The following is a 72,089-nucleotide window of genomic DNA, read 5'->3' on the forward strand; positions in this document are numbered from 1 at the left end:
AAATTCTCTTCCTGATTCTCTCCCTGATGTATGTTTAGCCTGGGACAAGTCACTCACTGTCTCCAACTTTTTTCTCTTTTCACTTTTCCTGAAGATGAGAATGTTTGCAATGACTAAGAAGAGGAGTGTTATGTAAAGCAAATTGGTGGGGTGTTAGTGGGATTTTTGTTTGTTTTGGTGTTGTTTGTTTGTTTGTTTGTTTGTTGTGTTTTGGTTTGGTTTTGGGGTTTTTTTGGGGCGGAGGATTGGGTTTGGGTGGAGGAGATTTGGTTTTTTTTTTTCAGATTTAAAATTAATATAAAGCAAGTTCATCTTTTTGCATATTTTCTGAGAACTGAATCGTGTAAGTCTATAGTAGTATCCTGTCCTCCACAGGATTGATATACTTGCTCCATTTTTACTGTACTTTTGTTTCTTTTGCCAGTATACAACCAGGTAAACTGCTCTTATATGAACAGAAGATGAGTTCTGAGGAGAAAGTTGTGAAATGTTTCAGTGGAGGCTTTTCTCAAATAATAATCACGATACTCTGCTCTACAGTCTTCTGGGTTCCAGGGACTGTACCAGTAGTAAATAACAGGCTTCCTTCCTGGACAGGGAAGCAAAACCACCGAACCTTCACCTCTGTGGGAACAAACCACATTTGTGACAGTGGGGTTCCACCAGGGTCTTTAATGGAAATTTTTGAAGCAGTCAAGGAAGGCAGTGGTAATTCAAAATGACTCAAAAGTGAAAAAGGGCCTTTGCACAAGAGTTAACAGAGCTCATTGAGAGAGCTTTAAACTAGATTTGAAAGGGGAAAGGGATAGAGCAGGCTTCTTAGAGATAAGTCTGGGAGTGGTATGCCAATTTTCTTTTTTGGAACAATGTGCTTGTGAGGTCCCTCAGACTGCCCTCTCAGGGGGGTAGGGCATGCAGATTCATGAGAGTTTTGAGCAAAGGCTCAAGGCTTACTGATGTTAGAAATCATATAACTGCCTGAAAATGGTCACATAGCATCCACACCAGTGTACGCACCATAGGCAACAAATAGCTGGAAGCTGTTGTACAGTAGGAAAACTATGATATAGTTGCCATCATAGAGACATGCTGGAATGGCCTGCACAACTGGAGTGTTGCAATGGATTGTTATAAACTCCTCAGAAGGGACAGAAAAGGAAGGAGAGGTGGTCTAGACTGTCTAGAGCTTAGTGATGGTGACAATAGGGTTGAGTGTTTATGGGTAAGAATCAGCACAAAGGCCAACTGGGCAGATATCCTGGTGGGAGACTATTACAGACTGCCCTTCCAGGGTGAAGAGACAGAGAAATTATTCTGTAAGCATCTGAGAGAAGTCTCACAGTCACTGGCCCTTGTTCTCATGGGAGACTTCGATTCACCAGATGTCTGCTGGAAATAAAACACAGCAGAGAGGAAACAGTCTAGGAGGTTCCTGGAGTGCATGGAAGAAAAATGCCTGACTCAGTTGGTGAGGGAGCCATCTAAAGAAGGTATCCCACTGGACCTGTTGTTTGTGAACAGAGAAGGTCTAGTGGGTGATGTGATTGTTGGAGCCCGTCTTGGGCACAGTGATCACGAAATGATAGTTTTCAATTCTTGGAGAAATGAGGGGGATGAGCAGAACTGCTACCCTGGACTTCCAGAGGGCAGACGGTTGACAGAGTCCCTTGGGAGGCAGCTCTGAGCAGCCAAGGAATCCAGGAAAGAAATTTTAAAGGTGCAAGAGTAGGTAGTCCCTATGTGCCAAAAGATGAGTGGTCTGAATTTCAGCCTGGAACTCAGGGAAAAAAAAAAGAGTTTATGACCTTTGGAAGAAGGGGCAACCCACTCAGGTGAACTACAAGGATGTTGCAAGTTTGTACAGGGAGAAAATTAGAGGGACCAAAGCCAAACTAGAACTTAATATGGCTACTGCCATAAATGACAATAAGAAATGCTTCTATAAATAGATTAGCAACAAAAGAAGGGCTAAGGAGGGCTAAGGAGAATCTCCATCCTTTATTGGACTATATGTCCCCCATTGGATATGGGGGACATATAGTGGCAGAGGCTGAGGAAAAGGCTGATGTACTTGATACCTTCTTTGCCTCAGTCTTTAATATCCAGACCAATTGTTTTTTGGATACCCAGTACCCAGAGCTGAAAGACAGGGATAGGCAGCAGAATGAAGTCCCCATAATTCAAGAGGAAATGGTCAGTGACTTGCTACACCCCCCCAGACACGTATGAGTCTATGGGACAGGATGGGATCCAACCAAGAGTACTGAGGGAGTCATCAGAAGTGCTCACCAAGACACTTTCCATCATTTATCAGCAGTCCTGGCTAACCAGGGGGGTTACAGTTGACTAGAAGTTAGCAAATGTGATGCCCATGTACAAGAAGGGCTGGAAGGAGAATCCAGAGAACTACAGACCTGTCAGCATGACCTCAGTGCTGGGGAAGGTCATGGAGCAGATCGTCTTGAGTGGCATCACTAGGCATGTGCAGGACAAACAGGGAATCAGGCCCAGCCAGAATAGGTTTATGAAATGTAAGTCCTGCTTGACCAACATGATCTCCTTCCACAGCAAGGTGACCAACTTAATGGATGAGGGAAAGGTTGTGGATGTTTTTTACCTGGACTTTGGTAAAGCCTTTGACATTGTCTCCCACAGCATTCCCCTGGAGAAACTGGCTGCTCCTGGCTTGAATGGGTGCACTGTTTGATGGGTAAAAAACTTTCTGGATGATCAGACCAGGGAATGGTGGTGAATGGAGTTAAATCCAGCTGATAGTCAGTCATAAGTGGTGTTCTTCAGGGCTCAATTTTGGGCCCAGTTCTGTTTAATATCCTTATCCATCGTCTGGACAAGGGGACCAAATGCACCCTCAGCGAGTGTGCAGGCTATACCAACTTGGGCAGGAATGTTGATTTTCTGGAGTGTAGGAAGGTTCTGCAGAGGGATTTGGACAGGCTGGATCAATGGGCCAAGGCCAACTGTATGAGGTTCAACAAGGCCAAATGCCGGGTCCTGCACTTGGGTCACAACAACCCCAGGCAGCGCTACAGGCTGGGGAAAGAGTGGCTGGAGATCTTCCTGGCAGAGAAGGTCCTAGTGGTGTTGGTGGACAGCTGTCTGAACATGTGCCTAGGTGGCCAAGAAGGCCAGTGGCATCCTGCTGAGGCTACACCTCGAATCCTGTGTTCAGTTCTGGACCCCTCACTACATGAAAGACATTGAGGTGCTGAAGTGTGTCCAGAGAGGGACAATGAAACGGGAAAGATCTGAAGCACAAGTATGATGAGGAGCATTTGAAGGGGTGGGGATTATTTTGCCTGGAGAGAAAAAGAGACTCATGGAGGACCTCATAGCTCTCTACATTTGCATGAAAGGAGGTTCTAGCCAGGTAGAGGTCTGTCTCTTCTCCCAAGTAACAAGCAATAGGAGAGGAAATGGCCTCATGTTGCCCCAGGGGAGGTTTAGATTGCATATTAGGAAAAATGTCTTCATGAGAAGGGTTGCCAAACATTGGAACAGGCTGCCCAGGAAAGTGGTTGAGTCACTATCCCTGAAGGTATTTAAAACATGTGTCGATATGGCTCTGATGCACATGGTTTAGTGGACTTGGCAGTGCTGGGTTAATGGCTGGACTTGATGATCTTAAATGTCTTCTGCAACCTAAATGATTCTCTGATCTTACTGTAATCATTCCTTTGAGTGTCTCCTGTCTCTTATGAATAACTAACCATGGGCTATTTTGAACTCTTCTGAATTCTGAAGCCAAAGTTACATTATTTTTTATATAAAATGGAGATTATTTCCATTGCGAGAGGCTTTGTGTTTGTTGACATAAGTACACTAAATAAAACAAAATAGGTTCTGTTATGTAAAAATTCTTTGGAGGATTACTCCATAAAGTGGAAACTTACAAATCCCTAATAACGATAGGCTTGAAACATCAATTTGAACAAATTTCTGCATGCAGTTTTACTATTAGTCTGGAAGATATTTTATATATATATTCTTTGGTGCATGGGCTCCCTCTGGAGCTTTATCTTATTAAAAAAGCCCCCAAACCTTAAAATGCTTGTAAAGGTTTTAATCAAAACCATCAAGCAAACAAAAGAAATAAAAGCATTGTTTCTGCCATTACAGCATTCAGTACAAATCTGTTCTTCATGTATGTTTGATACATGTCTGGAGTCTCACCATATTATGCCATCTTGGGAAAGGAGCCATTAGAATGAATGTCTAGTTGGACATTAGAAGAGCCTTGTGTGAAAACTATGCCACACAACATACAAATAATTAATTACAATGCTCTGAAGATGCAAAGTACCATATAAATCCCAGGCATTCATCACACTGTTTAGAGTCTAATGGCTAATAGCAGATTTGATTTAGCTTTCAGTGATTCATCGTCAAAGGAAATTTTGTTACTCTGAATATTTACACTATCTTCCATATGTGTTTTATTAGAATGTGAGCACCCACAAAGGAGAAACATTTAATTTATTAAAATCCGACTCTGCCAATATTGGTGCAGACACTCTCAGAGCCTTTCTCTGAGAAATTCTAGTAAACTTGGACAGAATTACATGTCTGAAATCTATTTCGTGATTCTGATATGTTTACCAACTTTTCTTTATTAAGAACAAAGTAAGCAATAAGATCTGTATTGGTTTTCTGAGAGGGGAAGGCAGTAAAAGTCATATTTCCTTGAAATGTGTTATTACTATTTGAAGAGCTTACAAATAACACTATTCTGAGGAATAGTTTCTCTTCTCTTTATTTTCATAAAATGGAAAGTTACTGTGCTTTAACCAACTGCATTTCCTTTTTGTTAAGGAGGGATTCTGATTGATATCAGTAACCAAATATGGATTATGTACTTCAGTATTTATCTCTGATCTGTACACTTTGCTGTCTTGACATGACCTGAACTGTAGTTTTGTCCATCTCTCAATGCACTATGGGCAAGGCAACTCAGAAATTTTGTCACACTTCTGACCATTACTGTTCTCACAAAAGAGATTTTTAATGCCTTATTGGACGTGAAGGACTTTCTGATGCATGGAGGCCTGACTGCATTTCTCTTTGGGTTTTTTTGAAGTAAAAAGAGTAGCAACAAGAGTAGCACCGTGCACCATTACTTCACAGCCAATGATGCAATGGAGGTATTTCTGCCTGTACTGACTTTGCGACTCTCCCTGTAAAGACGTTCTGTAGTGAGTGAAGACGTTCTGTAGTGAGTGAATATTTTCTTGTGGAGCTTGGGGAAGGAAGTCAAAATGTTCAGCTCTGAAAACAAAGACTACCCAGTTGTTTTTCCTGAAGAAAAACGACAGCCCCCTAAACCAAACAAAATTTTTTATTTAGAAGGAAAAGATCTTTTGTCCTTTTGACCCACAGAGTCACTGCTGTTCTGTGCATGAGGATCTCTCATCTCAGCCTGTTACTCAGGTCCCCCTCATATCTTTTCATATGGTCTACTTTCCTCTTGAAGAGTGTTGGCCTGGCTGACTTTTTTGAGGTGAGAATGTCATGGTTGTTGATAGAGATCAGAGTTTCTTTGTAGCAGTGGCTGTCTGCTTCAGGAGTATATTCCATTACACCAAAGTTTATCTTCCTTTTTGGTAGATTTTATTTTTGCAGATTCTCTTGCCTTGTTAGGAGAGGTTAATAATGATTATGATAATCTTGCTGTTTATTTTAATTTATTAACCGATTCAAGGCTAGCAACACATGGATTTAAAAAAATAATAGAGCCATTATCCTCGAGACTATTATAAGATGTGTGACTTCTTCAGTTAATAACTCACATCTTTTGAATTCAATTTACCAGTTAATCATCCCATTGTAATTTTTAACATTTACTGCTTTTCGGAAAATTTTAATTTCTCAACGTTGTCTCATAATTAAGCTCACTGTGCACACTGTGTAACTTAAAGAGCACTAATAAGCAGGACACGGCACAAGTTGTTTCAAATCACTGCCTTTTATAGGAGACACGTTGAACTTACTGTGGTTAAAAAAAAACAAACCCACAACTAAGAGAAGCAGCAAGGCCCAATGGGGAAAATTGTCATAGTGAGTGTTGTGACTACAGTCCTACTCCTGAACAAAGTTTGTTGAGACTGATGAAACAGGAATTTCCTTTCAGGCTAAAACTTAGTTTTGATCTGGTTTGGGGCATGGTGCATACAGACATTTCTGCATCAGGTTTCCTTTCCTGGGTGCAGGCACTTTTCTCACCTGGTGGTAAATGGAGAAAGGAGCTTCAGCCTGACAGTGACCATGTTGCCAAGGTCCTACAAGGCTGAGCCTTTGGATGTAAATGCAAAACATCTTCCTCAGGCAAGCACAAGAGGTATAACAGAAGTAGGTTTGCAGTGGAAGTGCAAGGATAAAGGGGCAGGTACGAGATCAGCAATATTAGTAAATGAAAATCATGGGCATCTAGATAGATCCCACAAATTGGAAAAGGTCTCATTTTACCTTGGTCACAGACACAACAGTTTGTAGCTAGGCAGCTATTGCCAGCACCCTGAGATTTTTCCTTTCTCTGCTTTTCTGAATGGATCCCAGGTGTTTTATGAACAGGTGAAACCCAAGGCTTGCCTTGATCCTACTCTGCTAACAGAGACTCTTTTCCTTTGTCTGCTGGAGCTGCTACTGATGCTGCACAAAGCTGGCAGGAGAGCCCAGCCGGTTGTGTGGAAATATGAAATAATATTCCATGATTGATCTGAAAGGCAAACGAGGAGCGAATGTAATTGTGTGGGCTCAGCTGTTTGCTATTTGCAGTCTGAGTCCGTATCAGGAGATTTTTTTGAAACTCAGATTTCTTAAGCAAACTTGGTGAATTGAATGTATGGTCTCAGGCTGTAATCCCTCATTTTTCTGTGTTTTGGTTAAATAAGGACAGTGCTTTCATTTGGTTCCCTAAAACCGCACTGAAAACTAACAAAGTTGTGTGATTGTGCTGCATCTGCTACTATGCCTTTTTCTCTCCCCACTTGTCTTGTGACTTGATTAATTTTAAAATCATTTGATGAAGAGATTGAAGTTTCAAAAATAATGAATTCCCATTAGTTTAGTGAGAGTAGGTGGCTGGTTGGAGAAGATGCATCCCCCATGATGGGAAAAGTTTTGTAAAATCTGGAGAGGCCTGAGGGATTTGGAAAGCATTGGGATAAAACTTTCTAAAACCAAGGCTTCCTATGTTTGTCTGTTAATGGTGCTGTTTGCTTTGCATTTTAAATGCACCAGGTTTCTGATGGCAGAATGGGGGTTATTCTGATCACTTGTTTTATGTGAGGAAATTTTCCATACAAATGATGCATGAATGGATTTATAGTCCCATTTCAGGAGAGTCTGAGGCTCTTGAAAGCTCTTTTCAGCCAGAAAGCTTGGTGATTCATAGGAGTTTGACAGCACCACCAAACTTTCTGATTTACAAGAACATAAAATGTTAAAACATTCCTGTTCTTGTTATAATTGGCCAACTGAGGTATCCTGTGGGGAAGGTCTATTCCACATTAAAATAAAATAAAATAAAATGTCAAAGTTATTTGAGGATGGAAAAGATTTTTTTCTTTTTAATTAACCATAACATTGTTTTTACACTTAAAGATTATTCCTTTCCATTTTTACCTTCTACAGTTAATATTCAGAGGAGGCCTGTGTGAACCTGGCATTTTTATTCCTTAGTTTATATTCCAGAGAGAGGCACTTCACAGAAACTTTCTAAGAAAAGGCCAGGGAAATCAGAGTTTTTGAAGGTCTTATAGCCACTTCACTGAAGTATGTTTAATCTCTTTGTTGCAGTGTGGATGCAAGACCACAAACATTCCCACTGGCCCAAGTTTGTTCTGGATAATATAAATGGCTGCTTTTGATAGATGGGACCTGTCTTTGCAGAGACTAAGAGGTCAAGTATTTTAGATCTCAGTGTGATTATGGTTTTGTCTTTTACTCCTGCTTATATAAGTCTAATCCAAAGTCCAGTGAATGAGATAAGTATTCCTTCATGTGACACTGGAAGAAACATGTAGATAGAGCTCCCTAAAAGATTTTGGAACTTTGCTTTTGCCAAAACTGAAACAGCTCTGTGGTTTCTTTGAGGAGCAGAGAGGGACCACATTCCCTTTGGCTATGAAGAATACGCCTAGAGAGGGTGAGCATTCAGCTGTGGCTCCTGACCACAGAAGAAAGCCCTGAACCTCTTGCCCCAAGTAACCAAAATATACAGTCCCTTCTGGGTTCTTCTTTTTAATGTCAATGAGTACTTGTGAAATCTCCCCCTGTGCAGAGGGTCATTACCAAACTCAGAGGAAACATGGTTTTTGCTGGAATCCTGGTCTAAAAGGGAACAAAGAATTTAATTGACATTTAGGGGTGAATTTAATGGTGGTTTGTATCAAAGATCAGCCTCTATACTTTTTTTCTTTTCTGTGTGTCTTCTTTCCTTTGGTGAAAAATCTCTGCACAATTATTTTCACGGATGCATAACTTAGGTTGTTTTCTTGTGTGTTTTCAAACATACTCCTTTCCTCCTTCTCTATTCCAAACAGTAATTTCTTGAATAATTATCTTCTGAGTGAAGTTTCGGGAAAAGAAAAAAAAAGAAAAGTGTTCTGTTCAAGCTCTGAGATAGCATTATGGCAAACACCTAGCTTTGGAGGTAAAATATGGAATAGGTATCATGCACAGTGTGCAAATATGTGTGTTCATATACATGTACATAAACTGTGTGTATACATATTCATATATGAATATGTGTAAGTATGTGTACATGTGCACACATAAATATGTACATTTGTGTATGGAGGTAGGGTTTTTTGCTGCAAGTGTGATAGGTCAGCTGCAACATGTATATCAATCTGAAAAGATCCACATATTGTATGTTGGAAACAGAAGAGACGTGAAACAGCAAAAGTGCATAATGAAAAAAACAACAGAATTACTTGAAAGATCAGGTAGTTTTACAGTCAAATGTCTCAAATTTTTAAGAGGATGTAGGAAAAAAACTCATTACAGCTGCCTGCTTTTGCAGTTTCTGTCCTATGTAAACAGACTGTAGAGCATTTTGAAAAAGAGGCAACAGTAGCAATGGCACATTTTCAAGAAACTGCTTTAAAGCAGAATGAAAATACATTGAAATGTGGCATAATGATATTCTAACTATTTAAAAAGGGTATACATCAGTTAGGCTCACACTGAATCTGTTGTGCTAGCTGGATACAAAGAGCACTTTTGCAGAAGTGAAAAACGTGTGTTTGCCCTTGCTTGTGGTGTAAATATCATGTGTGCTGTCAGGTCAAAGCAGTCTCCCAACCTTCAAATAGCATATAAAGTCTCAATCATTAAGGACAGAATACATTTATAGCAGGAACATGAGGGGACAATATCAAAATTGTCAAGGCTCAGAAACAGCAACACAAAACAGTAATAGGATAGCTAAGGTAAGAGTTGGTCTTCTGCTCCTGGGAATAGGACATATGAGCAACAGATGATGCCGAAAAATTACTAATATTCCATCAGCCTTCACTCAGTGTGTGTCAGACACACATAGCATATGGGACAAAGGGTAAGATTTCCACCTTTAACAGGGAAGAACTGAATGGAAACTTCTTGAATAATTTGATATTTTTAAATCAAGCTTACTTGAGAAACGTCATCCAAGGCTAAAGCAGTGCTGAAATGTCACAGCAGGTTACCCGTAGTCCAAATACTCCGGCTGTCTCAGACCCAGTATTACTGAATATTTTCATCAGTCACCTAGAAGACAGGGTAGAGAGCATATTTGTTAAATGCACAGATGACAGTAATCCACAAGGGACCTCCAGAGTATTTTAAGGGAAGACATGAGTTCTAAGTGACAGATTGAAGCTACTGTCTGAAAAAAAAAAAAAGAGACTATGCAATAGCAACAAGACAAGATACTACAGGTAGATAGGAACAATCAATCTTGCGAATCCAGAGCGGTTAAGTTGTGTGGAAAATGGGTGAAGTGCAACATGATAAAGGCACAAAAACAAAAGAAAAAGATGATTCTAGGATGCATAAATGTGAAGTAATTTGTTGCTCAGATACTGCTTAACTACTTGCCTAGAGTAGTTTGCCTAGTCTGGGTGCCACACTTCAAGAAAGATGTGGAACAACTGTAGCAAGTTGACTGAAGAGCAAACAGAAAGATTGGACAAAGACACAAATGTATGAACATCAGCTTCTTAGCCTAGAGGACAGGTGACAGGGTAGTAATCTGTTAATGTTAGTCAAATATTCAACATACTACATATAATGTTACGGATAAAGCTCAGAAAAAAGTTGGAAGGAACTTCTCAGGTAGTCAGAGACTTGTCAAGTAATCAGGCAATGGATTTTTGTAGCCTGTATGTGAGCAGTTGAGACATGTACATTTAAAGTCACAAGTGTGAATGGAGAGCAGTTAGTTTCAGGCTTTAAAATTATTGCTTTAAACTTGGCTCACTTAAAGCTGGGAAATTGGCTTGGCTTCCTGGGTAAACTTCAGTCATCCTGATGAACATGTGCAATAAGGTTTGGGTAACAAAGGACAGAGCATTACCACGGTGATGCTTAATTGAGCTAAATCCACTTATAATCGTTCCTGTTATAGTGAAGTACTGTAGCATTTAGATGAAGTAAGCCACTTAGAAGATCCTGCAAATGCTTCATTATGTGGCTGCTTCTTCTCTAACTTACACTGACGGGGATGAGAAAATGCTCTATTGAAATCCACAGTGCTAGGCAACTGTTAAACATAATTTGGCATGCAGACCAAAGTTTTATTTTACTTTCTTTTTAGTAAATTATTCATTACTATGATAAGTGAACAGGCAGTGCTCAAAAAATGCCCCAAAAAACAACTAAGAAAAACATATGGACCTGATGTCAAACTGCTGATGATCATGGGGACGGACGCTCTTATACAAATCTGGAAAAGACAAATAGATGTAGCCTTTGTCCTCAATCATCTTTTGCCACTCAAATTTCTTATCAGAGTGTTGCACAGGTTCTGACTCCAGTTAACTTGGGTTTTATACAGCCTAATTCATCCGTATCTTTGGGAAAACTTATTGCCACTTGTGCCAATTTGTCTAACCCAGATAACCTTATGGATCCTATACTGGTAGCAGTAAACTTTTCTGGGAACAGAGGGCTCAAGCTAGCATGCTCATCCATTCTTGGTTTTTCTTTCTTTCTTTTATTTTTTTTTAATTGGAATTTGGTAGATAGTTAAAAGAAGAACAAATGGTGAGGTCCACAATTATTTCACATTTGTAGTTAGAAGTTCTTTTCTGGGCATGACCTGGATTCTTGTCCAGCACTGTCTATGATGGACTATCTGTTTTCTATTACTTTATTTTATTTCTATTTCTTTATTCTTCATAGGCTTCTCAGCTGAAGTTAAATGCTCTGGAAGTTACTTGAATGGTTCATGATTTTTTCCAGAGGAGAAAGTGAAATACTCCTAATCTTCCTGAGCAATAGTTTTCTTTAAACCTCTTCTATGTGCTTTCTGTGCACTTGCATTAAACTTTCTCTGTACCCTTTAAAAAAATATGCAATTTCATTCAAGTGTGAATTAAAAAAAGTAGAGAACCATGTTTGGCTCGTTTCCTGAGAAGGGCAGATGGGGTTCTTGGCATCTGTTCATTCTTATTTCTGAATACTGGGTTGGGCACAGTTTTAAACAGTCTTCACCTGTTCTTTTTTCTCCAAGATTTGGTCAGCCTGAATTCTAGAACAGCTAGATATTTTGTGAAAAATAAATGTCAAGAAGTCCCTTGGGTCCTAGATCAGCAACTTCTTTCTTCCAGTCTTTCATGTTGGAAAGTGACTGATTGCGCCTGACAGTGCTGTGCTTCATAAACATTTCTTTCCAGTTGTTTCTGACAAATGTAAGGAAATATCTTCAGATATTGCTTTAGACTAACAACTTGTCCTTGGATTTCTTGCTGAAAGCTCACTAAGATCTTATTATTCAGAACTCAGGAATTCCTGAGAGGAGTAACTTCTGCAAGCTGGACTGGGAATTTAGGTAATGCAGCAATATTTTCTTGAGCCCACTATTTATAGTGGAAAAGAAGAAGAGGAAAAATGTGGATGAAGCAATAAAAAATATTTCATGTGCTAGTTAATAGAATGAAGCATTCTGTAACTTTGTGCATATTTTATATTAAAACAGAACAGCAGACCTGGTTAGAATTTAGTCCGTAAGAGTAGCAACAGTTACCTCAAATGGATCTCATCTTGTACTTTAGGAGAAGCTAGGAAAAATTGGTTTTGAAAATATGAAATAATATTGGGTTTTTTTTGTGCATGAATTCTTTCAGTTTTCCTAAGGGCTTGTGCGTTACCTGTAGATGTCAAAGATGGAAAAGCCTCATGTAATCATGAAAAAGGCTGTTATAGGTTTTATTCTCTGGAGTACAGTTTTTAGTATTGCACTCTCCTAGTTTTGTATTCTCTCAACAATAAGATTACTTTATCTTTTTCTTGGGAGGCTATTCCACTGCCTAATAGGGGTCATTATCAGGACAGATGTATGTGTATCAGGAGCACCAGTTAACAGAGCAGCTAAGACACTGTAAACCTAGAAGAATGTGAATGAATTGACCACAAAAGAAAACAAGACTTTCCCCCAGTTTCAGTGGTGGTGAGAAACTGGAACAGGTTGCCCAGAAGTTGTGGATGTCCCATCCCTGGCAGTGTTCAAGGCCAGATTGGACAGGGTTTTGAACAACCTGGTCTAGTGGAAAGTGTCCCCATGCCATGGCAGGAGGGTTGGAAATAGATAACCTTTAAAGGTCCCCCACAAACCAAACCATTCTATGAGTCTGTGAAATACTAGAGATACTGAGTGTACTGTTTCCAAGTGCTCTGATGTAGCAGTGTATGGACAGTCATTCTGTACTGAGCTGATGCTGACCCTTCAATATAGGGAAGCTCAGTCTGAGCTTTGGGCTGCTTGAGTTCTCAGGAAGGTTCTTATCAGAGGATAAAACTTTATTACATCACTACTGGATTTATTTCACTTGAAATTTATTCTGCACACCACTTCTGAAAATTTGTCTGTCATTACCTGTGAAATATTCTAATTAACCAGAGGACAGTGACTGATGGATAATCAATGCTGGTGAGACTGGGTTTCTCCTAGAACTTGTCACAGGAGTCACAATTTCATGCTGTGCATTCCAATCATTCCCCTGAAGCACATTAAATGCATCCTCTCTGTGTTTGTTATGGTCATATTTTGGGCATTTCCTGTCAACTGATATCTGCCTTTCTTCATGACTTGAACAGGTTGTGGACACTTGGCTCTTTTAATTATTTTTTATAGTCCCTTCATCTAATTTACTTTGCTTACTTTTGTACTCTTAACTGTTTTATTGAAAAACAGCAAACAGTGCCATCTGCTAGCCAGGACTGAAGGTAGTTCAGCACATGGAGTCACTCTGGAGCTGCAGAAGCAGGGATTTTTACCTCCCTAATTGCTAGGCAGCAGCCGTAATAAGGCTGAAACATGTGTATTAATTTTTCTGTAAGTGTGTTCAGTTATGTGAATCTTTCAGCTCATCAATAAAGTCAGTTACAGCAGTGCTTGCAAAATACCAAGAAAGGAGATTACATTGTTAGGGATGTTTTAATACCTACTTTAACCTAATCACTAAACTAGTAATGAAGTTTCTCCTCTGTAGTAGCTTCCCAGTATATTTTTATATGCTTTTAATCTTCATGGATGTTTGCAGAATTCTTAAAATTTCCGATGGCTGAGTATTTGCTGAGATGCCCCATTACTGACTTAATGAGAAAGTAGCTGAGAGGAGGAACTTTCTGACAAACAAAGCTAAGCAACCAATGAAGCCCATTTAGAAATCTCCTGCAGCTGTGCTTGGCCCAGGGCTCCCCAGTTCTGGGAAGAAACACTGGAAATAGTTCTGTGTGTCTGCTGGAAGTAGGGATGTGTGTTTTGTCTTATCTTTGCAGCCAAGCCCACTCAGTAAGCCAGAGTCAAGGCATTACCACATCATCTCCTTAAGAGTATGTGAAGTATGGTATTAATGATGGTGAAAGCAGGGGGCATGTTGTGTACATATGTGTGTTAGTGTGAGGGGAATATTAATTGAAAGAATCTCCTTTTTGCTTTGGTGAGAAGTTGCCAAAGTTGTCTTTTGACATAAGGAAGAAGACAAATAACCTTGACCAAGTTTTTTCCAGTTTTTGTCAATATGAACTTCAATTCAGGACAGAGAATCCAGTAGGGACTCCATGAATTTATACTAGTAAACTTTTGTCTGTACAGCCTTTCCTATAGTATTAGCTCTAAATTTTTTCTTTGTTCCAAACTGTCCTCTTTGGCCATATTTTTGTACACATTGGGTCTTTTGGAAGATCTCTGGTGGGGAGATGGATCAAGGAGTCTGGCAATGTGCCATTCATTGACATCTACTAACCAAAGCAAGTGTATTAAAGTAGGTAGCTTTGCTCACAGTGTCTGGTTAACCTTTGAGTTCCTTTTGACTTCCTCCCCCAACATCATTTTGTCGATGAAGAAACAAGAAAGCCATCTGTCTTCCATGTGCCTTGTTCATAGTCTTAACCTGCTCCAGCTGTGCTATCCCAGTCCCTTTCAAGCAAGAGAGCAGATCTGTATCTCCTTTTCTTCTGTGTTTTTGTGAATCTGTGTCCTATTCCTTCATAAAATATATCTACCTGCAATGGAAGTCTCATATAATTGAGGGCAACCTCTAGGGACAGTATTGCTATGTACAACCATCGATTCTCTTCATCGAGGTGCAAAGTGTTATTTTCAGGAATCAGGGCAGTTCCCAGGGCTTTGGATTGTTGTTGTTTTATTTTTGTTTTTGTTTATCTGTTGCTTTATGCACATACAAATCTCTAATGTGTTTGACATCAGGTTTTAACTGTGCAGGCAGGCATTCTGGTATTGAATTCTCTATCAAACAGAAAATTATGTTGGTCAGAGGGTGAAACCCTACATTTCAATGGTATTGTTCCTTAATTAAATACGGGTAGGAAACTGATTCCAAGATCTTTCAAATAAGCAATTTATTTTTATATAATTTCCGAATACATCTTTGAATTAATGATAACGGAAATTGTTGCTAGCTTCTCAGTAGGCAGTGTTTAAATTCATGTCCATTAAGTTCTAGTCAGTCTCAAACATGTCTCTGGGCAGGTAGAATACACAAGAAAAATGGATTTGCTAAAACTAAATGTTAATTTGATTGCACTATCTGTTAGGGAGACTATCTCAGGGAAGTGCAAGTAGCAGTTTAAGGGAAGTTTATTTTTATATGCAGGATGAACAAAGGCTGGAAATGTGCCTTTCTAGCCATGTTCTCCTTTCTACATTATTTTCTGTTTGAACTAAGCCTTTGCATTAGTTATAAAAGTGGATATCCTAGTGTCATTTTTGTAAATGCAGACTGATTCACATGAAATCCAAGTTTTCTCTCACTGCAGGCAAAAACTGTTGAATATATATTTACATCCAGCAAAGCTCTTTAACTCCTTTGTTTTCCCATATGTATTGTCACCACGGCAGACTTGTTTGGTCATTTGGACACCTGGTTTTAGCGCAAGACATTCCCCTGCTTCATATCCTTGAGGAATCTCCATGTCCTGCCTTCTGATGGGTCACACATGTTGGTGCAAAGCTGCACCATGCTGCCAGGGGATTTCTCAGGCGTCTCACAATGGTTGTCTTTGCCCCTAACGGGAGGCAACTAGACAGCTCCCAAAAGAAAGTAGTATGATCAACTCAGTGCTGTTTTGAAACCTTATTTGTGGTGACTGTCAGACAGAATGCAGCTCATGGGCTCCACTAAGGTGTGTGGTGATCAAGAGGTCGATCGTGCTGTCTAAGCTGAGCACTCCGTATAGCATCAGGTTTCTCTGGTGACATGACTCTGTAATTCATCTTTAGATTAAAGCGTCTGTCCTGGATTTTAACCTTTTCTGTCTAACTAAGGAAAAAAAAAAGCACAAATGTTCAAAACTAGCTGACACAGTGAAGCACTGACATGTTTTGGTAGTTTAAAAAAGCACTTAGGTTTATTGTAGTGAAACGGAGGTTGTATTTGCATTTGATTCTGCAACTCTAATCTCATCAAAGTTGAGACAGCCAGTATAAACCTAAGGCAACGCCACACATAACATAACATCTTTACGCAATCAGGCTTAGCAGCGCTGCTAAGCCAGGACAACTATGGCCTGTTTTTTAGTGTGTATTGGAGTGTTTCTGGTTTTAATCTACAGGTCTGACTTTGAGGAGGAGAAAAACATGGATTTTGTAAGTTTTTCATGCTGGGAATGCAATTAAAAGTAATTGCTTCTATTTCCAAAGTAAAACATGCCTTTTAAAAAGTCTAATGTTCGTCAGTACCCAGGGGGACGCTTCTACCATGTAGAGACAGTTTCCATATTTCACTTTGTAGGTGCTCCCATCTGCCCCTCTTAAAGAAGTTCTTCCTGAGAAATGAATGAAGCAGTTCTCTGAAAAAAAAGCCCCAGTACAGACGGAAGAGAAGCTCAACATACTAGAAGTAGAAAAGTGAAATAAAAGTGATCATTGCATCAGTTTAAAGGCATTTGTGCAAATTGCCTTATAAATATAAACAGTGTAGACTGCTGTGATAAGGAGAGACATTTTAAGGTTGAGATGTTTTATATACAACACTGCTGCTAATTGTAAACTAAAAAGATTATATTGATAAATTAATCTCCCTTGCTTCTTTTTTTTTCCTCATAAAATAAAGATAGAAATCTCATGAACTAAAGTTGTTTTACCTTTAAACCATTATAAATAAAGGAAAAGTAAGCCACTAACCTGAACTTTGAGAGGACACAGAACAATATAAAATGGATTTGGAAACCAGTCCTGACCTAATAACTAATCTTTATGAAATAGTCTAACACAGAGGCCCAGATCAGAATACGCCACATTTGGAATGTTGAATTTTATACCTGGAGATGTAGATACCTATAAAACAATACAGGTTTAGATTGTACAGAAAAGGTAGACATGGCTTTCTGTTGTACTCTCCTGCATGTCTGGGTTAACCTGCTGTCATCTGACACAGATGGTGAAAGGAGAGGTCCTCTGTGTTGATCTCCCTCTGAGGGATGGGCAGCAAAGCATATATGAAAGCACGAGTGTGGGGCATGCTTTTGCTCTTTCTAGGTTATGAACTTTATTTTTTTGGGTAACTAATTCACAGAGAAGAAAATTGGACAGATATTAGTTTTCCCAACTACCTTAATGCTTATGTTCCCTAGAGCACGTTATGTACAGGGTAGAAGTTGGATTCTTGCCAGACACTATGGAAGAAAGCACAGAATTGGTTGCCTTTGCAGCCTTTCAAATGTTAACAAGCTGATGGTGTCTACATAGCATCATCAGTGCTTTCTGACTTACTGAATTGTCTAAATCCATTTTTTTTTCAATTCTCTTTGGAATTCCTCTGTAGTTCAACTCCCTGTGCAGATAATCTTCAAAGAAACAAACAAACAAATAAATAAAAAATCCAAACCATCTCAATCTATGAAGTGATAGTAGACTTACAAGAGGCCTGAGCCTCTCTGTGAAAAAGCTTGTTTTTCGGAGGCTGTACTGATGTAGCCTTAGACATAGAAGTTACTGTAAGAAGTAAAGATGGAGTAGGAGTTGGGGAACTGGTAGGATGCCTGGGAGACCTGGTGACCTGACATCCTGCTCTCCATAGATTTCATGCAAGATCTGGGGCCAATCACTTTGCCTCTCTATATCACAGTTACTCAGTTGTAAAATGGGGACAGCTGTCCTCCTCTATTTCTCAGAGGACTTGTGAAAATAAAGGCATTAAAGATTGTGAAGCCATCTGTTGCTATAGTGATGAGGCTTATTTAGGCACTGAACAACCAAGATTAGAAACTAATATGTTTCCTTGTGCAATTTATTTAGAATATGGATGGGCGGTGCTGACGTAGAAAGTTTGGTTCTGCCTCCAGTAATGTAGTTATTGATTCTCAGTGGGGACAGGATCAGTCCTCAGTAGATCTCAACAGACGTGTTCTGTTAAACTCTATTATTTTAAATGCCTCAAATTGGGTCAGTTGCATAATGCCTTATGGTGGCCTGTTATACCAGACAAAAGTGATGTGCAGGATTTTAACACCTGTCATAATTGCTAGATGCTTCTACACTTCTTGTCAGGTGTTTGGAGCTGAGGTGAACGCAAGGAAAATATGGAAATTCAGTGGCAGGGAAGGTTTGTAAGATTTCTGTAGGTATTGGGAGAGAGTGGGAAAACTTTAAAGGGAAAGGGACTTCCTTGTTACAGATCTGTGGGAGTGCTGTGGCAGAGAGCAAGCTACAGAGGAGTCAGAGGACATGGAGCAAAAGGCTCAGGGAAAATGGAATCAGTGGGATACCTGTGATACTGCCATTGATGGGGAAGGCCAAGATAACTTCCTTTTATGAAGTGGTTTGGCCTGCAGGAGTAGATTTTATGTCCAGACTGATAGATTTTACAAGTCCCATTTGCCTATCTTTTCCCAGTGCTGTGACGATATCATCAGTACATCAGCAAAACTTGGCATTATTAAATAATTTAGGTTGGAAGGTACCTCTAGGTCATCTGCTCCACCGCCCTGCTCTGAGGATCGTAAACTTCAAAAACAAACCAAGTTACTTGTTTAATCAAGTTTTAAAGCCTTCTAAAGATGGATACTGCACAACCTTTCTGGGCCCAAATTTCACTCCTGTTTCTGTGTGAAGAAGTTTTTCCTTATATCTCACCAGAATTTGCAACTCTTGGGTCTTTATTGGACAGCTCTGACAAAAATTGCCAAGCAAGTTCAGTGCCTTGAAGCCTTGAGTGTTTCAATAGGATACTGGGCTTCCTAGCAAATGCAGTGCTTGAACTTGTGTTCACGTGTGGGCTGGGGCACAAGTCTTACAGCAGGCAGGATCTGAGCTATAGCTCTGTGTGGGACAGCCCTGGACCACCTGCACACTGTCTCTCAACCTTGGTTTGCCCAGGTATCTCTTGCACTATGCTGCTTTGCACCATCTGTGTTTCCACTGGGAAACAAGAACATATGGGGAGCTTTAGTAACCACTTGGTTCTAATGAACTAAACATTTAGGGTCAACTATAAGACGTTTGCTTTTAAACAACCTAATAAAATATGAAATAATTCCTCTAAATCTGATATTGAGAGAGGTTCCAGAGATTTATGTCTCACCTCTAGATGGACAAACTTAATATATCTGTGAATTAAATCACGTATTTTAAATATATTCCTCTTTTTCCTGCACCCATGACATAAGTATCATAATACTATGTCAAGATAGTGAATTTTTCTGATTCTTATACTATTCCTTTCCAGGCTTTTTGGTCCCTATTAAATGTTCTGTTTCTTTTTAAACTTGACATGATTTTTTTACCTATGTATTTGTGTCTCTGGATTATTCTAACATCCAGTTCTCACCTAGCAGTTTTTGTCCAGTTTTGATCCTTTTTCCTCTGATGTCTCTGATGTCTCTGATGCAGCAAGAGCATAGGTGCTGGTAAAAAAAATAGAGCAGCTAAATGATTGTATATTTCTGCTTGACCAAGGTGAGATTTTTCTGTTGTTTAACTAAAGCCAATGTGACTGCAAAATGCAAAATTCTCTGAAGAAAGAAACCCAAGAAGCCTTCCTTATTTTTTGTATTTTGCCAAGGCATTTTAGTTGGAAACAATAGGAAAACACACATTGTTTTCTCCAAGTGAGACATTGATTCTAATATTGAGAATAATTTATTTTGGTAGTTATCTGTGCATCACAGCTAGTTTTGCCAGTAATTTTCTTTAAAAATAATAAAACTGTGTACAGCACCCAAGTAAATGTTCTTCTTTACTGTTGTCTACTGTTTAGTAAATCATTTTGGGAGGAAGGATTCTTGTTTCCTAGAGTTTATAATTAGTTTGTTAAGTCATTCTTGGTTCTTTCAGGTGATTAAGCTAAGGCTCAGATATTACTTTTCAGTACCTTTGAATCGTTGCAGTGACTTTTCATTTTCTTCTCTTGCCTGAAATAAAAACCAATAATCCTATGTGAATGGACTTCAGAAATTCAACAGGTGTGGAAAACGTGTGGAAAAGTGGTTTATAAATTGAATTAAGGCAGAGTTGGATGCTGCTGAAACATAAAAACAAGGGCTACATAACTATGCTGCTGTTACTTGGACTTGAAAGTGTAACTTTCGTGGCTTGGAAGGCATTTACCTCTTTGGATGGTCTCTGGAGTGTGGCATAAGAACACTCCAAGGGCTGGCCCCTAAGGAAACAGGAGTGGCTGCTCTCACTGCTAATGGCTTGGATACAAATGGCTTAACCCCATTCTTTTTGTCAGTACCTCTGTGGTGAAGGGAGCAGAGTTCCTGGCTTTTTCCTTTCAGTCTGTTGGCCTGAGTCTTCGATTCACCTCGGATATTTTCATTGAGGGATCGCAAAGCTCTCTTCAGCCAGTTTGTAATTAACAGACTGTGGCTCTGGGCTGCTGAGGTGTGATGTGACCTTGCAAAAGCAGTTACAGCTTAGAGTGGTTTCTTTGCCACACTCTCTTGAAGGATGATTGATTGCTCTGTTATCCTCCAGGGCAGAGAGGGGATGAGCAGGCAGAGCCTTATCACCAGTTGAGAAAAGTGCATCACTCTGGTGTACCCTGTTCTGTTCCAAGCACCTGGGTGAATCCATAGGGAGCAAGGCATGCATGTGAGTGGCCAAGAGTGGTTTTTTAGCTGCCCTGTTTCATTATTCTCCAAACAGCTCACAGCTGTGTTATATCCACAGGGTGGGTTTCCATTTGCTGTGCCCAACATTTAGTAAAAGAGTTTCCAGGAGGAAAGCCTTTGGACCTTCACTGCATTTCTACACTGGAAATCAATTTAAACACTGCATCTCTACTGCAAACTTATCCTCTCATTTAGAAACTGGACCAGTGTGGCTAAAGGCCAATGGACTACATGTGTGTGTATGAAGCAGATTTGCACCGTGACTGAAACTCGATATATTCAATAACTTCTTCCACTTTTGGAGAAAGAATGTTTCACGAAGAATGAGCGCATTAAAGTTAACTTTGCAGCTGATAGCTGTATCCCTGTTTGTAGCAGTATCATCTCATTTCAACCCTCTGTGACTGCAGTAAAAGATTCAGTGGGTCCAATTATGGTCTTACTCAGATGTACTTGTGCCAGCAGGCTTCTGTGGTGGTGCTATTGTTTGTGCATAACAGTGTCAGAACAAGAACAAGGCTTTTGGGAGGAAATCTAGATATCTGGAATTTTTCTGTGGAATTCAGCTCATTCCTTGCTCTCCCTTATCCTGACTTTAGATTATCCCTTGGTATGCCATCATGCATTAGAGAGACCTATCACTAGGTCTGGAGTCCCTAAAAGTAAGCTGTGGAAATTGCTGGCTCCAGTTCTATCGTTAGTGTCATCTTCTTTGCCCAAGGAGGGAAATTATTCTAATTACCTTTATATTTTCTCTAATAGCTTAGCTGAGATTTCCTTACTATCTGAATTAGGAAGTGCATTTTGCTTTGGTAAAATAAGTAAAAACTTGCATTATTAGACAAGGGGAGGGAAAGAGAGAGTAAGACAGTTTGTCCCTCAGTGTATTCTTAAAAAAAATTCAAAGATATGGTGGTGTTCAGAAATCGATGAAAACTAGATGGGATTTAAATATTAAGAAGCAGGAATTTGCCTTCAGGTGAAGGATGACATTTGCATAGAAACAAGAATGACTCATATGTTGTTAGGTGAATGTCTAACTAGAATCTAAAATTCCTGTGCATCAGTCACCTTCTATCTTAGACGGCAATGGGAAATATGCTAAGCAGGGTACCCAACTCTCCATCACGTCCCACCCCAGGAACTGACTGGATAGAATTCATAAATAAGTTGTAGCAAAATGAGATGCTGAACCAAATTTTATCACTGCACAGATAGAACTTCCATTGCATTTTATAGAAAGACTGAATTTTCTCTTTTCTTTCTTTTTTTCTTTTTACCATGAAAACCATGCCTTCAAGGGGGACCCCTTCTTGTAGCAAATCCTTTAGAAGCCATTAACTTCACTGCAATTTCACTTATGCAGTTTAAATTACATGCAAACATGTACTGATTTATTTTCTTAGCCACATCTTTTCTCTGCCTAGAATTATAATTTTCAAACAGAGTATCCAAAGGTAGAAAGACAGAGTAATGTCTCTATTAAGTTCTGCTGGTTAATGGTACCAAAACAGAAGTGATTGTTTCAAACATTATGTTCTACTTGCAAATCTTTAAACCAGCTTTCCTGCAGAGAATTTGTTTCAAGTTCAGTTCCTCACCTCAACTTTTCATTATGAGTTAACAGTTCAGACAGGTTAGAATCAATTGATTTAACGGAGGTTTTACATTAGGTAGATGACTCAGCCAGAATAGGAACCTGACCCTTTCAGCTACTAATGCTGTTGCTACAACCAGTAGGTGAAGTGATCTCCTATTCTATAACTTAGATTTCAGAAATGTTACAATTCTGTCACGTGGGAAAATATATATCCAAAGCCAACTCAGTTCTTTCTGAACTTTCTCTTTTCCCATATTTTTTATTTTCCATTTTTTTCTTATATCTGTGAATTACCTGCTTATTGGACCTTGAAAATACCCCATACAACTACTGAACCTACCATGAAAGTAAAAAATATTACTTTCATAATGAATGCAAGGTGAAATAGATGAGAACCTTTTATTTGATGCTCTATGCAAAACATCCAAGTGACTGTAGCACCTAAACCACAGAGATTCAGGCATTATGATGTCTGCTGGAGTCACACAGGCTGAAAGTATGCGACACAGAAACTTCTCCAATTTATATTGCCAGAGCCCAGCATTGCTCATCTGTAATAATACTCATTGGTTCTGGATGAACTCGAAGAGGTACTTGTGTAAGTCCACAAAACACTTCTTTACTTGAGATTTAAATATGCATTCTGTTAATGAATTGACTTGAGGAAACCTGTGCAATGACAGAATCACCCACTGGTAAGCAGGGACGATGTAGCTCTGGTAGTTCCCAGGAGGGCAGCACTCTGCAATTTCTGGTCATGCAGTTTCCCACTGTGACTGGGGGTCCTGCATTTTTGATTTTTAGTTAAAAAAATGAGGGATTTTTTCCTCATTTCCATCAGAGTGAATAAGGAATTACTTACTTCTTACTGGAAAGTGGTGGAGTGGAAGAAGTGTCTTAATCAGTTTCCACAGGGAAATATTTTTGACCCTATTGTTGGGCTGGTACAGCAATACTTTTCTATATGTCTTTTCATGTGTCATGGGATTATTTTTGTATAAGGAAACATTGTATGTTAGAACAGTGTAACTCTGCTACTTGGAATCATTTTGGCCTGTAGATTAAAATAGTTTTCTGGGAAATTTACTGACTTGCATGTATATTTGCAAGTTTTATTTCAACACAGAGACTTGGAAAGCTTCTGTTTTTTCCTAAGAGCTTCTAAATAAGCTAGAGCAAACTTACCTTGTCTCTGTGTCTTGTCTCATAAATGAGTATGACTGTCCGTTAATGTCTTAAACCATGTTTTCAAAAGTTGTAGAATATATTAACCCTGACATCTTACAGAAGAGCATTAAGTGCTGCTATTGTCCAAACACAATAGCTCAGCAGGCAGGAGTTACAGAATATTCTGAGTGGGAAGAGACCCACAAAGATCATCAAGTCCAACTCTTAAGTGAATGTTCTATCCAGACTTCAAACCCACAACCTAGGCATTACTAGCTCCATGCTCTAACCAGCTGAGCTAATCTCAGGGCCAACTTTTCAGTATTTCTTTTGTGAGTGGTCATAGTATTCAATGACGGTTTCTGCCCACATTATTAAAGTCAAATTCAGCATGACTTTTATTCACTGCTGGAAATTGGGTTTGAAGATATCTTTGTGGTATTCCCACCTCCCACATGGAAGTTTACCTGCCCCCAAAAGAATAGCCACTACCTCTTTTGTTGGTACTTAAATCTTTTAATAATCAGCACTTAATTTATGTTTAATCTAGACTCTCTTATTTTCTCTGCTGAAAGGTCCTTAAACTCTACCTGCCTTTGGTTATCCACTTAAAAATGGTTATCTAAATAGCAACCTACTTATATTGTTAAGGATCAATTAATTTATTAGCTAATTAACTGTAAGGACTCTGAAAATATAATGTGCTATAGATGTAATTTTTATCGTTAACAATGCTTCAAAACTGCTAATGCTAAAACATTAATTGGTAAAATCTAGCGCGTACTGAAAGAATATTAAATCAACTCAAAATGGGAAGGTGTATTGTCTGGATATGTATGAAGGCAACTAAGTATTGAGAATGGAAATGTCCTGATTCTGGGCTTCCCCCATGCCAGCTCCAGCCAGGGAAAACATCTATTGCCAATACTGACGTACTCTAATGTAAGTCTGGTGAGAATTATATGAACAGCTGGGACTGATTTTCAGTAGATATAGATCTATATTATGTAAAAATGTTAAAGTTTGTTCTTGCCTTATGGTCTGTTTGTAATCCTTCCCCCTGAACCTTTAGAGTATTTTTCCCCTTATCCTGCTCTGGGCTGATTATTTGACAAAGTAAAAGGATTAGCAGGAAATAGAATTTGTTTCTTGATATTAATTTCTCTAATAATGGTGCTTCTTTGCATGTCTGCCTTCTTTAAAGTTTACTGCTGCTCAAAGGGTGTGCTTCGTGCTATGTTGTGTTAAAGGGCTTTTAGCAAAGGAATGACACTCCTTGGTGATGGGGAGGATGTCACTCTTTGATCAGCAGCTTTTGTGCCTGCTGAACACCCTTGTTCTGATCTGAATGCTGTCTTCACCCCTCTGGATTCTTGATCTGTGTGGTTTGTTTGCTGTAGTTCTTGTCACAGTATTATGCAAAGCTTGCTAAAGTGCTGACGCTTCCCTCCGCCCCCGTATTATTTTTCCTATGTTATTTTTGTGACCTCTGGCTGAGGCATAGCCTCTGTATACCTCATATACTAATTTACTGTTGTTTATATCAGAAATAGGATGCTCTAACTTTTTATCTCCAACTATCTAGGTTATGAAAATATATATTCAGCAAATACATTCTCTTTATTTTGTTACTTTTCTGCCTTCTCTTCAGTGCTTTAGTATAGCTCAGACTGACCCAACCTAGAAATAGCTGTCTATTCCTGGCAAATTTTAGCCTTCACAACTAAGCACCAAAGTTCTTAATCCCGGTGTCTCTGCAGCCTCTATACATACCCAGAGGGCAAGATTCACTACAAAACACCACTTTATGGTACTCCTTCAAAAGCCGGTGATGATGCTAAGATAGCCAAGGTGTGTCACTGGGCAAGTGGGAGCAACTGGCATTTTTTCTTACCCTATTTGAGGGGATTCTGTGGGACAGAAGTTCTTGCCACGTGAGTCATGGCATGCTATTTGAGGGCAGGCCCCAGATGTCTTTTTCATGGTGCTGAATATTGCTAGCATTAATTTTTTTAACCCCACAGTATATGCCACACTTTCATGATCTTGAAGAAAATGTAAGATACCTTAGTTTTACCCTAAGATAAATTTAATGAGATAAGGGACAATGTGGACCTCATGTAATTTATCTACACTAAAGGGTAAGTGGCAATCACCTTGAGATCTAGGTGGTATTAAAGCAGGTGTTTATTACTAATGTCATATACTTTCATCCCCATATCACCACTGGTGAATCAGAGCTCAAATCAGTCCAACAGTTTAACTACCTAGGTAGCCTCATCTCCTCGGACGGTAAGATTGATGGAGAGATAGACAACAGGTTAGCAAAGGCATACAGTCCCTTTGGAAAGCTTCATAAAAGAGTTTGGAGAAATAAACACTTGAAGAAAAGTACCAAGGTCAGTGTTTACAGAGCCATAGCGCTGTCCACTCTTTTATATGGATCTGAATCATGGGGCATCTACCGCCACCACCTGTGTCTCCTAGAACGCTTCCATCAACGCTGCCTCCGTACAATCCTAAACATCCACTGGTCAGATTATGTGACCAATACATCTGTTCTAGAGCAAGCAGCAGTCACAAGCATTGAGGCCATGTTGCTGAGAACACAGCTGCGTTGGGCAGGGCACATCTCAAGGATGAAAGATCACCGCCTCCCTAAGATTGTGCTTTATGGTGAACTTGCCACTGGCTGTTGCATGAGAGGAACCCCGAAGAGAAGGTACAAGGACTCCCTGAAACAACATCTCAGCCTTGGCCATATTGATCAACATAACTGGTCTACTCTGGCCTCCAATCGGGGGGTCTGGAGACACACTGTCTTTAACACTGCTGCTTCCTTTGAGAACGCACGTAGGATCACTCTTGAGGAGAAAAGGCAATGCAGAAAGAATCGTGCCTTGCAGAATTTACCACCTAAGGAGTCTTTCTGCTGCGCCTTTTGCAACCGGACTTGTCTATCTCGTATTGGCCTTTTTAGCCACCAGCGCGCTTGTGACAAACGTGGGTAGAGATCTTTCCCAGATCTTCGTTTGTGAAGCCTAGCCATGATACTTGCATGTAAAATGTATTGCCAAGGTTGATCAAAATACAATATTGGCAGCAGTGATAAGGCACTTTATCATGTGGTACTGTTTGCTGACCAGATTGCTGCTATATTCACCTCTTAGCCTTTTCAGACACAAGGTCAATGTAGTTGAGTGCATGCAACAGTAGATTTGCAGCATCACAAGCTCTGTGTTTGCTCTTATTTGCTAAATATACAAGAAGGAAAACTTATAATTTTATGAACATCTCAGACCAAGAATAAAAGCTCAACTTTTATTCTACCCTTTATATGACATGTACTGCATTTGTTGTCTTTTACCACAGCTGAGACACCCTGTGTTGCAAAAAATAAATGTTCTGCCTTTACCCTTAAATCATATTGGTAGGAATCGTGACCCTGATTCTGCTCCCACACCAGCATCATTCTGAGTGAAGGTCATTGGCAAAACACTTTGTTTAGAAAGTGTTATGTACTTTATTAATCTTAAACTTACTTTTATGTATGTCACTGAAAATCCCTCCTTCTGTGGGTTGAAATAAATCCTAACAGTGTACAAGCATAAACAGCTAGCAAACAGCAGGAATAGTTTTACCTTTGGAGTATAAACTCTCTAACCATTTCTTTAAGTTATGCAAACAGTTTGGTGTGCAAATAATATGGACTAAAGTTATTTGAGAAAGAAAAATTCATTGCTCTTAGGGAAAGCTGCTCTAATCACTTCATCCTTACATACAATACTAGGACTTGGCTACGGAAATATTGCAAAGTGCTCATTCCTGTGGCAGTCTAAATCAGCAATGTGGGAGTTGGCTGCTCTGCAGTGGCAATGTTTGCTTTTCCAGCTCTTATGAGCTTTCCTCAACTATGTAGGCAGGGACTCCAGATCTGTAAAATCACATCCCATCTAGCAAACAAAACTAAAAAAACCCAACCAGCAGCATAAATGCCAATTTTTTGGAATGGAAGCAAGAGAACATAGGTAAACCCCTTCTGTCTGCTTCTGTCACTGCACTAGGACTCTGGTATTAGTTTTATAAGGCTGTTCAGACATATAAACACCCTTTCCTTTACAACCTCTCAAATTATTCCAGAGTTCTTGTGCAAAGAGATATTCCCAAATCCCCTAGTCAAGGAGCCAGGTGGATTAAAAAAAATGAATAGAGAGAACCCCTCTGCCTTAAGGCAGCTGGATATTTAGCCTATTATGTCTTTTTTTTTTTTTAAAGCCTTATCTTCCCAAAGCTCTCCTTTCCCCGTCCCCTTCTCCCCCTTTTGTCATGTGAAAAACTCAGTAAGACTCAGGCAGCTGGCAACCTCCAGGTTACTTGGATGCTGCTGCTGTCTCAAAATTATTTCCTTGATATGAGCAAGATTTTTTTTCTTTCCCTTGGAGCAGAATCTGGCCCTTTTCAATCTCATCTGTTAATGCTGACTCTTCCATCTTGGTATCTGTCATAACATTAATTGGACCTGAGCACATGCAGCTAGGTAGGGTACAGCATCGGTGACATTCTGTGGGTGCAGAGAGATGTGGAAGGCTGGTATAGATGTAGTGTGCTTGTTATTTAAAGCTCACTAATAATCACAGTAGTTATGTCTTGGTTGCCAGTTTTCAGATTTGTGTGTTGAAACATCTTGAACAAAATGTTAGTGAGAGCATTTTTACTGCATCCTGCTGACTGAATTCAAGGTGCTGCCTCGTTTGCCATCTGCCTGCAAGCTCACAGTAGTAATTATAGCGAGTCTCGCAAGTGCTGGAACAAGAGGTATGTCAAATGCATTTTCCTTCCTTTTGAAGGTAATTTTCATTTTCTCAACTCATTTGAAATGACATATGATTATGAGCTGCAGGTGTGAGAGCCACACAGAAGCAGACAGACATGCATACACACCCACAGAGCAAGATATCAACTCCTAGAGTGTCCGGGAGAGCTTACGTACTTATCTCAGCACTTTAAATTAAATGCAGTGCTGGAGAAAATTCCCTCATTATTATTGCTCCTATCTTTGCGCATAGAATCTTAATGTTTCTTATTAGTGTGACAATATGTATAAAAAAAGCAAGTTTGATTTTGCTGAGCATGACTGGAATAACATACATTGGAATAATAAAACACATACTATAAAAGCTGTTGAAAGTGAAAGTCACTTGCAGTTTGCTGAAACTTCTGTGGGTTTCCACTTTTAGTTGGGTTGATACTGTTACCCATAGGTTTTTTCCAATCCTTGCAGGGTTAAAATGAACTGTGAATAACAGAGAGCAGTAACTCAGATGTTATTTACAGCATTCCTCAGGATGCTGTAGACGTTTCATTCAAAGCACCCGACTGTATTCTGTGTAGCTGGTGGAGGAAAGAGTTAAGCCTGGAGACTGATCCAGAAGACTTAAGTTAGATGCGTGTATTCCCTCCATGGTTGCTGTGGGATGCAATCAACATACAGTGCAACCTATAGGATCCTTGACCATCCTTGACCTGGTGCTAGAGATGTGTCCTTCCACAGAGCAGAAGGGAGAACAGTGGCTTAAGGACACAACCATACTGAGGATAAGCAGGGTGAAAATGTAAAATCGTCACTACGTGATGAACAGTTTCATTTGGAGTTGAGGTCCTAGAACTGACTTTTGTTTGGAAAGTGATTAAAGACCCAGTACATTTGAGCATTGGTCACCTTGGAGGAGGAGGTTTGAATCTGGTATGGCACATGATCTGGACCCAGGCACATGTTTCAGCCCTTCAGGAATCTATCAGTCCTCGTGTCAGGGCTGTGTCTGGAATTCACTTTGAAGCTGTGGAAGAGCAAGCAGGCAGAAGGAAGACTTGTCATCATGTATCTTTACTGATCCACTGAGAAAACTGGGGTAGGATGAGTGAAAGTTTGCTCTTCCTCGATTTTGTGCTGGGAACTGCTTGGTGTCGCCCACTGGAGGGGACAGCATTCATTTGTCCAAGTGGCACGTTGTCCTAAAGGTGACTGTTGTGACTGAATTGTTTCCCAGACTGCTTACCCTCATGAGATTGGAAACATAATGGCTGTGCAGGGAAGGAGCAACCAAAGCTGATGGGCTCAGGGAGGGACACTTACAGACCATCTTGGATAGATTTTAAGGAATATAGAGAAGGGTTCTTTAGGAGATTATGAGCACCAAGTCTCTCTCAACCTACTTAAACAGTATAATCTTGCATGACTTGAAGTTATGCCTCTATATTTGTGCTTGCAGGTTCAAGAGTCAGGCGTGCTCAGCAACTTTATAAGTCAAAGGCAAGATCAGATTTAAACTTTTCTGATTATATGCCTTAATGAAAATGACCACTTTATGGTCATCTTTCTTGTTCAAGATTTCAACTAATTCTGAGGTAGTGGAATGTCTTGTACTTTTCAGGCAAGAATTTCTATAAGCATCTGGACTAATGATGTTTCCCATGAATTTGTGTTTCATGGTAATTTATGAACTCTGAATGGCAAATTTCCCATGACTGGGGTGTATGCCATCTTCTTTCCTCATCTTATTCTACACCTCAGTCAGTAGACTCACTGGTGGCTAATACAGGCTGAGCTCATCCAGTGGTCTTTCTCTAGTGAGGGCAACTACTTGGTTACCCAACTGCTTTGCACAAACTGGAAGACTGCACCTTTCTGTCAGAGGTAGCTGAAATTATCCGATGGGGTCAGAAGTTATTGAGGAACATATATAAAGTGGTATCACATAAGTCATGTTTCCATAGGAACTGGCTAAAAATACATCTGCTTGAACACTCAGCGTCTATCATGATGAACTATTATGTAAGTATTTTTTTTTTCTCAGTAAGAACATTGCAGCTGCTTGTTAATAATTTGTGGCAGAATTTACAGACAAGTTTACAAGTCATCCTATGTGCAATTGGCTGTGTGCTTATTACATCGTCTGCCTTCACGTCTGCTGACTAAAATGGGAAATTAACGGGACATCCTTTCTCAAGGCTTAAAAACATCCAGAAGATTAAAAATAGCCTGAGACTTAAAAAGTTCTTCACCTGGTAAGACAGAGTTTTATACTAACAGTCATATAAACGTGAGTGTTGTAACTATAAGTGCTGTATGTGAGAGTTGGAGAGGAAGGCTTGGAGGCCCGTACTTCGAAGAAAGTGTGCCATATTGCACCATGGCAACTTGTGAATATTTGCTATTTGCAAGTAATGAGTCTCTGCAGAGCTGGAAATTGATACTAAATGAATTATTCAAATTATAAATGCATTCTTACCTTGGGATAAGTGTTGTTGGGATAGCAGAATTTTGTGCAGCGGTGCTTTAGGTTGTATGAGATGAGAGAGAGAAGGTATTTTTACCATTAGGTAACATATATGATAACATCATACATCTTCCATGACTAAGATGGATTTCTATATTTGTAACTGCTTTTGTCTATGTTTCCAGAAACAGGTTAGGAATTGTCTATTGTGCCAACTAAAAGATGGGACTGGACGAGGGAGTATTCTGAAAAAAAATCACTGAAAACATCTGGTTTGACAAATTGCACGGAATTAAGTTGCACGAATTTATTTTCTAAATATCTGGAAGCATTTTTTTCCTGTTCTGATTTTCTATTTAATTTCCTTCCAAATTGCATTAAGGTTAAACAGTAAAACATCAGGAATTCTTTTTTTTTTTTTTAATTCAAATTTTAACAATAAGACAATCTAAGACTGTATATGTAATAATATAAACTTATAAAGTGTACATAATGCTATATTCTCCATACTGTTCCAGAGAAGGAGGAGGACAGAATCCCTATGTCTTTGGAGCCTCATAAAATAGCATGCCACTGGACAATTTCTGAGTTGTGATTATTAGCAAATGATGAATAACTCACAGACCTGAAGTTAATCATCAAAGATATTATTTAAATTAAAAATGAATTCAAGAATTCAACATGCTGTCTGTGGACAATTCATTGATAGAAAAGAAAAAAGGATTAAATTAATCAAATAAATAATTCATTGTAAATCATGTGTTTCTAATTATAACAGGGTGTTAAAAAATGGATCAGCTTCTCAAAGCATGACAGAGTTCTGCTATGCATACGTATCACCACACATGCAGCTGTCGAAGTATAATCCCTGTTTTAATTGCTTTTGGTTCAGAACAATAGTTAGGTACAGAAGTGGTAACAAAAGCATTGACCTACCCCATTTATTAAAAGCTATTTTGTTTGCTTGCTTGCATGACAGAGCACCCTGAGCTAGTGCTTCTGCAATGTGAGAAAGACCAGCCTACCCTTCTCAAATCCTCAAAGCAAAAGTCTGCTTAAAATTGAAGTTTTCTGACCTTCTCTCTCACTGAGTGCCAGTTCAGAGGTCTGCATCCTTTTTTCCCAAGGTGCTGGCTGTTGAAAAGGTAAAGAGCAGACCTTTCTCAGATCTCTTTTTTTCACTCAGGAAGCAGCACTTAGGGTGCTCCTGTGGAACAACTGCTGGTTCTGGGTGCAGCAGCCTGCAAAGAGGATCCTTGTCAGGAGCATTGCTCAACATGCTGCTGAATTTTGGATGGAGGGCGAGGGATGAGACAGCACAGAAACTATTGAGACCTGTATGAACATGATTGTTCTGAGGCCTCCAGAACAGTGGGTCACCAGGCACTTCAGCTTCCTAAAGTCATTGATAGCTGAGAACTGGGTTTAGCAAACCATAAAAGTCCCACTGTGCTTTTGCCAAGAAAGGTTGGATCAGATGATCCTTGAGGTCCCTTCCAATCTGGTATTCCATTCCATTCAATTCCATTCCAATCTGACTGAGCCACCAGTGCCGTCGCAAAGCCTGTACCAGTGAATAGGCAGTATCCAGCATTTACCACTTTTTTTTTAATTATTATCTTTCACTTACTTTCCTCCCTACCGGTAGAATGAGGTCTTCTTCCTTGAGATTTTTTTTGTGTCTGCAAAACAAGGGTTGGATGGTTCTCACTTACAAGAACTGTGTTACCCAGGCAAAGACAAATCCAGTTCTGTGTCCTGCAGTTGCAGAGGTCCTAATTCAGTTGCCATTATAATAAGGGCTAATAGCAGTTGCAGTGAGAAGATGAGAGCATTTATAATGAAATATTTGTATAGTTTTTATTGCCTTGATGATTCTTAAGGCAGCTCTGGAATGAAGGCAGGCTAGAAATTCTGAGTGCAGAAATATCTGGCATGTGAACTGGAGCATCCACTTGACTACAAATAGTGCTTTTCCTAGAGAGCTAAAAAGTCCTTGTCCTGTCAAGATTTCTGTGATGATTGGAAGGTTGACACACTTTGTGAGGGTGGGTTTAGTATTTTTGAATATCTGCACAGTCTCTTGGATTTGTCACATCATCAGGTCAGGCAACAGCTGGTCGCCTGACTCTGTAACCATGTTGTAAAAGTGTCCAGTCCTTTAACCATCAGAAATTGTTGAAGATGCTAGTTTTCTCTGTGGTCAAATAATAAAGCAGAGCGTACCTTGTGTTCAGATGATTAAAAAGTGCAAGAGCGAGAAGAAGATGAGTATAAAGAGGATTAAAGTTGCCTTTATGTCAGCTGTGCCATATCATATTAGTAAAAATAAAATCATCAGAATAATGCAATCTCACAAATGTTCTTGCATCAGCATTTTGTCTTCTGAAAATATATTAGCAGCAGCTTTTGCACTGTCCTAGCAAAATTTGCAGTGGTAGAAAATTGCTTACCATTAGTATACAACAATGCTTCAATTTTTTTCCCCTTAAATTCCAGATCCCTAAATACTACATAATAGTCACCAATATGCTGGTGACTCTGGGATTTTTCTAATGTTAGCAATTTTGAATGTACTCACAATGTTTTTGCCTTAGTGATATGAAAGCAATCACCACTGCAGAACAGGAAAAAAAGAAGGAAAAGACCAATACCATGTATTAGTCAGCCTCAAAACATGACAAAACTCAGATTACCACATGCTGAATACAAATGTGGTAGAAATGTTCAGAAACTGCAATCAAATAGCTTTGAATGTCAAATGAAATTACTTTGGGAGTCTGCTAAGCCCTCTTCTTAAAGCACACTGGAACATAAATCCCCTACTTTCATTTGATTAGTCCAAAAGGCTAGAGGATGTATTATTAAATCTAGAAAACATGACCAGAGTCTTAGCCATTAGCATCACTGAACATACAAATTCCTTTAGGTCTTTATTTTTTCTTCCTGTGTATCCTGTAAAGGGAACATAACTAGTGAACTTTTAAAATAAAAGCATACCTGACATACCTGAAACTCACTGACAGTTATAAATAATTTATTTTTTAAAGAAAATGCTTTGGGATACTTGCATCTGCTCGCTTAGAGTGTCACAGTAAAGTAAATAAAAAATTATGTATTACTGCATATTAGAAACCGTGGACAAAGATATTTTGTTCCTCATAGGTGATAAGAATCTTCAGTTGACAAACTCCCCTGCAGTACAGGGGAGCTATAATCAGCTTTGGCAAGAAAGCTTTGATGTCATTAAGTTGTAGAAGTGTGCACTCAGTCTGCCCTTAATAAATGGTTGCAGCGCTGTGCACATTTTGCTTTTTTAAACCTGGGAAAATGATAACAGAGAGGGAAGACAACTGCACAAAAACATTGACATGAATAGTAATAACAAGATCTCCAACCTCAGAAAACACCTCAGTTTAAGAAAGGATTTATGCCTGTGCCTTAGTTCTATTAAATTTAATAAGACTTAAGAATAAGTTTAGAATTAAGCAGGTAGTTAAATGCCCTTCTTGCAGATCATTGAGTCTGCAGAAAATCTCTTCTTCCCTATCATGGGCTCTTTTTGAGCATTAAAATGACTGTGTTGATCCATGTGGCACAGTATCTTACACTGAACAGATATACAGGATATGACAAGTACGTAAGTATAGGGCAAGTGTTTAGTCCTCCTTGCTGGTAAACTCTCCCAGTCTCTAGTGGTTTGAGGTCCTCAGCCTGGTACGTTGCCTTCATGTTCAAGAGTCTTTGATGGATTTATTCATTTTTCCCTCCGTGAATTTTTTTTTCTGATCAGTTTTTCCAGCTGTGTATTTTTAGCATCCCACAGGTTTAGTAACAACTTCTACAACCAAGCTATATATTCTTTGTTTTGAAGATACATTCGGAAAACTTTGTTTGATGCCTGCTAGTTCTTGTACTAGAAAGGAAAAAGAGCAATTGTTTCCTATTCTCTTTATACCTTTCATGATTTTACCAACCCCTCTTATTCTCCATCTCTCTTACCTCTTTTTTTTTTTTTTTTTCAGATTGAGGAATCACAATGTATTAGTTGTTCCTCACTTGGAAGCTATGCCAAACTCTGATCACCTTTATCATGTTTCTTTGTGTCTCTTCTTGCTCAATTTATATTCTTTCTGAGATGAGCAGATGTGTTGGTTTAAAAGTAAACTGGGGAGAGAAATGAACCCAACTCAAGAGAGATTACAAGTCAGAGTTACAATTTACTAAAAAGATTACAATAAATACAATGATGCGGAGAAAACTGGTTTTAACCCACAAAGACAGATGTATAATGCAGCACCCTGGGACAAGAACAGAACTATGTTTGTTAGCCTTTGTTGCTTTCACACCTGACACAGAATGTGGTAGTGACCCCTCTGCTGCAGTTTGTTACTGTACAAACACCAGGTCTGAGTTTGAACAGAGTCATATGCATCTTGGTTTTGAGGACTTCAGCAGGGCCACAGCTCCTTGCCTTGACAGAGGAGCTGTCTGCTATTTGGAGTCCCTTTAACTTTTTGGCTAAAACAATAAAGTTGAATGACATGTGACATAAGAGATAATTGAATATAGAATGGGAAAACTGGGTGATGGACAAAAGGGGAAGATATTCTGGTATATCACAAATTCCCTCATGATTCTCACCAAGGAAGATGTGTTGCCCCTTTTTGTTACGTATTTTCACTGACTGCTGCTTTTAGAGCTATGTGGGGTACAGCTGTGTATCAGCTGATGCTGTGGAAGGAAGGGGCTTGAGCATTAGCTTCAGAGTCAAACTCTGCAGTTGTGGGTCATCCAAGCATAAATGAATGCACCTTCTTGAATGAATCTCCAGGGCATGCATTTTCTTGATGTGTATTCCTAAAGGTCTGTCTTAAAGACCTATCTCTGTGAGGATTCCTTAAAGAAATCTGATGTTATAGTAGAGGTGTAATTTCTGTATTGTTTTGCACATGGATTCTTTATTGAAGAACCTTGTCTTTGACTTAACATACTTCATTTACATCTGCATTTTTCTTGAGGCTGTGACTACAATAACAAAAATAAGCACTTGATTCTACAGCGTATTTAAATAAATGTCAGTGAGGGGCTCTTTCCACAATATTATTTTTGTGGAAAAATAATCTGTATCTTCAGGAGTGAGAAATTATTTAGTCTCAGCAAAGGATACTATTATTATCCTCAACTGCAATACAAACACAATAATTTGTGCAACACTCTTTTTCGGTTTGCAAATAACGGTATGAGAAGGAAAAATAATAGCACCCAGACATGGGCCTGGATCTATCTAAAGATGCTACTGATTCTTTTAGTTTATTTGTACTTGGAAGTCAGGTTCTGTTTGTGGAAAAAGAGAAAGATTAAATCAGCACATTTCCCTCCAACCAAGATTTATGTGTATGTTGCAATTAGGGCAACAGATTATGTCTCCAATTTTAGAAAATCTTATGTTTAAAGTTGCAAGCATGTATACACTTCTACAATATCTGACGTCTACTGAAATATACAGATATTTGTTTTGACACTGTGACACTAGCAGAAAATATATTTTTTTTTAATTTTGAAACACATCAGTGCATAGTGAGACATTAATTCCCATTTGCCAGTGAAATGGATTTTGAAATCAAGTATTTTCTGACTTATTTGCAGCCCACACTGGTTGATTCTGAAACCTGTGGTATTTTTGCAGGATGCAAATTTTATACAGTAACCTGCTCACCCCCTCTTCCCTTACTCCCCCTCTTCAAGCCTATCAAAGTCAGGACTTCATTGTTCCCTGCTGTTTGTTTACTGATTAGTGAAGGACGTATTGTCTCAGGAAGTCTTGCACTCCAAAAGACAAGATGACCTTTTTCTAGTGTCTGAGTCTCTATAAACATGCTATAAAGCCCTCAAGTGCCTACTTCTTTCCAAGCATGCTAGATGTGCTTCTACACCATACAGCTTATCTCACATTAAGTCCATCCACAAGACAAATGATTTTCCAGTGCTTACATCAATTCTTGCCCTGAAGGGCATGCATGATCCCATGCAAAGCCACAAAATAGAAGAAGATTTTCCACAGCTAAGGGACTCTATCAGCTACCCTTGCTGTGTTGTGATGCTAAGATGAAGCCTTTCCTATATTTGTTGTTTCCTGTATAAGGTTGCCTGTTTTATGTTGTGCCACCTGTGCCCTTTGTTAGTGAGTTGTAACCTGGTGGTATGCTCTATAAATTGCTATGAATAGTTTGGTTTTTTTTTTACTCTGTTCCCAAGTTCTTGCATTGTTTACTTGTCCTGATTTTGCTTGGCATTTTCAGGAATTCCATCCAAAATGTGCTGGTTCCTCATGCTTGTCACAAAAAGATGATCTTTTGTTCTTTCTTCATCACCTTTAGCATTTTGCACTCCTCCTGTAGCCTTGAACATCTCATGCATAGTTGCCCCTTTCTTACAAATCTCTTTTCTTTCTCAAAAACCTTTCTCTCTCTTACTGGAATCTGTTTTGAACAGCAAGGAAGACCCGAATAGCATCACAGCAAAAGGCAAAGGCAAACAGAGAAATATCAAAGATAAGTACAGTTCTGGAAAATTTCTAGAACTGAAGTTGGGAGTTAAGGTCATTTGTGGTGTCAGGGGAAAATTATCTTTTCTCACTCATGCATTTGGTATTAGGTGTTTTAACATTATAGGATTATTAGAGGATAATTTTGCTCAGGACTTGAGTCTTGGATTCTTTTTTACTTGCCTTGTAGTATTCTGCAGCATCCTCATGCTCCAGAGCTCTGGCTAAGTCTTAAAGGGGAGTTCTGAAAGGTATAGATTTTTTGTATCTATACACAGGAATAGTTCAGACACTTTGGAAAGTTTGAGTCTTTGTTGAACTGCTTGGATGGAAACAGTTAATCTTTCCAAACTGTGTAATACTATTTTCCTTTGCTCTGTTTGGTTTGCAAGTTCTTTAAGGTCATTCTCATATGTGTTTGTGTAGCACATGGCACAGAGGGCTGTAGTGTCATCTGGGTTCCTACTTCAACAATACATAATTAATCTCACTATTTCTTTAGAACAATGATGAATACACAGTTCACCTAAGATGCTCTATCAAATTGGTGCCTTACAACAGACATGTGAATTTCTTTACTAAATTATTCTAACTGCATGTGCTATTTGGGTTATAAGAACAATACAGTTTCTGTGTTATTTTGTGACTGACCTGGGACAAAGTTGCCCACTTCTTGGGATTGTTTTCAAACCATTGTGTTTGCTGACTCCTAAAATGGAAAGTACGAGAGATGTGTTTAAGAAGCTATTTTACACATGGCTGCAGTTTAGTGCGTCTGCTCTTCCTCCATCTGCAGCCTCCACTCCAGCTGGGTTGTTCCCTCCTAGGCTCTGATGGGACAGCATTTTCATGGGACCTGTGTCCTGTGAATGTAGCAGCCAAGGTGCACAGTTTTGGTAGTTCCATGTATCAAGGTGCTATTTGATCATGGTGTAAAGAATATGGAAGAATAATGTGCTTGCTTAAATATGTTTACTGAGGATTTGACAAATGTAAACCTTTCTGCCTCTGTTCAACACTGGTGAGCCCACACCTGAAGTGGTGTCCACTCCTGGTCTCCCCGGTGTAAGAGAAACATGGGCATACTCTAAAATGAGGTCAGTGAAAGACCACAGAGATGATTAAGGAATTGGGGCATCTCTCATATGTGGGAAGACTGGAGGAGATGGGATTTTTCACTCTTGGAAGACAAAGCTTAGGGGGACCTCTCCAGTGTGTGTATTAACACCTGATGAGAGTAAGGAAGGGGGAGCCAGACTATCCCAGTGGTACCCTATGACAGGACAAGCAGCAATGGGCACCGATTGAGTTACAAGAGACTTCATCTAAGCATAACTTTTTCTCTGTGAGCACTTTCACAGGTTGCTCAGAGACATTGTGGAGTCTCCATCCTTGGAGGTATTCAAAACTAGACTAGACATGGCCCTGAGCATACTGATGTAGCTGACCTTGCTTGAAAAGTAGGGTTGGACTAGGTGATCTTCAGAGGTTCCTTCACACCTCAACCATGCTGAGATTCCATTGTTTGTGTTGACTTTAAGTTATAGAATCACAGAACCATAGAATATGCTGAGTTGGAAGGGACCCATCAGGATCATTGAAGTCTCACTCCTGGCCCTGCACAGGACACTCCAAGAATCACACCATGTGCCTGAGAGCGCTGTCCAAACCCTTCTTGAACTCAGACAGGCTTGGTGCTGTGACCACTTCCCTGGGTAGCCTGTTCCAGTGCTCAACCACCCTCTGGGTGAAAAAATCTTTTCCTGATATCTAACCTAAACCTCCCCTGACACAGTTTCATGCCATTTCCTCGCTGCTCACAGTGAAGAGATTGGTATCTGCCCCTCTGCTTCTCCTTGTGAGGATTTTGAAAACTGCAATGAGATCTCCCCTCAGTCTCCTCTTCTCAAGGCTGAACAAACCAAGTGACTTCAGTCAGTCCTCATACAGCCTCCCCTCAAGGCCCTTCGTCATCCCTGTGGCCTCCTTTGGATGCTCTCTAATAGCTTAATGTCTTTTTTTATATTCTGGTGCCCAAAAGTGCGCACAGTTGTCCTTAAATGGCTCATTAAATGAAGCTGGGTTTTTATAAAGGGAAAATAGATGTCTGTGTTACTTCCAATGGTTATAATACACTACCAAGTGAAAGGCTTAGTCTAATGAATATCCTTTTTTGGTCTCTGCGGTAACTTTCATCCTTTTTCTGAGGATTTTTTTTCCTCCTCTTTAATTCTTTTGACAAATTAGGGAAGGCTTTCAATAGAAGATGAAAATTATTTTCTCTGCTTTAGGGGAAGAATCCTGGACCCAAATGCTCATAAATTTTGTCTGATGATAGCCAGATACACTTTTAGGCTTATTAAAAAAATAATTCAAATAACAATATTGTTCAGTGATAGAGGGCAACTTTTACTTATGAACATCTTCCAAGTATAGAGGGAGGAAAGTGTTAAAGTCCCACCACAGGTGCATTTTTTTCTTTTAGATCAAAATTTACCAGCTTCCTGTTTCATTTATATAAGTGTTTACTAAAATGGTCACCTCCATAAAGCCAAGTATTCAGCTTTTCAACATTTTATAGTGCTTCAGGTATTTTCACTGATTAAGCCTCTCAACATCCCTATGATGGAGATGAGTCGGTATATATTGCAAATTAATAACTAGGGAAGTTAATAATTCAACCACACAGCTATTTTATTTAAGCTTTAGTCCTTTGACTTCTAATTACATGCTGTAGCAACCACACTATGCTTCCCTGGTACGGAAAATCCTTTAATGAAGAGCTTTATTCCAGGAAAAATCTTGTTCACCTCCTGCTGAGAGCTCTGTCGGGTGGGTTTCTGAATCAGTGTGGTAAAAACGATGGATTTTACTCCAAGAGAAACTTTGGAAGGCACTCTTGACATTTGATTGGCAGAAGCAAAGGATTTGGGTAGACTTGGCATTAAATGAGGGCAGAAGTTGGTTAAAGTGCCTGAAGCACTGTCAGTCACTTACTAAAGATCTGCTCATGAAATAAGAAAATATGCTGGTAGCAAAACCTGGGTAATCTTTCCTCTCTCTTCCCGTCAAATCCAGGGTTGGACATATTCAGTAGCCTCTTAGCTCTGTCTTCTGGAGCAGATAATCTGTACCTATGGCATTTTTCTATGTGAGGAAATCCTGACAGTAGGCCTGAGAGGGGCAAGTGTGCAAAATTAAGCCTGCTGGTTCAGCTCTTGGAATGATTCAAAGCAGCCTTAAGATTATTCTAACATTTTCCAGGTTGACACTGGCTCCAAGCAGCTGTTCCAGCAGCTGGAGAACCACAGTTGTGAACTGCTGCTGGCATTTGCCTACATCACCTCTGCAGGGAGGAAGAATGATACAGAGTTGGTGTTTCTGACTTCACAGTGTATGAATTCCCCATGCAAGGGGAATCTCTTGCTTGTCAGCCAGCATGGCTTTATGGCTCCTTTGTGCTACTGCAGAGGTGTACATTAGAGCCCAGATCTATGCTGAAATAAAGCAGAAGATGGCTGCTACTACTTGTAAGGGCGCAGCTAATTCTTTTTACCCATTTCCATTCTTGCTTGAGCACAAGGAGTTTGCCAAGTCAGTGCCAAATTTTTCACCCTCTGTAGAGATACATGGCTGAGAAACTTCTCTAGGTTTTCTCCCAAGAAGCTTGAACCATCTGTGAAAGTGTGTATTAGAGTGCTCAGATATGATTTGCATTGCTGTTCCTTGTAAAAGGTGTTGGTCAGATGTGGGATCTGTGTTGATACAGGTGTTTATACTGGGTGGTGATGGTGGGACTGGACCTGGATCACAAAGGCAAAGAGCTGTACAGTTTTCCTGATGCCCAAACTCAAACTTTTTTTCCAGTGCCAAATGCTTCAGATGCTAAATCAAAATCTGAATACTTTCGTGATGGCTTTTTTCTCAGAATGCTTACAGGGCACTTTCTGCTGTCAGTGTCACTGCAGCTTATATGATGCAAATTCTCACTCTCTGCTACCCAGCAACGCCTCTCGGGAGACCTACTTCATATTAAAAGACTGGCCTCTGCTCTCAGTAACCTCAGTATAAATCTAGAATAAATTTTCTATTGTCAACAGCAATTATACATGCCATTCAGAGCACAAGTTATAGATGCAGGTCCTGCCCGAAAGTTGATTCAAAGCTTGGATGATTAGAAGGTGCCTCTCACTGCCCAGTACAGATAGTTCCCATCTGCTTAATTTTTGGTGTGGACTCGTTCTTTCCCTTTGGATTCATGTTCTATTCTGTGTTGCAAAACCTAACTTGCATATGAGTGCAAAGTATGACCTGGCCATGCTCATTTCTATGCATTGCTTGGATTTGAGCAGACTGTCCATCAATAACTGTGACCTTTAGCATTTAATTTCTTCACCCGACTACGTTCACCTGGGTGGTATATGTTGGTCAAACTAATGCTGCTTTGTATGGCTCTGATTTTACCCATAGATTGGGAAAAAGTTATCTAGCCCCTATTTCAGACTCTGCTTTTTGTCTAATTAATTTGAAAGCAAACGCCACATTCTTAAAAGAAGAATAACCACCAAAAATTAACAACAAAGAAACTTAAAGCAAAACAATACCGCAAAATAACATTAATGAAAAATATAGTAGGTACAAAGTAATCTGAAACCCTGTTTCAGGTGTGCAGATGCTGTGATATCCCTCCTGGTTTTTATGTCAGCCAAGGTTTCTACCAAGCTGTAGCAGTTCACTGAATAAACCACTGAACACTGCAAATTCTCCCACTATATCACAGTAACAGAAATAGAGGCACTAAGTAAGTTTATGCTGTTCCACTGGGAACATTTTTAAAAAGTTTAATAGCCCTTAAAATTTCTCATTTCTAACCTGTCATAGGCTTACCTCATGACTGCTCATTTTGTTGTGTTATAAAAGCAGATAGAAAATGAGATTTCTGGCTCAAGATCTCACCAAAAGCATAATTCCTGTTTAAGACAGCAATAGCCACATAATATTTAAGCCTGGATAGTAATTTCTTTCTACATCTACTGCAGCGACAGAGCAATGCATTGCATGGCTTGAAATGCTTCTGGTCTAATTAGAAGAGCTTATGAAATTTTGTGTAAAGATTATATGAAAAGATCACTGGAAAGAATAAATAACAGGAGTCTAGTTTCCAGTTCTGGGTACCTCACAAATGAGAAAGGCATGGATAAAAAAATATGTTTTCTGTTGATAAGATCATTAAATAGCTGCAGTGATTACACAGGCTTTGAATCTCAATCAGGAACTCCAGCTATGATTCACAAATAAAGGAGTTTTTTAACTGTCTGATACACTTCAAGTCTAGTAGCTCCAAGTATCTGGATCCTGTCCAAGTGCACCTGAGCACAGCACCTGTTGTGGCAAAGAGCTTAGCAACACACATAACTTTAAGCATGTTAATTATCCCCACTTTTTAGAGATCATTACTCAATTGAGGAAAGTGTCCTTGAAGTGAAGGACATTCATCTAAGCATTGCTGGATCAGAACAGAAGTACCCAATATATTACAGGAATACATTTGTGAAATAAGGACTCATTTATAGTTGCTTTACATATATGACTGAAAACACGAACTCTTATTAGTTGATTCAGTAGTCAGTGGAGAAAGTTGGAAACTAGCCTATAAAATCACTCCTGTTGGGATGTTAAACAGCTATTAAAAATGGAATTGATTGAGGGTTCAGTATAGTTCCAGAGAAAGGTGATTAAAGACTTAAATATCTGCCTTCTCAATAGGTTGACAAATCAAAAGGAAGGCCAGCTGCTGGGAAGCTGCATTCATAGAGTGTGCATTTTTACGTTTAAAAATTAAATGCGTTGTCAAATATATAACCAAATTAACCTGACAAATGGGGTTTATTTCTCTGTCATTATTTTCCCTGATGTGTTCTGTACGTCTTGGGTGGCTCCTGTCCAACTGAAGCAAAATGCATGTGCAGAGGTACAGGGAGGGTGGGGAAAGGCAGAGGCTGTTTTAGAATGAGCAGAGTACTCTTCTGTATGAGCCCAGTTTTGGGGCATAAACTGAATGTGCTGTAAGCGAAGGGTTTGTTCGGATTTTATCTTTTTGGTGGAGTAGGAGAAGAGTTTCAGGTCAATTAGTGCAAAGCCTCTGTAAGTACTCCAGGAATCCATCTACTGATGGTAGTGGTATGGTAGTCTACTCTACAGGTCTAGGTTTTAAACCAGATCACTGAGCCTTACTTCTATAAAGACACATGGTCTGGTAGAAATCTCTGCTTGTCTGGGATGCTACCTGAAGTTCTGGATGAATCCTTCTGCATATAAGAGGGAGATTCAATCTCATAATTGAATCAAACATTAATCACAAAGCTAATGTACAGTTAGCATTGTTGGCTGAATATTTTACACATGCAGTGGATAAAGACTGAAAGAAAAATTTCACAAGGTCCCTTAAAATACTGTCCTCTCACTCCTTGTTAATGCAATTTCATAAATTCTTATTACATTTCTTGGAGTGTGCAAGTTAAAGACTTCTCTCTGGCCTTGAGGTTCCTTATATGCTGTTCCTAATAATGCTCTTGTTGACTAGATGACCTTTAAAGGTTCCTTCTAACACTATTCTATGACATTCTGGAGTGACTTCTGTATAGAAAAAAGCCCATAACATTCACTGAATAGAATTATAATTAACCAAGAGTTAAAATTCAGCCACATTTAAACCAAAGAGGAATCAAAACCAGACAAGATGAATGAAGCATTGCTGAAGAGATCTTAGAGGCCTTACAATGTGTTTCTCACTTTTAAGTTCCCATTTTTCTTTTCCAGAGTGGGCTGTGGGGATCTAGAGGTGGTCTTGCTGGTATACTGGTTACACGCAGTTTGGAAAGGGAAGGTTTTGGGAAGAAAACGCCTCCCACTCAAATTCTCTGCTGGTGTGGCTCTGCCAGCTGTAGCACAGTTTCCCCTGGTGAAAAATCTCTGCCTTGTTTCACATTTTCTCTTCCTCTGGGTTAATTTGTAACAAGGTTTTTTTGTCTGTTTGTTTGGTTTTTTTTTTAGAGCCAAAGTACATCCATTCTTGTTATGGCATTTTATTTTCTGGTAACAAGCTTATTTTTAACAGGATTAAAGTCTCAATTTCACCTGTTTGACTTATACCAGGACTTTATCAGGTTGCTTCTGGTACTCATATCAGTATTTATAATTCAGCTCATTCAGAAAGAAGAACTGTGCAAGCTGTGTACAAAGGAAAAGAATATCCTTTGTGAGCTCTTAAACATCCATTGATTTCAGAACACCAGCTAAGTCCAATTACTGTTATTTAGGCCTGCAAATGTGGGAAGGGGAGGGAAAAATTTTTTTTAAGAGCAATGCATAGACATATGGGATAGGGAGGGACCACCTGGGATGAGGCAAGTCCTCTGTTTTGCAAGTACTTATATCATACCACATAGAGGATCACGCTGCAGTTTAAAACTAGAAGGAGTTTTTGTTCTTTTTGAGTTCTTTTTACCACTTTCCTGCAAGAAGATGGCTATTCTGCCTGTCTCCTCATCTGACCTTTTTCTTAATCTGTGATCATAACAAATAGATGCTTTTTTGTGCCCATGTTGTCCTTTAGCATAAATCACCATATTTCCTAGAAGATGTTTATTCTCTGTTAGGCTTGTGGACAGCATTCATATCTTCAAAAGCCTTTGTTTCACTTCTGTTCACATCCTTTTGGAAGATGAAGTTGTTAATTTCCTTGACTATCCTAATCACCTACTCTTGATTCAATTTTTTTTTTCTCTAGAAAAAACTACCTAGAAGTGTACTGCAGTTGGTAACTCTGTGACATGTATGAGCATACATATGAGTACAATCACACTGATACTTCCCTGTTTCTACCAGAAATATTTTACCTGATGATAACAAGGACTGTATTTACACTTTACACCATGGCTCAGTCATCCTGTCTTCCATGAATACCCCCAGGCCTTTTTTCCCTTCTGTCATCACTGACTAATGAGTTCTCAGCTTAGAAAAAGGCTTCTTGTTTCTAGACTGTAAGTGCAAGGTGATGCCACTTTTGTACTAGGCAATTTGAAATCAATTCCACTACTCCTGTTCTCGAACGTCTCAGGTACTTCCCACACAATATGATAATACTCATCTTTACCAATGACATCCCTCAGCAAGTGTTGTAGCTCAGTCCTCTTTTTAACTGAAGTCGTTGTATGAAAATACGAGATGTAAATGGTTCACATTGATTTTTCAGCTGCACCCACAGTCAGCTCCATTTTGCCCAGGAACTTCCTTTTTAAACCCATGCTGCTATATTTCTTGCATTAATCCCTGTCTTTTTCTGCTTAATTAATATTTTCCCATGCACCATTTCATCAAATACTTTTCTCATATCAAGTTTGATGAAGACCTTGCATTTATTTCATCTAGAAATTCACCTATAAAAGAAAAGCAGTAACTTTATTTTGTGTTGTTATCCAAACCATGCCCCTGATCATTAGCTATTCCATAGCTATTCCATTAGCTATTCTATTTCCTTTGTCTGCTGTTGCTACTGGCAATATACATAGGCCCAAGTGTTTCCTGGCAAGACAACTCAATCAAGCATTCAAAAAATCCCTTACTAATTTTTAAATACTTATGGTGGTGTCTTTTTATCCCCTTTAAAAAGCCAATTTCTTTCCTCTTATGATCTGATGAAGGTTTGCCATCAAATCCAGGTTGTGGGAAAACTAGAAGTCATGATCCTTCCCAGTAGAAATATTTTAGGAGATAAAAGCCTAGTTCTCTAGTTCTTCAAAGTTTAAGGCTTATTTTTGTTTTCAGATGAAGTACTCTTTATTGTTTTCTACTACTGCCGCATGGATATTTGTCTGCATCAAAGTGCCTCAGACAACTAGAAGGACATAGCTAATTATCTAGTTAAAAGACACCCAGTTGTGAATAGCAAATTTTTTTTTCCTTATTTTTATTTTGTCTCCTTATAAATTTTAAAGTGAAACATAGAGGGAGAAGAGTAGGTTTGAAATAGCATCTGCCCAGGCTGTGCTTGGTTTTATCTAGGACCCTATGTACAGGCCTTCCTGAGCTCCTAAGTTCATTCTTTATTGCTAAAGAATGAATGTTAACACTACCTTTCATTTCAGTCTTGACATTTCAGCAAATTTACCTCTCTGAATCACTAACTGAACTCAACAAAAGGTTTTTATCTGCTGATAACTTTCCATCGGAGAGATTTAAAGTGCCAGATGACATTAGCTCTAGCTCAATGATGTTATTGAATTCTCACCTTAAATCTCACATACAGAAAGCTCTTGTCAGGTCACATGAATGAGTTGATTGTATTAGTCATACTACAAGAGTGATACTCATTCCACTAAGTTCACTATATTCAGGCTGAAGTTTGATCTGTGAGAGGACACTTCATATCTAACATGATGTGGTTTCTTTACGTCAATGTTTTTACTAGTTATATTCTTGTCACTGTAATTTATACCCCCTTTGCTCTGTAGGATTCATTCCTCAGTATCCTTGCTGCTTTTGTTAAACTGTGATATGCTACAGTATAAAAAACCTCCTCACAATTAGTTTATTCCAGACATTTCTTCTCTTCATAGTTCAGCTTGAAACTAACCATACACTTTTGAAGTACAGTGTCCCTGAACTGGCCTCCAAATTACAAAACTAAATTAGCATGACTGACATTTTGCATGTGGGAATTTATGCAAGGATCTATTTGTGCAAAGTTTAAATACACCAGCTGAAACATTGATGAATTATGAATGATTATAATTAAATGGTTTTATTTCTTCATTTTTTTAAATTTCTTTTCTTGCTTTTTCTGTCTTCTCTTAACCCAGTAATATCCAGATGGCTTGGGATGGGTTGATTTGTGTGTGTGTGTGTTGATCTTGAAGGAAACCAGTGCCATTGACTAGATTTGGGGATTAAAATTAATTTATCTACGGATTAAGAACTCCATATGCCAGTTTCAGTGGGTGTTATGAAATAGGGATCAGCTAGCTACAGAATTCCTAATACACTTATGTACTTTTATAGCCTAAATCATCTTAGTATCAGAGCTCTTCAGCAACTTGAATGCACCTACAACACCCATGTGAGTTAAAAGGGTTATCTCCTGATTCTCCTAATGGGATAACTGAAGTGCAGGAAGATTAAACAGCTAAGTCAAAGCCAGTAAGAAATCTACAGCAGTCTCGGAGCTAGAATAGAATTATCTGGGTTTCAGGCCACTGCCTTAAAGACAAAGTTGTTCCTCCTGGCATAACAACCTTACTGAAACCAGCAGCACAACTCTCAGAATGTTCCATGAGGGAGAGCTCCTTAGGCAGCGTAGAGCAGGGAGGCCTGTCCTCCTTATTTTCACTACTATAACTCTGTTTATGGCATCTTTTGTGGAAAATCACAGGATGCATTACAGACTTGAATTGTGCCTCCTAGCCCTTCTGGTAGTTATGAAGCTTTGTAAGTATCAACGTTTTATAGCTGGTGAAAAGGGAAGATGTAGTGCTTGGAAAGTGTGTGTATCACTGTAAAATGAAGCTGTGCATGACTTGGGAATACATTTTGCTTTTCTGAGTCTGTCCAGTGTCTCATCTGCCAGAGCCAGCATGACCTATGGAGGAGACCCCACCTCACTGGCCATGTCAAGGAAACAGCAGCAATGCTCAGCAACACAGCAGGGATCTTGCAGTTAATTAAGATTTACAGATTGTTTAAGAGAGTAGTTTTTTTAAGTAACATTGGGGTATCTGTGACGCATACAAGTCTCAGAGAATAGTGATGGCACTGCTTTCTCTATGTTCCTTAACTCAGCTGCCCCAGCCTCCAGTTAGCTAGCTTGTTAGCTTGTACCACTGGTTTGTAGTACAGCCTTATTTCCTGTGACTCAGAAGCACGAAAACCATATACCTACGTGTGTCACCCTTGTGCAGTGAAAACACAGTTTGCATTCTGTGCTGAGCAGAACCAGATATGCTTATTTTTGTGTCTTATTTTATCTTATAAATTCCAAGCAGACACCATAAGGAAGTTTCTGGGAGTCCCAGAGCACCAGCAGATGTGCCCTTTTGGTGCTGGGGTTAAATGCATGCTTCAGCATGGACTGTTTTGTGTTCAGCCTTTCTTATTGTCAGTACCTTTCCTCTTGGTATTTAAATGCTTTTCGTTTGTTTTTCCCTTTTTTCCAATTTCTTTCAAAGATCTAATAATAACATAAAACTATTTGGATGCACACTGATGTTTTATACCGTATATTTTCCATCAGCCCTGGGATTGTTGCTCCTGAGTTTCAGTCCTCAGAGTACTTCTTCATGTCCCACAAGTCTGGTTTTCTCTCTCTCTCCTGACAGGCCCAGCTCTATTTTCTGCTTCATCCTGCTGCAGGACAGGACAGTGAAAGACCTAATTTTTGATACTGTTTTCCACCAGTGTGACCACACAAAGCTGGAATTGGCCTGGTGTTTCTTGGTTTCTTACCAATTGTGGCTGGACAGGGGCTGTCCCAGTCTCTTCTATGGCCCCACATCGCTGATAGGGGGTTTCCCTCTCTTGAAGCCCAGTGCTGAAGTTGAGGGGCAACTGGGACCATACTATGGGCTGGCTTCTGCTGCACCCCACTCTACCCTCCACATTCCATGACCCCAGGACCGTACCTGTGCACCTTGTTCAGCAAGAGCAGCCAGCACTGAGCGCTCCAAAATATCTCTGCATACAGAGAGCAATAGTGCAGTGGTGTGGGACCCTGCAGGATGTCATTTCTCCCTCTGTTTTGGCTACGTGGACTGTGATGCAAATGGATGGGGTTTAACCTTTGCAGATGGGCAACCTGATCCTTGTGATAGTCCAAACCCTCTGCTCTGTGGTGGTGCATGAAGTGACAGAGGCCATAGTGTGAGGTGTCACCAGTCTCCTGTGCGTAAACTTTGTGCTTTCAAGTTTTTGGCCTTCCTGGTTGCTGACAGTGACATTCTCTAAAGCTTTTTCAGCTTAATGTACTGGCATTTATTTACAGTTCCACCTTGACGGAGTTTTGTTATTCTTTCATAGGAAAATACATTGTTCACGAAAGCAAGGTACTAATAGCAGACTAGAGCTAAGCCTAGTAAAAGCAGGTGTTATGCAATTTGTCACTGCATGACTCTACTAATGCATCGTTAGTCCAGGACTGTGGTACCCCTGCCATGTTTTAAAGTGCAGAAAGATAAGCGTACGCTGTACCCTGGAGTGCCTTAGTCTATAAATGTAATTCAGAAATATGGGAAACCGTTCTCTGAATCTGATGGCCTTTTTCGACACAATTACAGGAGCAGCATGAAATGTTGAACATTTGCAGCAAGGGTGCACAGAGCAAATGGAAGTTGGATGCGCAGGCTGTTAATTCAAGCCTAGATAAGCTTCTGACTAAGAGGGTTTTAATTTGTTTTTTGCCCTAATATGATGCTTGTATGATAGCAGTTTTCCTGAGAAGAACCTATTACAACCTGTACTCATCTGTAGAGCCACATTTAATGAGGAGGATAGCTGACACTTTTTAATGGCCCTCTACAGACTTCAGAGGATATGAATCTGAAAAGGCATTGAATATCAGAATGTTTTTATTTGATTGCAGATGAAGACACTTTAATCTGGAAAATATGTGTGTGGTTTGAAATGAAATGAAAAGGGCAACATGTGAAACAGAGTATTTTCTCTCGAGACAGAGACAGACAAGGCATCCAATCCCTTAGTGCCATATTTGTGTCCGTCCTTTCAGGATCACCTTCAGGGAAGGTACCAGGAACATCACTCAGTGTTCTCATACTCTTCCAGAAATGAATGGGTATTGAAAACTTTCAGTCCTGTAGAGGAGAAGCTGAATTCCAAGGGTCACAGATAGGAAAGCATATGCCTGTGCTGCAACCTCCCAATGTCCAACCTCAGTCTTAAACAACATTGGCAGAACAAGCCAGGCAAAATTGGGTTGGCTACTAACAATTTTTCAAATGGCTGAACAGAGACAAATCATTCCTCTGGTTACCCACTGAGACCTGAATGAATAATCAGAGCTGCAATAAAGCCTGGAAATCAATAATCACTGGTTCTGTGTATAGCTAAGAACTAGACAGAGGATGGGCAAAGCAAGCATCAGCAGGTGCACCCTTGCTGGGAACACACAGGCTCTGTCATTTCATGTGTATAAAACCAGAGGAAGCTTTTCTTCTGACTTCACTCAGCAACATGTGGTTAGCTGGTACAGGTGGCAAGTTGAGCTTCTGTTTGGCTTTCTGTTTCTTAAGGGTATAGAAGCAGTTTGTGTGAATGGGTAGATGGAGAATTCTCAGTTTTTCTAACATGGTTCGTTTTGATTTTACCCGTTGGAAATATATGATACCTAAGCAATTTTCCTGGTAATGAGTTATGACACCATCTCAGGAGAAGGTTTGGGGTGGGCTAGAGTCCTTTGATCTCTGTGTGTGTGCAAATGAGTGTTCATACAGCTATATGGCAGCTCTTTGAAATAGCATAATCAGAGAAAGAGAGTGCTCTTGCTCTTTGTATATTTATGAGTCCTTATTCTCTTAGTATTAGTTCTGTGAGAATTTTTTGCTACCTCCTCACTTTGTATTCAGCAGAGAGTGTGAGAAATAAGATACTTTTTTTACATTCTGATCGAGTAAAATTCACAGGTCTGGTTATCTTTCAAGTGTTTATCAGTAGCAGATGCTGGACCTGATATCATTTGGCTTGACTCCCTTTTTTCCAAATGTACAGGCTATGTGGCTCCCAGCACTGCGTGTGCTTGACCAGGCACTTCTACAAAGAGCAGAGATTGTGTTCTCTGGGGGAAATATCATCAGTCCTGAGGGTTGCTCTGTAATTTACTCAGCTGTAAGGAACGTGGTCCTTCCAGGTGCTGCTACCAAGCATGGCAGGTTGTCTCCCTTTTCCTCTCATGCACTTCAGTGTTGCTACGCCTTCCTCAGGAATACTCATTCCTGCAAACAGGGAGATCTCTCTTTCATAAAGTGGTAACAGGCATGCACTAAGGCAAGCAGAAACACCATACGGCCTTTAGCATGACCAAAGACCATGGTCCAGCTCCTTTTCAGAGCACTGAACTCATATGGGCTGTATCTGTCTTAAATTTTGGTAATATTTTGGCCCAGGTTTGGATGATGCTTTAAGGGCATTTCTGCCAGAGAAGCTGAACCTGCCAACTTTTGCCTTTCCTCAGCCTTGTGGTCCGCTCTTCAGAGTCGTTCAGACACAGGCATTCACACAGTCACTTGTCCTGGCTGTGGCTTTTCCTACACAGGTAATGACTTGAGCCCATGCTAGTGATAGAGTTGCAAAGGAGAAAGGACGTGACTGTTGCTGCAAAAGGGTGCTCCTGCCTCTGAGAACATCCTCTGTACATTTCTGCTTCAATCAATCCTTCAGATATCACCCTAAAGATTATTTGCCTTCTTCTGCTGTGCCAGGTAATCCCAGCGTTTAGCGTGAAGTATGCTGTTCCTGGCTGTTACTAATTAATATATTTTAACCTGTCAATAATTAATGTGGAAATTGGGAAGAATAATGCCATGGAGGCTACAGCCTGAGATCTGCTGCCTGGCAACGGTGAATGTACATATCCATTATATAAGGAAATTAGAAACTGAAGCAAGAACTGATCTGTCTGACATTTTGTAAGATGATATAAATGGGCCCACTCAACAAACACTAGATTTATGTGAGGGTATGAATGATACGTGTCTGGGGAAAAGATATTATCTCTCTCATGAAGGTGCAGTTAATACCAGACATCAATTAAGTATAGTTCATTAAAGCCTCCGGGTAATCTTATTTTTGGATGAGATCAGAGGAGCAACTTAGAAGGACTGATAGAGGGTTATCTTGATAGTAATCTCCAGTTTTGCATGTAGCATCTCTCACAGGATGAGCTAAGTGAAGTAGCATCTAGACTGTAACAACAATAACCTTTTCAGATGGAGAGACTGTGCAGTGAAAAGTAATAGTAGCTTATTATGTTTGAAGTAGTTGCACTAGATAGGTTTTTTGAGATATGCTAGTTGTGTTAGTAGGGCAGATATGATAATGGTTGGTTTATACACTCACTCTGCCTTATCTAAAACATTTCATCTCTACAGATAGAGTGACTGGAGGCAGGGAAAACTATGGGACTGTTAGCGATAAGGAGGTGATATTTTATTGTTTCTTCCTGCTAGGGCTAAAACATTCCTGTATATATTGAGAGATACAGTGTTTTAATGGAATCAGTTTGAATGTTGTTTTCTTGAATTTGGTCAGTTGTCTCTACACTTTGAATCCCAAGTGTAATGCACCAGTTGCTGTTAGGAAATAAAGTTCAGTAAGTGAGGTGGCAATGGCAATTGTGATCCCATATCTTATTCCCAGTTAGTGATGTGGCTCTCAGGCAAAGAGAAAGAAGAAACATATTTCTTCAGCACACCTGGAAGAAACAGGGTTAAGCTTGGCATGGAGCCCAAGTTTGCAGCGTAACTTCCGAGAACACCTTGCTTTCCTAGGTTCTGCTACCGAAACAAGCTCCGCGCTTGCATTTTGACGTTAAAATTAACTGCTTCTGGAAGTTGCCCCTCTTTTCTATTTTTCTTGTGAAATCTTCTGTGGCTTCTTGCCTAAGTTTAATTTGCATCACAGTTGCTCCTATGTCATGAAACATGTGAGCTTGCTGTAGCGCTGGCTTGAGGATGCAGGAGGCAGCAAGGAGACTGAGCATCACTGGAGGCAGAAGGAAACAAAGGCCCAAAAGGGGCTGCTGGAGGGTGTCATGAGGAAAAAGAAGAGAATAAAGAAACACTGCTCAGGGAGGGTAATGATTTTAAGTTTTTAGATGTTAAGACAAACAGTGTGCTGCCTCTCAGCAAGTAGCATTGCCATCCACCTCTTCCTTACTCACCACCTCCTTCCATTTCCCTTTTTCCTACAGCATGGAGCCTCAGCCTTGCTTGCTTTGTGGGTATAATAACATCTACAGCTCTCCAGAGCTCGACACAGCCTAAAGTATGTTAGGTTTATGGCAGTGTATTTCAGCTAATCCTTGTTCATATCTGGAGTTTTCTGTTTCAGAGACACTCAGAGTAGGAAGTCATGTCAAATACCGTATAATGAGAGAAAACTGGAAATGCTGACTTACTGAAGGGATTATTTCCCACGGGCTGTGTTTGAGATTTCTGCTTCCCACAACTCTCCTCAAAGCTTTTGGGATCCTCAGATATCTTTTTCTAGTAATTATTTCGCTCTGTGGATTTGGGTCTTTTCCACTACCTGTGTTAATTCGACAAACAATTGTACATCATATCCAATGGAAAGAGATAATCCATGGAAGTTTTTGGACTTGAGGGGAATATTCAGAATAGAATAAAAGCAAATCTGGTGATACAACATGAGGCAAAGCACTGTGATTACCAAAAAACCTCAGCTTGAAACATCCCTATGAACAAAGTTGCTGCACTCTGCTTAAAGAATTGACAGTAATATAGCCTGCTTCAAACCCATAACATTTTATTGTATTACCTGCCTTGCTGCAGTATAACTAGCCCAGTTCTTTGTCAGGCCATGCTGTACCTCAGCTGTCAGCTCCCATGGCAGAGAAGATAAGGGAGAAGCATATTTCACAGTGCCAGACTCCGGCCAGTGCCCAGCTTGCTCTTAGTTTCAGGGCAGCTCTGACGCAGATTTCTGCTGTGGGGCTTTGAAGTAACAGTGCTGGAAAACCAAGTGTCTGTGGGGCTGCTTTGCCCTTTCGGAGCACAAAGAAACTCGCAGCTTCCTGAAGCAGACGGATTTTAATTAATTTTCCTTTCCATCCCTCCCCTTTTCTTTCTGGCAGCTTCTCTGATGTTGTTTTTCAGGTTTATTTGCTCCTGTCTCTGTATGAGAACCTGGTGTTTTCCTTGCCAAAGTGCTGTCCCTCGCACTAGAGGAGACTAACCTAAGCAGGCTTTGCTGAGCTGAATTGAGGCAGAAGGACTCTGTAGCTCTCCCTAATGCCTCAGCTCTAGGGTTAGCTCTAGGATTAGCCTCAGCCACTGCTGTTACTTGTCACCACCTGAGGTGCCACTGAACCCTAAGTTCTTCATCCCTCCTATAAACAATCAAATTAGGCCAGCAATGTTCCCCAGAGTATGCATGGAGTAGAAGGGGGCAAATAAAGAGAGGAGAGAGTAGATGGTGAGCTTTCATATATATTTTTAACAAGATGAATTAAGAAAGGCACACTTAATAGCAATTCTCTCTACAGCTTTTTCTGAAACAACTTTGCTGTGAGGCTGAGACAGACTTCTAAGGCTGATGTTCTGATTAGACATCATGCTACTGAAGGGCAGCTAGTTATCAAAGCCACAGTATTTTGACTGATACAGTAGGTTTGATCACATATTGCAAAAGTAGAGGAGGTGTGAGCATCTTCCAGTGTATTTTTCAAAATGCATCCTTTTCTTCAGGCTGGCTAAATAAAACATTTCAGTGTTTACTCCAGTTCACATCAGTATGCCAAATTCTCACAAAATATACATATAATTTGGTGTTCCAGGAAAATTTGTGTAAACATTTAATCTCCTGCATTTTTAGTGTTCGATTTTCCCCACTGCTTGCATTCACTGGACATCTACTAACGCTCTGTAACTAAAGGAAAGAAATAATCTTTTGAAGTCTTGATACTGGAGGCAGAAACTTACAATGACATAAAATCATCATGGTGATTTGTTTAAGTGATTAAAATTTTTCTAGATAAATTTTTTAGTTTATGTATCTGAACCAATAAAAAAAAAAACCCCGAACACCTGCAACTAAACCCCTATAAAACAAATGAGGATGAAAATACGATACATTCATTAAAAGACCCACAGATCTTTATATCTCCATCAAAAAATCTGCACAGTTATGCTGAGCATAGTAAGTTCATCTCCTTACACTGCTTTTCTATATTTCTTCTTATTCTATTTTTTTCATCGTGTGCACCAGAGTTCATCTAGATTGTCTCTTATGTAATGTCAGAATCCAGACAATGACTAGTTGGCAGATGGTCTGTATCCCTTTATGATCTTCTTACATGTCTCAACTAGTCCCACTGTATATCTAAGGGGACTTGACAAGCCTTGGAATAAAAATTAGGAGAGTATGACAGCAAAACCATTGATATTGAGTACATAAAGCAGAAAAGACTTCACAAGAAGGATCTGAATCCCTTTTACTGTGTGGGTCATTGAGACATGGCAAAATAATTCAACCTTGGTCACCCAGGAGGCAAACAGCAGAGCCAGGATGAAGACTCAGATATCCTGAGCTCTGATTTAATCTACATCCCACTGGCCAACAGTGCCTCTGAGACCCTGTTATCTAGAGAATGCTGGTTTTGCTCTTAGTAAGAAGCAGACCCACAAAGAGATCTGTGAGAGCAATCCCACTGAAGGTAATGAGGATGGCTTACTTGGGTAACCCATGTCCTGCCCTTAGTGAAATAAAAAAGACCATGAATCCCCTCATTCAAAATAAAGTTAAAGTGGAAGTGTAAAAAGATACTGTCTTATGCAAAGAGTGAAAGATACACAAGCCAAGAATGTGCAATGAATTACATGTTGGTGCTAAGCAACCAGCTCCTAGTATTATAACTTTGATGATCAAGAATTCCCTGTTCTAGATATGTGCGCTGATTCACTGAGAAATTGTACAGTATTAAATCCCTGTGTCACATTTCTTACCCATGCTGGGGTTAGATCAGAGATTGCAAACTTGGTTGTCAAAGCAGCATATGTGGGATTTCACTGCTGTGAAACCTGGATCTTTTAAACACTCATTTAAAGTCTATTTTCACTTAAAAAATCCTAGAAGATGGGAGGATACATCAGGGGAAGGACTACCCTGCTGCTTGATGTGTTTTACAGCAATTTTCCTCGATCATCTTTTCCTGGTAGCCATCTGAGAGCAGGCTACAGATGAGGCGAACCTTTGGAGTGAACCTAAGGAGCCATCCATATATTTTTATGTTATGTTTCAAGAATACAAAGAAACAAGCAGCAAGCATCCACAGCACTAGAGCTTGTAATAGCAACACAGTCATGTTTAGCATTTCCTCTGCAAAGTACTTCAGCATTACTGTAAAAGTAATAGTGTATTATGCCCACAACGTGCAGTAGACAATTTCCTTTGATACCTTTTGGGATAGAATCAAGGAGAGGGATTTTCACTACTGTCACAACCTACACAAAACCCCACTTTTGATTCTTGGTATCATTTTGTTCTCAAGAGGAAATGGCATGATTGAAGAGAATGACACTGTTGTCATGTCTTCAACTTTTTTTTTGGTTTTCTTTTTTTTAAGACTGCTTAGTATCAAGATTTAAATGAATTGTAACAGAACCTAGTCAGTAACTTGCCCAGCATAAAGGAGGGGCTGCATTTTAACTGCAGAACTGAAGATTTGTTGAAGTCGGGCCTCAAATTTCAGTAGTCTTTTTGGGTTTTGATTTTTTTTTCCTCAGAAATATTAACATGAATAACATCAGGTCACACATACACAACATTAGGTCACATCGTACACATTGCATCATAGATATAATTCTTCTTGAGGGGTATATAATGAAAAATGATTGAAAGCTACTTACTTATTTGGCAGAATTGGGTTGGGTACAAGGCATTTGCTCTCTGACATATTGATTAGAATATTGACAATCTCAGCAAAGATAGCTCTTTAATAAGCGTTGAAGGATTTATCATTAATCTCATTGAATTTTCAAAATATCCATTTTCCCTGAAGCCAACGCTGTGAAAACATCCACTCTTCTATCTTAGTGTTATTGTGAACGAAATTGTTAAGGATTTAGTGGGCACCAAGACTGTCCTCTTTCCAGACAACACTGGTGCATGTCACTGAGATAGATGTGATGTGGTTCGCATTATCCCCTCTACCAAGCAGGCTTGGTTCGCCAGCTTGGCTTTGGTGCTGGGTGTCTGGAGCAGATCACGTAAAAGATGCTGTGCTTGACATTTCTGTGGCCTCTTGCTCTCCTTTTCATGAGTAGTTCATTGGAATATTGTTGCTGGTCTTGCAGACTCAAGTAGTAGTTGTCTGGGTATTTAAAAAAAACCATTATATTATTATTCCAATTTATACTTCAGGTCTTGTTTCTCATTGCAGGTAAATGCATATTAATAGTAGGAATATTACATATTCAGCAAATTATGTCACAGCTGAAATCTTCACACGCAGTACAAAATTATTTGTGCTGAGATGGATGGATGGTTATTACCTCTTTGTTTTCTTTTTCATTATCCTTTTGAATTAAAATCTCCTTGTAAAACCATTATCCTCGTTTTAAACAGCTCTCTATATTGAATATGTCTTTGCCTCTTCTACTCTTCTTTCCTTTGCTTAGATTGAGTTCTAATTTTCTGTGATTTCTGAGGCCTAATTTCCTTATTGTTTCATATTTTTACATTGTCCTGTTCAAAAACTCAGGATGCACATACTCATTTTTTTCCTCCGGTTCATGTGGGCCAAAAAGTAGCAGGAACATTATCTATAAACTATATTTACAACTCTAGTGGCAACCATTCGCCTCTTAAACTGGAAAGCTGTGAAAAACTGTCAAGATGTGAGTGCGCATAATAATGTCCCTGATGGAGCTGATTTATTTTTTAAACCATGGCTTCATCTTGTCAGTTACACCAAACAGAACAGGAAAGAAGCTCTTCTGATAAAGCCCAGTGAAACACAGACTTCAAAGCTATTTAGAATTGCAGCATCTCAAACTACACCGTCCTGTTCTGCAGTGCTGCATAGACTGGACATAGGTACAACTGTACCAAGAAAGACCAGTTGTGAACAGGCCTAATTAATTGCTTTTTGAATTCCAAAATGATCTGAAATGTTCTTTCTATGTGTGACATTATCTGACAACTTCCAAAATTCCTCCTGCTGCCTACAAGACTCACTTGAGGACAAGAGTGAAAGAGGACCTCAAAATTGCCACATGCCACAGGAAAGAAAGAAGAAAGGCTATGGTTGTTATCGGTGTCATAGATCCCTGCAATGACATTAGGTGCAGTCCTTAAAGGTGGACAGTGTCTCATAATACAGAGAAAAGCCAATAATTTCTCTACCCCCTGTTGGTTTCTTTTCAATAGGACCAGGAAAGAAACATTCCTTCCTGTCCTTAATTTAATGATTGATTTCACCCCAATTATCCGATATATAGGTTTCATCCTGTACATCAACCAGGCACCTTCAACAAGGTGAAGCTAGTAGTAAGGGGGATAACTTTCCATAACTCTCTCATTATGAGCCAAATTCTGATACTACTTCTCATACTGGACCCTATTTTACCATGGGCTGATTCAAAATGTGAAGTCAATGCAACCACTGGCTCTAATTACAGCATATTTGGAGTCACACTGTACTTGAATAGTCCTGTTAGAACCAATGGGAGTTCTTGTGAAATATGGCATTGGAATGTGGCTCTGTGTCATCTGGATGAATAACAAAAGTATTTCAATTCTGTATATGTGACATTTACCTGCAATGTAGCATTTTCTCTTTCTGCTGTGTTTTCTGTACTCAGGATAGATAAAACCATGTCTAAGGAGAAATATGGACATACAAGAAATAACTGGTTTATTCTTCTGTTTGCCTTAGAACTTAAGCTGAATATCCAATAGATATTTAAAAAATCAAATAGTAGAGAGAAAAAAAACATAGAGTCTTTGGCTACAGGTTTGGTTTGTTTTCTTCATTTCATGGTCTTAAAATACTGGTAATATTAAAGCTGAATCCTTTAAAAACCCATTGGATGTCCAAAGCATGGAGATAGGATTAGTCTAATACTGAACTTCTGTCAAATAGATGCAAGTGTGATACCTGTTTCCTGAAAATTTCTGTGATAACCATTTCTCCTTTATGACGTTATCTCCTAGACGGCCTTCAGGTGGCTTTTTTTTTCTCCCATAAAACTTGTGTTTGTTTATGGAGGTTTTGGGGCATTTTAATGGAAGTCCTGATTTGATTTTGCAAAGGTGTTCCTGTCTAAAACAAAACTTGCACTTGTTAGATTTGATGGCTTTCATTAGCTAAACAAGCTGCCGGGCTGGTACCTGCTTGGTACGACTGGGAAGAAAACCTGCCTGACTCTTTAGCTGAGGATTAAGTATTCTTAGCCTTTGTCTGGCTTGTGAAATATCTCCACCCTTGTTCTGTCAATGAATGATTTCTTACGTGCTTACTATGTACATTGAAGATAGGCCTGCAATCAGATTCTTCTCATGCTGTTATCTACTCTTCTCCTCCTCCTGGGTTTCTCCAATTCTGGAACCAGGAAAAAGGAAAAAATGCAGCAAATCTCCAAGAAGGAAACACAGCATCAAGAAATGGTAGCTACCATCTCTTTTGCTAGGCAAATGATGGATGGGAAAGAAGGCTCGTGGAAGGGTGGAGAAGACTTAGATTCAGGAGTCTGGAAATTTGGGAGATGGAAAATATTGTCTGAGCAGTGGGATGGGGAGCGAGTGAGGTGGGGTAAGAAAGAGCAAGACCAGCAAATGCTGAAAGAGATGAAGGGGCACCAAGGGGAAAGGGACAAAAATTTAAAGTGAAGAACAGACATAAGAAAAAGGAATGGAGGTTTCTCAGTGGCATATCTTCACTTCTTTTTACACAGGTTAAGAGAGTACTGGTTCTGAGAAAGCTCATGCTGGAGAGAGAATAAGGAAAGGGGAAACAAGATGGGAGTAGGAGGAGGGAACAGGTTTTCCATTGTCAGCTTCTGTAGGCCTGACAAATAGAATACCTTTTGCTTATCTGGAGAGCACATACAATTTGTGTAGACAAATGTCGTTGTTTATTTTCAGCAGATAAATGGGTTTGCTGTGGTAGGCAGGCATATCTGCTCTTATGGGGACATTTACTCCAGTACCCCTTATCACCTCTGTCCTTCATGTTGTGAGTGGGTTACAGCTTCAGCAAGGGCATCTTGTTTTTCTAGACCTTACTTGCAAAACTCGGTGGAGTGTTTTAGAACTGACTTAACAACTGCAAATGAATGTCACATCAGACTGGTGTTTTCATTGGTCCGGCAGTTCTCAAAGCACTTCTGTGTGGTCTGTTGTAGGAGCTGTTATGAGAAAAAATTCAGCTGTTAGGAAAGAAATGTAGGGCATAGGCGGTTGGGTACTGACCCATCAGATTGATGTATTGGCAAGAAAGCACTTAAAGATACTTTTGAAATTTTCAGGCTATGGTCTCACTGATACACTCAGAATAAGAAAAACAATAATTTATTGGTAGCTTACGTTTGCTATAGCGAGAGAGACTTAGGTTTCTCTTAGGGTGCACAGAGACAGATGCTTGTGTGAAAGGTGTAAGAAATGTTTTCACAGTCAATTAAGGATGAACTCCTCAGTAGACTTTTCTTCTAAATTTCAGCAGCAGCTAGCTTGTGTCCTGGGGCAAAATCTCTTACTGTTTGTGTAAACATTGCTTAGCTTACCTAGTGTAATAAGAGATTAATATCTTTGTATCCCTTTAACTTGCAAAAGTCTGAATAATTGATTATTTCCTCCTATTTCTGGCCATTACTCTTTCATAAGTGTGAAAGTCAGTCTTGCTTTGTACACAGCAATCAGTAGTGTGTGGCCCTGTTATTCGTGGTCTGCTAGTCCATTAATCGTGAACAGAATGTGGGATGCCTGCATGATCAACAAATTCCTCTGGCTAGTCCTCTATGTACTGCTTTTTATCAACAAATAGCAGTCAGTCAAGAAATGAGCAAAACAGCCACAGATATACTGGCTTTTCTCCTTATTTTACAGATATTAAGAATCAGGGGTTTTTTTGTTTGTTTTAATTTGGTTTTGTTTTATTCTGTTGTTGGTTTGTTTTTTTCTTTGTCGTTGTTTTGGTTTTGTTTTTCCCACATACAACCTTCATTTTGCTGCACAGCATGAAATGCTGGTGTTTCAGTATGGGAAATACTGACTCTTTGAGCCAAATGTAGAATATTCTGAAGCTTATTTTGGGGCATGGACATTACATCATCCAGCAAGGAAATCAAGCTAAACTCAGACCTCAAATCTTTTTTAGCTCACAAATGAGAAAACTGAGTGGACCTAAGTCCCCAACAACAGACATTTATTTGCCTTATAGAATGGCTGAACAGTTGATAGACCTGAGAAATTGGTATATCACAGGGAGGAAAGGACCAATATGTTTACCTGTTGGAAGTTTTGCTGTAAGTATGGGCATACTTTATAAAATGTCATGCATTTTAGGGTAATATACACCACCTTCAGCAGTGGTTTTATGAATGAAGGATAGTTATAATATTTCTAGAGCCTTTCTATCTTCTTATGATCAGTTTTCAGAATCTGGAGATTGAAGGAGTTTACTGGAGGGTCCTCTCTCCTTTATTCCTCAGCTTCTACAGTTACTCTAACTTCAGTAATAGCTCCCAAAGTGTTAGTTAAGTGCCCTAAGCTTCAACATGGAAAGTTTATCTTATTTCTGTCGAAACTCATCTTGCATAAAAGTGGTGTCATGACATACAGTGACAATTGGCATGATACACAAGGATTTTTCAGCTCCTTGTCCCTTGGTTATCAGCAGAAAAAGAAAATTAGAGTTGCTATGCAAAACACTTGGGCCTCTAGTGCTTAGTACTAGATGAATTGGCTTAATGTTTGCTGATATTGTGTATGAAAATAAAAACTTTTTGTGACCTCCAGCCAAGTAGAAGATATCTTTTGCTCTTGGATAATGACCTGTTGTTTCTAACTGCCAGGTCTGACTGATTATTTTCTTCAGTGCTAAAAAGAACATTCCCCAAATTTGTCAAAAGGGTCTTGATTGTTCCTTTGTGTTTTCTAATTTACTTTTTTTTTTAAGCAGGTGGGCAATGTGTCCAACCAACTTAGAATTTGATTTTAAGGGAAGGGAGGTGCTCAGGGAGAGCTGCACAGTGCTAATGTAATGCAACAAGGAGAGACCAGCTTCAAAGAATAATTTTCAAAAGTCTTTTTAGGACTTGTATCAGAAGAACTGTGTCCCTTGCCTTCAGGACCCCACCAAAAACTGTATGTTCCCAGACCATGTAATTGAAGATCATAGAGACCTCAGTTTGAAAAGTCTCTCTCTGCTGTTCAGTGTACAGCTACATAAATGCATTTGTTTCCTGTCCTCACCATTTTGCACTTGTCTGTTTCTGATGGATTGGTAACAGAACACTTAATGTCTGGGAAGTCACACCCTATGTCCAGTCACAAAAGAGTTGGGTTCCCTGCAGTACTTCTTAAAAAAACTTTTTAATATGTTTCTCACATGAAGATCACAGGTGGGTTTTGCTTGTGAGATGGCAATAATAATCTCTTCTTTGGTCTGTCTTCAGGACATGTCATGCAGTAAAGAGCTGAGCTAATGTTCTCCTCCCCTTTCTGGATGCTTTACTCTCTCCTGGTGTCTCTCCTGGTTTTAAGTTCTTAACGTGCCAAAGAGAACAGCTCGCTTCTGACAGTGAAATCACATTTGCAGGGATTGACAAAAAAAAACCATTTGTCTCCTTATCTTGTTCCTGAAGACACCAGCTGCCCAAAAATGTGCCATCCTTTATATTAGATTTCTCAGTTGTCCTGTCTCAGGTTGTGGACGGATTCTCTCTACTTCCTCCCACCCCTGTCCTCCTGTCCCTGGCATGGGACAAGGAGGAACAGTTCAGAAAGATATACCATTTGCACTGCTTATTTATAGCCCAGAGGAAAACAAATGGAAAACTAAGCAAATCATGAAAGCAGATTTTCTGTCACATACAAAATAGACTGGAACTGTAACACAGCCAACATGCTTAAATCGAAAAGACATAGTATTTTGGTGAAAGAGTGGGATCAGATTAGGGAAGGAAAATGTTCAGGTCAAGAACTTAGCTAAAGAGTCTGGTAGCAATGGGAGCTAATGTAGGTTCCTCCTCTGCACACAGCTACACCAGAAAACTGAAAGCATAGTGTGGTGTGACCAAGTGTTCCATGTGTCAGGGAGGGGCACTGATTTTTCTCCTGCACAGAGGTAAACCAGTAGAGTGCTGCCTCAGAGTGACAGACAACATGGGGGGGATATTCAGACCTGAAAGTGAAGCATAATCTCTGCTTAGATATGGAGATATTTATGTAGACTAGCCAAAAGAGTGTTAAGATTGAACTGAAACTATTTTCTGAAATACTACCTTCAGCTGTCTCAAAGATATCAAGGCAGTGACAGAAATGAGCAACTTATTTTGCCTTCTTTCAAGCACAATCTGAGGATGAAGATTTGCATTGCATTTTAGAAACTACATGGGAAAAGAAGAGTGGGTGCAGCATGACAGAAAAGAGTGCAAGAAAAACAGAGGTGTAAAAATTAAAGCAGATATTGCAGAGCATAAAGATGGTTTAACAGACTAGAAAGACAGTGAAGCACAAGGAGAAACCAAAGACAGATATATGCTATATATAAAGAGTAAAACCAGATCAGAAAATATATTTTAAAATGCAACAGAAACAATTGGCACTGCCTAAATTTTTATCTCCAAACTCCGTTTGAATTGTGTTTGTAATTTAAGTAATAAATTTGTATGACGGGCAGGTAGCTACAAGTGTAAACCCTGGTTTCTAAGTATTTTTGTGATTTCTGATGATAAATGTGGTTTCCTTCATGGTCCATAGACTTTCTTTTGTTCCCTCCTTCCAGTTCCTTCCTTCCCTTCTTGCTTGAAAGAACTTCTCTATGTTATCTACTTTCTAAACAGTATCAGCAAGAGACATGTTGTTTATCTATCATGAGGAATAAGCAAAATAGCCAAGTACTGTCACAAGATCCTATGACTTGACATGTGACTACATGTATGCATAATTTATGTGTAAGTTCCCACTGCCTGCAGAAGGAATGTATGAATCATTAGTCCACACTGCCCCCAAATTTTCATTGAAATGAACTCTTTCTTGTAAAAGTTTGTGATTTTAAAAGTAGAAATAGAAATTTCACCCAGTTCTCCTGAAAATAAATTTTTCTAGTGAAATGAGAGGTAATTAAAACTGGATTTCTCTTAAGCTAAACAAGTATTTGCAAACTTACTGCTGGATTGTGCATAGGGAAATAGCCTAGGTTTTAGTCTCCCTGGGCAGCTAATCCTCACCCTTTGAAATATATGAATAAATCAGTATTATTACGACCATCTTACAGGTGGCTAAGCTTTCACTCCTTGGAGACCATAGATATAGTCAGTGCTGTAGACATGTAATCTTCTGTCCTGATAAAACACCTATTTTAATCCTGAGGAAGGCTGGAACATTTGTGGTGTAAATGCAGAAGAGCGATTCAAGAAAGCCTGTACAGAGTAGTTCATCTTGCATCGAGCTGATTAAGAATTAGACAGAGAATTTATTTTTTGAGCATGAGTCATTTTGTTTAAACATTAAACTGTAAAATCAATCTTCTGATTGTTTAGTTATTATTCCAGAGGAATGGAGATTTATTTACAGTCTCTTTCATTAAGTACCTCTATTGTCACAAATTGAGACATATTTCAAAAGGTCACAATAACTCGATGCATGAACTGGTGTTTCTTCTCAAACTTATGCAAAATATATTCACTTGTGTGATCTATGGACTGGACCATGAGGCTGTGCATTGGGAGGTCCCATTTCTTATTCCTAATGTTGTCAAACACTATAGAGTCTTGGGCAAATCATGTTGTTAATGATTTTTATATTTGTTTGGCTTTTGTGAGGAGGTAGATCTGTGGAAGGGACAGGCTTTTGTTAGAGAAGGCTTGAAAAAAATTAATTAGGCTTTTATTTACAGAAGTGCTCATAATACTGGTGAGGGGCTTCTTATTTGATCCTAATACCATAAACTTCAGGATTCTTGTGGAGATTCCTTAATCATTATGTGGCTGCAGTAACAGTGATACCCATGTCATTTCTTCTGAAAGGCTTGTTTCTGGAAGTCATGTTTCAGGAAAGATTGTTGTTAATCTGTGAAAAAGAGGACTATAGTCCCCACCCATAATCAGGCTGTAGAAAACACGGCCCTGTTGTCCACAATTCTCCATCAGGGTTTTTATCTCAGGTTTGACATATAGAGAAGATCTGGACAAGGACATGTTGTCCCACTGTATCATGGCTGCTGAGCAGATTAAAATGGAGTCCTTTCTCCTGCCAAACCGGAGATCTTTGCTTCCGCAGCTCTTATGAGAGAAATATGCATTAGACCTTACAGGCACATTCATTGTCTGTTGGTTCATACATGTGCCACTGACTGCAAAACTGAGACTTATGTCCGAGAAACAGAACGTGTTTATGGGTAAGGTGGCAGACTGGGTGTTGACTGCCTTCTCTGTTGATTGTACATATGCAAATCTGAGTTGAAGAATAATGTTTGGTCTGTGGAATTTTGCTTGAATTTAACACCCAAATATAGTACCGGGGAAGCATACTGAGAGAAAATTATTTATTAGACATACTCTGTGTGTGTGTTTGTGCATATGTATTCTATGGTGGTGTTATATATACATTTTATGTATTAGCTAGATGTGGATGAAAAAGATGCTTTTTTGAAGGTTTAATTTCTTGGGTGTTGAGAGAGAAAGAATGGATCAATTTACAAAGAGAACATACAGTAACAGCAAATCAAATTGACAGTTAAAAAACCCTATAAAATTTCTAGCACATTAGGAAAGCATTATGTATCTCATTACAGATAGACTATAGGAATAGAGCAAAGAAAAGATGGCTAATTACATATGCTCAAAGAGAGCACTTTGTGCAGATTGGATCGGATCATGAAATTAATCAAGTATACATGTTGAATTAGCCTTCAAAGGTTGAAGAAAAATAAGAAGGATGTGTGTGAAACTGATCTTCCCCAAAAAGCAAGTACACTGTACAAATTAATGTTTGCATCCAGACACTTTGTTAGCAGTTGACAAGATTTTCACACATGCTCCTGTCTCCCTAGGTGTATTAAATCTCCCTTTTTCAGAAAGAAATTATGGAGTGGGGAAAGAAGCATGTGATCCCTTACAAAGGACATTTGGAAGTCAACCAAAGAAACCTTGTTATGAGTCTTTTTGATAAAATGTTCAATCTTCTCCCCAATGCCCTGTCTATTAAGAAAATGACAACATGATAGGGAACTTGGCAGAATATTGAATCTGAATGTGTGTGAGACTCCAACACCCCCAACAGCTAAACTACTACTGCTGCTGAGAAGGCAGCAGAAGTCTCTGCTGTATCTATGGGGAGCTTAAAAAGTTTTTAGACTAATGTGCTTTGTTGCTTTTGTCACTGACACAGAAAGTATCTTCTGCCTTAATTTGATTACAAAGACAAAGTGAAGACTTTTTGTAACTTCTCAAATTATATATCTTGCACATATAATTTTACTTCTTTTCTCGAAAGATCTTCTGCTAATTCAAAAGACCTCTATTTTGTCAGAAAGTGAGCTTTGCTAAAGTCAAGTTACTATAACAACCAAGTACACCTTTTCAATCCAGAAACCATGTTCTTATGCTAGTCTTTGTCCTTCTTTTAGTATCATAGAATCATTTAGGTTGGAAAGGACCTTTAAGGCCATTGAGTCCAACCATTATCCTAACATGTCTACATGTCTTTTAAATATCTCCAGGAACAATGACTTCACCATTTCCCTGGGCAACCTGTTCAAAATGCTGGATAACACAGATGAATACCCTCACAGATGAACACCCTCACAGATGAACATCAGGTTTATGTAGACTTAAAAAGTTTCACAGTTTGTACATATATTTGAGAGACATGCAATGTTATGCGAACGTATTCCCTTCTTCATCTCTACAACTACTCTAGAAATGAAGCCAAGAATAGACGAAGAAATTTGTCTTAGTTATTTCTACACGAAAATACCTACTTTTTTCTTAATATGATCCTTCTGAAAAGCCACTGGAGTATATTAACTAGGATCATCATTGGATGAAGTAGATTATTTACCTGTTGGTGTGGCTGGGATCCCATTGTGCCTCTCCTTTCCCTTTCTGTGCTGTGGCTTCTTGAAGCTTTTGGCAGCTGGTGGAAGAGCAGTCTTCAGAAAACTTTATATATGGTAGAGGACTAAGTGAGGCAATTTTCAAACCAGAGACATGGGCAAAATTGTGTAAATTATTTTCTCTCCATTTTCCTCGCGAATTGCTCTCTTAGAAGTACTAAGAATTTGACCCTCTAACTTAAATAAGAAAGCACAGTGTAGTACAATTTAGTTTATGATGGATCTGTTTGCTAAGCACTGTTACCTTTTTGACTTTATAATTTGCTGTCTGAAAAAATACCAATAGTTTTAGAATTGCATTGTCAAAAATGAAAAAATAGCGCAGATGAATGCACTTAAAAAGCCACAGCATGCAACTCAGCCTTGACCCTCTCCACTTCCATCTGTTCTTCTCAAGTAAATTATTACAGTGTGGGCTCTCTACTTAAAGTGCTGCTGCTTGTGAAAGAAAACAAGCTGGGGTAAGCTATTAAGAAAATAACACTATTTTGGCTTTAAGGGTAAAGTGGGGGAAAAATAACTTCATTTAGGCTACTCAGAGATTTTTAAAACTGGAGTTGGTCTTCCCTGGTGTCTATTAAATGAATAAACCCCCAACCTTTCTGCAGAAATCAGTCAGAACTTCAGATGAAAAGCTTTTGATGTATGCCATAATGATTGGTTTGGAAGTTGTTGAAGGCAGCAGGAGTGAAAATACTGGGGAAAAAAAATTTGTCCTCCAGGGCTGGAGAGAATCTGCTGCAAACAGTGGTTATAGTAAAGGAACTTTCTCATGTCTTCTACATTGCAGATTGAGGCTTGAAAAGCAGAAGTGCCTTTATATGTACATCGGAATGTTTTTGGTGAGTTGTCCCATGCTGCTGTGTGAACCTTTCTCAGTAAGGCCTGTGGCCTTCCTCTGTATCTGTGAGCAAGGGATTTGGAGGGAGGGAATCACAGGTGAAAGAATGAAGATTTTGGAAAAGGATAGGTAAGACATGATCTTTTTGCTCTGGGGCACTGCTAGAGGGCTGCAGGAGAATCCTATTGCCATTGGTCTCTCAAGTGAGAGCATATTTAGTAGTGTGCTCTGCAAAACAGAAGCAGAACATCTGGCAGCATTGAAGATTTTAGGTCTGTGAAGACATTTCCTGACAGTTGTAAGGAAGAGGAAGAAGTAAGGACCAAGTCCTCATACTGAGTTGACAAAAGAGGTGGGATTGAAAAAAAGGGAAGCTGGTGTATTTTTTTCATGTTTACTGCTGGTAAAAAATATGAAAACCTAGTTGAGACTCTTGCCAGGAATAATACAGAGAAATAAAGAAAGAGAAGATCTGATAAACGCATTCAACACTAGTGATCCCAACAAGACTGTAACAAGCTTCATAATAGAAAGAAAGAAATAGCAGAACTGCTTGACCATGACACAGGATCCACATATTGTTCCCTACAGAATCAGGGGTCCCACCTTGAGAAAAGCACTGTGATTCTGGATTGCACTGGGAGAGAAATTTCCAACACAGAAGGGAAAGCATTAATGCTTCTCTGCAAGGGGTGTGGATGTCTGTGTGCTCTTCTGAGCAGCCATACTCAAGAAATATAATTCAAATTGGAAAAGATATGGAGGAAGGCTACTAGAGTAGCTAAAAGAATGGAGAACCTTATCTTATGAACAGAGATTAAAGGGACACAGTCTCTTTAGATTAGCAGTATCAAGGATGAACAGGGATGATTGCCAGCTACACACGCATCAGGATAACAAACACTACAGAGGGATAAAAAACACATTAAGACAAAGAATGAGGATGGTAAATGAACAAAAGGTCTATGCTATCTGTTAATAAGAAAAAGATAGAAATTAGAATAAGATTTTCAACTGTCAGGGCAATGCAGAAGACCCCTTCCTGAAGGTTTTAAAAAAAGGAGTTTGATAGATTTATGAAAGGAATTTTTTGATGCCTTGTTTATGATTTAGAGTGCTGTTCCTGATGGACCAGAGTCAGCTGCTTCATCCCACTCTCTTAGGATATGTATGTTACCGAGTTGAGATCTCTGCCCTCCTTGTGTATCTTTGGAAACATAATAGACTGACTAATTAGAGCCAAAGAAAATCATTTGTATGACCAGTGTCTGACCACAGTTTACAGGAGTGGTTACAGAAAATCTTGTTTAGCCTTAAAGAAAGGCAAGCAAATAACAGGAGGAACTCAATTATCCGGGGTAGGGGGGGGAAACCAGGACCAAACAAGACAAGCAAACAGTAGAAAACAAGTGCAAGACCTTAAGATAAAAGTTTAATGGTAGCAAGAGGGAGACAAGATAGTCTGAGAACACACAAGTCTTGCTCTTGAGTGTTAGTGCTAGGCAAAGTGATGGAATGAGTAAGGCTTGGCCACTACCCAAGAGTTCATAAAATGGGAAACAGGACAGTTTTATGAACTGTAGCAGCTACTATCCTAGGAAAAACAAAGCAGGAGAGCATACAAAGGATTGATGATAATGTGAGTGTGGCCCTGAAACTGTACTCAAGGTGAAACTTCTCTTGTATATAAGTTGTTAGATGACAATTTGGGCTCAGGTGAAATTTTTGAATGAATTTTATAGCATAGATGGAGACAAAGCTCTGGATTGAGCTATTTATTTGAATGGGCTGAGCTGTTGTGTGGAGTTTTCTTGACTGAAGTTCACCTCAGAAGTAGATTATCTACCTTTGCAGTGACAGCAGGTGGCTAAATGTTGAGTTGGTAAACTGGCCACGGAAGTCCCCCTAGAAGATCTTTTGTTGTATTTGGCAAGATAAGACAGCACTGGTGGGAAGCCATGGAATAACCCTAACATGCCATCTGAGCTACAGGTGTCCTAGCTCTCTGGCCTGCACTCCTTAGATATCACAGAAACATCCATTAAAGATGTCTTTAAAGTGTTTAGAGAACTTGCATCTCTAGCAGGTCCAAAGGGTCTTAATGGAGCTGCTGGATGAAGGAGGAGCCAACAGACATTACACGGGGCATTAAATCAGTGACCAGATGGATTTCATCTGCCCTGTGGCCCAGCCTCAGTCTAATCCTGGCAGCGCTGATAAGCAGCAGGCCTAGATCAGAGAAAGATGAATAGATCCAATTGCTATGGAAGGAAACCATTTTGAGGCTAATAGCATATGCAAGCTTCTGGCATGAAAAGCAGCAGAGTAACTTGCCAAGATAACCCAGTACAGTAAAAGATCCACAGCTGAATACCATCAAACATCTACAGTGTGTGCTGCCAAGACCTCAGTATGTTGAAATGAACATAAAACACCTGGAAAAACCATTGCTGATGGAAGGTACCAGCAGCTGGAAATAACTGAGTACTAGAGGTAGCTATGTGGAGGAGGAAAGATAGCATACTGTTACTAGCTTCTTGCATTTTTACCAGGAAGATGTCAGTGATCCAAAAACGTACTGAACAGGGTGTGTGACAACGAGCAGTCAAAAGATTCATACTGCTGGTGTGAACAGAGCTCAAAAAATAAGCAGCAAAGGAGAATATGTTGTGGGATTAGCTGGGAGTGCAGAGTGGGATTTAGGTTAAAGGGGTGAATGTCAATTTCAATGGGGTTAGGAGTTAACTTCATTAGGTGAATTAGAGTTTAGTACTCTACAAACTTTCTTCTAAAAATTTGGTGTGACTCAAACAATTAGTTTCTTTGTTTATTTGCTCAGGAGTTCGGTTTGATGACTGAATTGGAAAAAAAAATCCATTTCATGCCCAAATTTGAACTTGTAGAATACTTTGGCAAGGACTGTGATCAGGCAGCTGAAAAACTTAGATGCATCAGAAATGAGACAAGCTTGAGAGCCTTTATCTGGGAGTTTTCTGAACTCTCTTTTGCACAGAGTGAGATAGCGTTTAAATAACTTAGATGAAACTTGGTTAGATATTGTGTGTTACAGTTAGACTCAGATGAATTCTTTATTGTTTCATTTGAAGTTATATTTTAGTGTACTGGAGGGTCAGATTTGTAAAAAATCTTTCCTACTTGAAGGAATGACATGGAAAGGCAGGGGTTCTTAGAATTCATTGACATGTTCATGATAAACTTCTGCAAATCTTGCTGAATATTTTGGTCTTTACATGACAGTAGATCTCTTCTTAAAATATGTCTTTACATATATATTTCATAGGCACAGCAAGCTTATTCAGAACTTAATGTGTTGCTACTAAAGCCTTATAGTCTCAGGAGTTTGTAAATCTCAGAGTCTCATAGACTTCAGAATAGGGTAGCTATATGCAGCCTCCCTGGAGGGTGCCACAAGTTTGCCTTGCAAACTCTTTGAGATCATGTGTGTGGGCAAAAGGCAGTCACTGCCCAATGCTTTAATGTACTTGCAGGGATGTAGCTACAGAGGCTAAACTCTGAGTTGCTGATGTGGTTTTGCATCAGTTCTTGCACTTTAATACTCAAAATTATGGTCTAACCCAAAACAAAATAAAAATTTCAGGTTTACAGCCCTGTACAGCTGCAGGGAGAAGAAAACCCAGAAAGCTTTTATAAATATATTAGATGGTTAATTGTTCAATTTAGTGCTTGGTTGGTAACAAAATCAGGCACATATGGTAATAAGGCGGTGGCTTTACTCTTGTAAGACACTTTGGGACATT

Source organism: Manacus vitellinus, unplaced genomic scaffold, assembly GCF_001715985.3.
Source record: "Manacus vitellinus isolate BGI_N305 unplaced genomic scaffold, ASM171598v3 scaffold_3_pilon, whole genome shotgun sequence".
Classification (NCBI taxonomy): Eukaryota; Metazoa; Chordata; class Aves; order Passeriformes; family Pipridae; genus Manacus; species Manacus vitellinus.